The sequence below is a fragment of the Plecotus auritus genome, assembly GCF_963455305.1.
Source record: "Plecotus auritus genome assembly, chromosome: 6".
NCBI classification, from domain to species: domain Eukaryota; kingdom Metazoa; phylum Chordata; class Mammalia; order Chiroptera; family Vespertilionidae; genus Plecotus; species Plecotus auritus.
In genome coordinates, this window is record NC_137773.1 from 15,297,416 (window position 1) to 15,358,363 (window position 60,948).

Consider the following 60,948-nt stretch of genomic DNA (forward strand, 5'->3'; position numbering starts at 1 on the left):
GGTGCTGGGCCTAAGAGCCCAAGCACATTCCATAGAATGTCTTCCTCACCTCATGAGAAGAAGGTACACTACTTGGGGACAGTCTTTGGGACACTCACTGCTGTACTTCCCATGTGCAGTCCAGTGGCTGGCACACAATAGTTGCTCAGTTACTATTTATAGAATGAATGGATGAATGAACACATGAGCATAGAGACAATGTGACTGTAACTGCTACAAGACAAATCAGTGCCAGATACCATGAAAAGACAAAAGAAAGACACTAAGTGGGGAATCTCTCACCTCATCCCCAGCAAGAGAGACTCAGCTCAGTTCTGAGTTGGGTGCAAAGAGGGGGCTTGACCTCAGAAAGGGTGGTCCTTCACCGATAGCCCAGACAAGAGAGTCTTGTTGTCTCTAAGAACTTTCTCCTGAGCACTACGCAGAAGTAGTTCCCCGTCAGAGCCCATCTGATTGTCCATGGTAACAAGGTTTCTGAGCCTCTCTCAGGGTCAGCCATAAAAGATGTGGCAGCCTTCCACAGGCACCAGAGTGAGCACCAGCAGTAAGGGAGTGTCACATCTGCCAACCAAGTGCTCAGAGAAGCAACTACCCTATGGACTCGCAACTGGTCAAAGGTGAAAGTGGGATCAGAAGCCAGAACTACCTTGCTCCAAAGCCCCACCAGGAAAATAAAAAGTGTGTATCTTATTCCACAGTCAAACCAGACCCACCCAAGAACCTGAAGCTGAAGCCGTTAAAGGATTCCCGGCATGTGGAGGTCAGCTGGGAGTACCCTGACACTTGGAGCACCCCACATTCCTACTTCTCCCTGACATTTTCTCTTCAGGTCCAGGGCAAGAACAAGAGAGAAAGGGTAAGATGTGATTCAGTGCCAGACATAATGTGATCAGGTTTATGCAGGCCCACAACAGGGTGGGGATGAATGATGATGACAACAGCTAATGTTTATTTAGCACTTCTGTGCCTTTTTGTGCACGATTATCTCACTTAATCACAGTAACTCTACAAAGATGGGCAGTACTATTATCACCACTTCACTAGTGACAACACTAAACCTCAGAAAGGTTAAGTGACTTGCCCAACGTCACCCAGCTAGGAAGTGACAGAACCAGGACACAAAGTCAGACTGCTGGACACCAAGGCCATACACCTCCTGTATGGTTGACCATTAATTCTTGCACTCAACTGATCCTGATATAGGAGAGCTAGACTCCAGGAACCGAAATTTACTATTTCAACTGAGTGAATATAATGGATGATATAACATTCATGCTATGTCTCACCCAAAATGTCTAACTCTTGGCTGTTCTACATATTGTGAAATTATTTTATTAAACAGAATGTCGGTATGCACATAGGCTAAATGATGGCTTTTCAATTTTCTTGCCGTGGCATCAATAACCCCAGGGTCCTAGAGGCACTTTTATTGAGCTTTAGCCTCCTTGGATCCCAGTTTTAACATCATTGGATAAAGGCCTTATTCAACATAGCATTTAGCATCTGGTAGAAACTCAGTGATTCAGCCGCTCCCTAAGAATTTTTTTTTTTTGCCGGGTAAAGGGCTATACTAGAGTCAATTTCAATAAAAAATTATTTAAAATATTCATATGTATTTTCCCTACTTAAGATCTGTGTCATTAATAGGTAATATTTACTGAGTGCTTTCTATATGGTTACAGATTTTGCTACAAGTTTTACACGATTATTACCTTTAACTTTTACAACTCAGTGAGGTAGACATTTTTACCATCCCCATTTTATAAGTGAGGAAACAGACACAGAGAGCCTAGGACATTTTTCAGTGGTCACACAGCTAATAAGTAGCAACGCCTGACTTTGAACCACAAGTTTGTCTGATGAAAGGATCAAGAGTGTGGTATTTCTGAATATCCACGGGGCAACTAGAGCAAATCTGTCCCAGTCTCACCATCGGCCTTGTACTGGGGTGAGTGCACATGGGCCTTCAGACAAGGCAGCTGTGCTAGAAAGAGGAAAGCTGGACCAATTTCACCCTCAGGACTTGAGAAGTAGAAAAACTGCATCTGTGTTGAGAGCTTCTGTCAGTAGGTGGCGCAAGTACTACACACTCCTCTGTGAATTGCCCTACAACCAAGATGTGCTTTGAGAAATATGCCCAGCCTACCTTGTGACTGTATTACCAAAGGTTTTCCTCTCTTTTGCAGAAAGATAAACTCTTAGAAGACAAGACCTCAGCCAAGGTCACGTGCCACAAGGATGCCTTGATCCGTGTGCAAGCCCGAGACCGCTACTATAGCTCATCCTGGAGCGAGTGGGCATCTGTGTCCTGCAGTTAGGTGAGCAAGTCTAGCCCAGACCTGCACACTCAGTATACCAGGTTCAGGGAACTGGGGTGGGGGGATTCCGGAGAGGAAATAGAGGATTCCCAGCAATGTCACCAGAGTCAGAAACATACAGTTGCTCATTAACAGATATTTATTTGATGTTCATGTTGTTCCAAGGCACTATGCTAGGCTCAGGGATACTGCAATAAACAGAACAGGAATAGGTCCTGCCCTTCTGGAGGGAAAGGCAAAGAAGAAAGAGAGGCAGCTGAGAGTCAGAGCAAGGATGGTTGCATGCTGTTTCCAGGAATTAGGAACTCATCCAAAAGGGAGGTCTGGGGGACCACTGGAGGTCTTTCAGCAAGGAAATGACATGATCAGATATCCTTTTAAGACTTTCGAGAGAGTTTCTCGTGAACGAGATACCAGCCAAATCCCAGGCCACATAAGGAAGGGTTGGACCCTTCTGACATGGAACCCCCAACCCAACAGCCCAGATAATGTGATTTGTGAAATATTAAAGGTCTGCTGCTGCTTTCCTAATCCTCATAGACTTTGGGCATTCTTTTTCAGGTTCTACTCTCAGAATGAAACCTTGGAGGAAAAGAGGAATCTGTGCAAAGCTTTTAAAAGGCATGATGCACTAGACCCAAAAAGATATTTTCTACCTAATTTGTGTGTGTTTTTAAGTGTTTTGTTGTATTTTTTTTATTGAAATGCTAACTGCCCAATGAAACAATCCGGTAATTTATTTATAGAGTTGCCAGCTAGCAGGATGCAACTGTTATTTAGATATTTAAGTAATTTATGTATTTATTAATTTATTATGGTTACTTAACATTTTTGTGCCAAGATTTGTATGTTTCACACTCTCATGACCTGATCTATAAGGAACGGGGTCCTATTATGCAAAATGTGAATTTATGTGTCATTTATACTAACAACTTTTCCATCGAGGCTGCCAAGTGTCTCCATGTTATGGCAGCCAGTAGGAATGCAGTGTTTTGATGACAGCACTATAATATACTTGTGATGGATGGATAATTAGAGACTTGGAGACGGGAACCCACTTGAGGAGGTCCTGGGATGATGTTAGTTCTCGTGTCCAGGAAGAGTTACAATTCAGGGCCACCTAAGCAAGTTAAATCTTTGGATGCCTGAATTTAGAAAGGGCTAAAATTAAAAATAAAATGAAACTGAGCTTCATTCCACCTCTGTGGCAATCCCCACCCATCTACCTGTAAGGTATAAGAGACTGACACAGAGACATCAAAAGTGTCTGAAAAGTAAAAAGATCTTATGATTCAAGAGGAAGGATAAGTGTGGTTATGGCTAAGGCCATAAAAGTGTCAGAATTGCCAGTTGCTCCTTAGTAGCCATGCAAAAAAAGCAGGCAGATGCAAAGAAACGATCAAGAACCACTCAATGGTCGGCATGAGTGACCCTGACACGCGGATGTGACCAGAGAGTGCCAAACCATTAAGGTGCTACTTTTAAGTAATGAATGTGCTTTCTGTAAAGTGATTCCATTTGTTTTCTGTTTACTTATTTATTTTTATATTCCGACTGTGAACTAATAAAAATGTAACTTTTCTTTGCAATATTATTTTGGGCTTGCTCAGCTGCTTCGGGTATCCTATTCCAACATTTACCAGGGCTGCAATTTTTTCCCCCTACCATTGGAGAATGGCTCCCTCCTTCCAGCAGCTTCATTTCCAGTTTTGCAGAGTTGTCCTTTCCCTTTATAGGATTCCCAGTCAGTGTCTTGCTGAGCTCAGAGACTGTCCCTGTCATCTGACCATGGGGGACTCTGCAAGGACACTGAACTGTGTCATGCCCTCTTTTGGAGCTGGATGCTCTGGCTTCTTCTGTCTTCTGTCCTGGAATCCACTCTCCTCATTTCCCAAGCATCAGGAAATAAAACGCCAACCTGGCAAAGCTATGAGCATTCCACTCCATAGGTCCAGCTCCTGTTTACGGAGGGTGTGCCATGTGCCTGGACATGTGCTAGCCCCTGGGGTTGTGGAGTTCCAAAAAACCTCAGGCTGCCTCCCCCAAACAGCGCCCATCCCTATAAGACAGGGATGAAAAGTTAACTTTAATACCAGTAAATGTTAAAAATGTTTTGTATATGTGGTGTCCTGAGGTGAGAACAAAGGAGAAGGATCAGTGTGACCCAGAGTCACCCAAGAAGGCTCCACAGAGAAGAGGAGGTGCCCACTTTGGGCTCAATGGGCAGGGCCTGCTCATTCCCTTTTGGTGCCTCCCATGGAAAAAGTAAGTGCGAGATTAGAAAGAATGAAATCCATTCTCTGCTGTCTTCATAAGCCAGGTGTGCACATCCGGGCTTCCTTGCAATGGCAAGGTAACTATAAGAGGGATATCTGTTCACATTCCTTATTTTAAGTGTCCCCTGAAACCGTTATTATACTCTGCTCATGGCCTAGAGGAATGGTGGGAAATTTCTGTCATCCTAATCCAACATTTGAAACACATCATGTTGTGTAAGCTCACACTTGATAGCATGTGGTTGGTTAATCACTGTTTGTCTCCTACTGAATCTTTCACCTAGAGATATCAAGGGATTATTGGGGACTTAATGAACAACACTAACCAAGAAAAACAATAATGAATCACTTTTCATGAGCACAGTGACCTGGGGACTTTTCCCAAAATTCCCAGCCAGCCTGGGGCAGAGCTCGGATGTTCTGGCTCCCACCATGCCCAGTGCTTTCCTGACACAACTTCTTAGTATTTTGATTGTTTCTTTGAAAGATATTATCCAGGATGGTCCTTTTTATTGGTAATCTACAAAATATATCAAATGTCCTAGCAAAAGAGCTCAGGACTGGAAACCAGGAGACCGGGTCGTGGGCCTGGTCAGCCCTGCTATGTGACCGTATGACCTTCGGCAGGGCCCAGGACAAAGCCTGCTGGCTGTCCGATCAGCACTCACTCCCAACATCCTCCTCCCCTGAGGTCCCTCCTCAGCTCTAAGTTTGGGAAGCTAAGTGATCACTTTTCCAGCCACCCTTGCTGCCCAGCAAGGCCACAAGACCCAGTTCTGCCCATTGAGATGTAACGGGGGCTTTCTAGACAAAAGACAGAGCCATTGCTAGCATGGCCCTTTCCCTCCTCTTTCTCTCTTGAGCAGATAACATTTAAGACTCAAAAGGTATCTAGTGACCAGGATGAAAACCATCAGGCTAAGACTGTAAAGACTGAAAGACTCAGGGACTCGTGACATCATCAAGGAGCAACACCAACGCCTGTAACTACCTACCCCAAACTTCTTCCTATGTTAGAAAGACAAGCCCCTATTTGCAGGGTTTTCTTAACTGTGGTAATACACATAACAAAATTTGCCATTTTAACCATATTGAGGTGTCAAATTCAGTGGCATTAACTATATTCACATTATCGTGCAACCATCACCACCATCCCTCTCCAGAACTTTTCTTCCCAAACAAGCTCTGAACCCATTAAACAATAACTGTCCCCATGATTGTTTTTAAGATAGAGAATGAATAAGCCAAAAATTAAATAAAGGTATTAGCCTACACAACCAGGTCCCCATCTATGAGAGGCTGCTGGCCAAGTCAGAAAAAGGAGCCAGGCCAGCCCAGGAAAGAATCTGCTCAGAAAACCTGGCTCCGCCTCTCATGGCTGGCAGGACTCTGGGGAAGCCCTGCAGTCTTCAATTCGCAGTGATGCCAGGTGGGGTCCTGGTGATAGCCTGACACCCTGGCAGAGAGGAACCAGGGCCAGGAAGCCTGCTCCAAGGGCAGCCTGAGCATCAGCAGGACTCACCTGGTGAGAAAAGGGGTCCAGGCAAGCAGTTCCCATGGGAAAGTCACCTCTGCTGTGCCTTCATTCGCTCAACAAACATTTTTTTAAAATTTACTGCTCTATCCCTAGCTCCATCCTCATCTTTCTGAATAGAGAGGGGGGTGAACAAGCCCTTGCCCTCATATGGTTTTCAGTCTTCAAACTAAATGCTTGAAATTCTAATCAATGGAGACCACTTTTTGAGAATTATGGACATTATGAAATGAGATCATTGGTTTAATGTGATTGGTACAGCGCGTGGCCTACAAGCAAGCACCCAATAAACAGTAGCTGTTTCAAATGGCTAGTTCTGTGATCTTGAGTAAGTTACTTAAGCATTCAAGCCTCAGCTTTCCCATCTGTAAGATGGCATGATAGCAGTACCTATCTCACAGGGTATATGAGAGGATTAAGTGGAATAACACTTAGAAAGTGCTTAAAAATATAAAAATACCTGATCCATAGTAAGCACTCAATCAAAGCTTATTGTTAATATTCTTATTACATTACTTATAACCAGAAAGAAGCATAATTCTGAACCCTGTTCTTTTGGGGTTGGGAGGCTGGAGGGGTCATTGTTAGGAGGTCTTGATATCTCTAATGACTGGGTTGAGATGGGGACGAAAGGGATGGCTCAGTCCATTGAGATTTAAAAGTCTCAGTGTAGAATCCCTTTCTTATAAAATTGCAAAAACATCCCCATGTGGGGAAATATCAAGATGCAATGAACCCAGTTCCTGCCTCAGGGGATGTACAGTCTGGTGAGAGAGAGAGAAGGGACACAATGGGGTGAATATATTGAAATACAGTTTGGCTGGGATAAGGGTAAGTAAAACCTAAATATTTCTTTTCACAAATGTTTGCAGCTCCAGAAAGAGAGAGCCCTTTTATTCCCATTCACCTCCCTGAGTGCAATAATTTGTCATAAATCTACCAATTCACCTTACCTATAAATCAGTCTTTAATCATCTCTATTTCATTTCAGTACAGTCCCTCTTCCAGGACAGAATTTGTGAGTGAAATGTATTGGGACAAAACTTTCTCCAGAGGGTCATACTATACCAAGGAAATGAAATCCCTCTCTCAAGCTCATAAAATGCAAAAATAAAATCCGCATTCTGGCAGACAGAAGGGAATCAGGCGCTCAGAGTGACAACCCTCCCTCTGCAGGAAGTGTGCTCAGAGAAGCTGATTTGCATTTACCTTCACGCAGGCCTGGGTTCCAGAGGGAGGGAGGAAGGGAGGCACGGGGTGTCCTGGCAGCCTGCCACTGCTGCAGCCTCCCCGCCCTCCTCATGGATGCCAGTGTATGATGGGCTGCAGGGCAATGCTGCTGCTCTGCTCGCTCACCTCTGTCTCCTTTCAGAGGAGCAGTCTTTCCCCTGCCCTTCTCACAGCCCACCTGGCATCTTCCCTGGCTGTTTGCAAAAGGACAGTTGCTAACCTGAGCGTGGGGGTGGGGGAGTGTGTCCAGAAAACTGAGCATTCTGCCAGTAGCCCTGTGGTTCGGAGGAGAGGGAAAGTTGGGGGACAAATTTTAGACAAACCACAGTGTCCAGTCAGCTTCCTCCTTCCCACACCTACCACCCATATAGGTGGACTGGAGCTCAAATGGCAGCAAGCAATGCCTGGGAGGAGTCCAGACCACAGGGATACACCAGGCCTGCAGCAAGGAGACCTGGCTCAAACCCTCCTCCCCACTTACCAGCTACAGGCCCTTAAGGCAATCCCTTAATCTTTTTATGCCTCAGTTTCCTCCCTTCTAAAACAAGCAGGCTAGCAGTGCCATCACCTCCTAGGAATGGGAGGGTTTAAAGAGGCTCACAGTACAGTACCCAGCACCTAGCAAGTGCACTGAAAATGCTAGTTGCAGTTGCTGTTTTTCTAAAGTCAAACCAAAAAGGACAGGCAATCCCACTTCATCCTCCCTCCCCTTGGAGATGAGGCTGTTTGGGGACATATACAAAGCCTTCCAATTATAACTCAGAAATCTGTGTTCTCCCACCCGCCATCCCTCTCCTGGGTACACACTGTAAACACATAGCAGTGACAGTGCCCCAAATCTCCACACCCAGAGCAATGCTCCATTTCAACAAACCATGGCATGGGATTCTGCTCAACTCTAAAAGACGTTCTCCAACCATTGCTGTCCTCTTTCTCTGAAATCTCTCTCTTTTCAACTTTGGGGGTCCTAACAGGCTAACCAGACCAGTGGTCCCCAACTTGTTTGTGCCACGATCCCTTTGTTCAAATGGAAATCTTTTTTTGTTTATTTCTCCTCACCTGGGATATTTTTTTCCATTTTATTTATTTATTTTTAGAGAGAGAGAGTAGAAGGAAGGGGAGAGACAGAGAGAGAGAAACATTGATGTGAGAGAGACACATCAATTGGTTGCCTGCCACACGTGCCCTGACCACGGCCAGGGATCGAGCCTGCAACCGAGGTATGTGCCCTTAACCAGAATTTAACCCATGACCGTTCAGTCCATGGGCCGACACTCTAACCACTGAGCAATATTGGCTAGAGCCCAAATAGAAATCTTAAAGGAAGCCCCAACATACACAGGGACTGGGGAGGATAGAGACCAAATTTCTAATTTCTTACAAGAAGAATATGTTAGTATTTTCCTGCATAATTAAAAGTTAATTTTTATAAAATCCTAAATGTAAAACAGACAAAAGCAGAGTTGCTCTGGCTGAAGCCTCCCACCACTCAGTCCTGTCACCCTAGTCACCTCTGAGAGCCCTGGGGCCACCTCAACACCCCTAAATTCTGCAAAATACAATTTGAGAACCTCTAGTTTTATAGACAAGGAAATGGAAGGCCAGAGAAGTCTGTTGTCTAGCCCAAGCATCCACAGCTGGGCTAATGCCAGGGCTCACAGTTGAACCTGGATCTGAATCCTGACTCCCATTATGGCCATTCCTGATACATTATCATCATTCCCAAAAGACTGGTATTAACATGATCAACCTATCACCAGAGAGGGGCAGCACATGATAACCTAGGAGCTTTTACAAACACTTTTTACTAAGCAGCTTCGCGAACAGTCGCCCAGTCACATGGTATTCAGAATCTAAAGAGGACCTAGCTCCATTCCATGTGAGGGTGGAAAAGAAAGAGCAAGGGCATGGCCCCTATCAGACAAGAGTCAGAATTTGGACAGTCACAGTGCTGCTACTAGTCTCAGAGCACCTTAATGCCAATAAGAAAAAAAAAAAGGTGTTCCTTTCTCTGGATAGACACAGCTCCCTGCCAGGATGCTGTCTTACTGAGTAAAGAGCAGGCTAGATATCTGCTCCCACTTGCCCCCTTGACCAGGTTCCCTTGTGCAGGACACAACATGCCCAAGCATACAGGGAAGCCCTGGTCATGGTGAGAGTAGTAGGTGCTTGGAGTACAGGAAATTGAAGGAGAGGAGAACTTTAATTCATTCATTCATTCACACATTTATTCATTCATTCAGCAAATAATTGTTTATTGTGCCAGGCATATAGCTGCAAGAGAGAGTACATGAGTAAGGTGGGCAGGTTGTCTGCAAGTCAAAGTCTTATCAAGAGGGCTGAAGGCAAGGCCACAAACATTAACAGTACAATGTGGTAAGTGCACAGGTGAGAATAAGAGCTCTACGGAGTTATCAATTAGGATGCTTCAGACTGCAAGTAAGAAAGACCCTACTAAAAAGTGGTTTGAGCAATATCGTACAATAAAGACAACCTAACCAGAGGTCTGGAGGTAAGGTGTGGCAGGAGATAATCAAGAATGATGTTATCAAGAACTCAGACACTTCTCAGCTTTCTTCTCCACCAGCCTCAGTGTGTGGATTTGTCATTATATACATACTAGAGGCCCGGTGCACAAAATTTGTGCACGGGTGAGGTCCCTAGGCCTGGCCAGCGATTGAAAAGCAAGCATCTGGCATGGAAGGGCAGGTCCCAGCTGACCTCTGTGCCCTTGGCAGCACCTGGGCCCCTGGACCCCCTTGCACCCCCCTTCCGCCTGAGTCATGGCACCTGAGTCCCCATGTGGAGATGCAGTGAACGTGGCCAGACACTGCAGGACACCCAGCAGCGCTGCACCGGGCAGGCAGCATGCTCTCTCCCGGCCGGCTTCGCAGACCGGCTCCTGCACAAACCCACAGGGAGCCTGATCGGCCCCTGCGGTCCTGGCGGCTGCAGCCCAACTTACCGGGAAGAGGCCGTGCAGGTGAGGGGTGGGCACAGCAACTGAGTGCGCAAACCCTGGCATCCTGGGGGAGGGTAGCAGGGAGAGTGGGAGTGAGCTCGGCGGACACCCCACATTCTCACATCTCTGTCCCCGTTACCCCAAACCCCAGGTAGCCAGCAGGAGGTCGCAGCCCCCCACCCAGGCACTGCGGGAGGTAGGCTGCCACTACCCACCCCCAGTTCCCTGTCCCAGCCTGGGGCTCAGCCCCAATCAGCAATCTGGGCCTGCCAGCCACTGGTCACCATCTGTGGGTAATCAACGGGGTGATCAAGCCCCTGCTCGCATCCACCTTGGCCTGGCACCGCCCACTCACGTGCTCCACCATCCCGCCACAGTCCCACTCTCGTTGGGGCCCATCAGGGCTGGCAGTGCCTCCACTGCCACCCGCTGCTAGCACCACGTCACCGACGCTCGCCATGTTCTGTGCTGCCCCCTGGTGGTCAGCACATGTCATAGTGAGCGGTCGAACTACCAGTCAACTCCCAGTCAAGGGGACAACTTGCATATTAGGCTTTTATTATATAGGACTAGAGGCCTGATGCACAAAATTCATGCAACGGGCTCGGACCTCACAGCCACGGCTGCCTCAGGCCCTCGCAGCCCCAGCTTCATCTGGAAGGTCATCTGGATGGTCATTCTGTTGTTCGGTCTAACTAGCATATTAGCTCTTTTATATATAGGACTAGAGGCCCAGTTCACAAAATTAGTGCACGGGAGGGGGGGTCCCTCAGGCTGGCCTGCACCCTCTCCAATCTGGGACCCCTTGGGGGATGTCCGACTGCCCTCTTGCAATCCAGGACCACTGGCTCCTAACCGCTCACCTGCCTGCTGGCCTGATCCCCCTAACCGCTCTCCCCTGCCAACCTGATCCTCCTAACTGCTCTCCCCTGCTGGCTTGATTGGCCCTAACCACCTCTGCCTCTGCCCCGCCACCATGGATTTGTCTGGAAGATGTCCAGTCTAATTAGCATATTACCCTTTTATTAGTAGAGATTTCGTTCAAGGTGGCTACTGTAGCTCCCAATATTATGCCCTTATATCACTATGTGTGGGGATTAGAAAAGCAGTTCTATAATTTTTTTTTTTTTTAACCAGGGAAGACAACCTTTCCTAGAGTCCTCCAGCCTTACCTGTAAGGGAGGCTGGGAAAGCAAGGATCTGGCATTTTCATCCTCTAAAGTGAAAGGGGGGCACTGACAGCAGTGGGAAATCATTGTTGGTTAGGCCACTAACAGTGCCTGCTACAGAAGTGCAAGGGAGTGACAAAGAACCTAGATTTGAATGTGGGCACCTATGGTAGGCAAAATAATGGCCCCCAAAGATGTCCATGCCTAATACTCAGAACCGGTGAATATAAGATTATCCTGGCTTATGCTGGTAGAATGCGTGTAATCACATAAGCCCTTAAAAGTCCAAGAGAGGCAGTGGAGGGGAAGTCAGAGACTTTGAAGCATGAGAAGAATTTGACATGCCATTGCTGGCTTGCATATGAAGGAGTCACATATCAAGGAAATGAGGACATCAATCCTATGACCACGAGGAACTGAATTCTGCCAATAACCTGAATGAATCTGGAAGCAGATTAATCCCCAGAACCTCCAAAAAGGAATGTAGCCCTGCCCCATGAGATACTAAGCAGAGAATCCAGCCAAGTCCACCTGGACCTCTCACCTTCAGTGCTGCAAGATCATAAATGGGCATGGCTGTAAACAGCTAAATATATGGTAACTAGAGACCTGTTGCAAGAAGATTCGTGTAATAGGCCTTCCTTCCCCTGGCTGCCAGCACCGGTTTTCCTCCGGCACCTGGGACCCAGGCCTTCGCTCTGGCTGCCGCCTTCCATCTTTGCTCCAGCCAGAGTCTTTGCTCCAGCCAGCCGGAGTCTTCGCTCAGGCCAGAGCCTTCAGTCTTCTCCGCTCCAGCCAGAGCGCCACTCCTGTAGCTCCCTCCGCCCTCCGCCCTTCCCCTCATAGCAGGTGTCCCGCCCCACCCAGCCACTCTGTGCCTATGTACGCAAATTAACCCACCATCTTTGTTGGCTTAATTTGCATACTCACTCTTGATTGGCTGGTGGGTGTCGTGGAGGTACAATTTGCATATTTCTCTTTTATTAGTGTAGAGTTGTTGCAGCAGCAATAGAAACCAAAACAGGATCCCAAATGAGACTATATCCATGCTGTGTCTTTAAGAATTAGGAGGAATTACCAGGTAAGGGGAATAACATCAGCACAAATCTGTAAGAGAGAAAGATATGTTTGGAACCATTAAAAAGCTCTTTTCAGCTGAGACAATGTGGAGTAAGGAGAAGGAAAAGAGAAAGATAGAAAATAAGGACAGGGAGATAAGTAGGAACTAAATCAGGTGGGTCCTCAAATGTCAAGCTTTGGGCTTCATTATGATGGCAACCAGAAGCCATGGAAGGGTTTTAAGGAAAGAAGTAATGAGGTCAGATTTCTGTTTTTACCATATCACTCAAGCTGCTATATGGAGAACTGACTGAGAAGTAGCAAGAGAGAAGCAAGTTGATCAGGTAGAGGGCACAGTAGTGGTCCAGGTGAAAGATTATGACAGTTTGGACTGGAAATATGCCAGTGGAAAATTGACAGGACTTACTGAATGAACATGAGTGGTAAGAGAGAGAAGAACCAAGGATGAAGCCTATTCATTTTCATTCATTCAACACATCTTTATTAGCACTTTTTATAGTACAGGGTCCAAGGACTGAGCTAGACACAAGATGTTACCTCAGCAAAAATGGACATGGTCCCTACTTACATGGAACTTAGAGGGTTCTGACTTGATCAACTTGATCACTGGTGGTACCATTCACTAAGAGAGGAGGAGCAGACTTAAATGGAGAAAAACAAAGAGAAAAATAAAGTTGATGAGTTCCACTTTGTATCTGTGGACATACATATGAAACAGCCAATGGAGACTGGATGTATGGCTCTAGAACCCATGAGTGAAATTTGGGCTGGAGATAAGGAGATGGTGATGACTAGTATATACGAGAAAATTACCTTCATTCAGAACAATGCCTATGAGAAGAGGGGTTAAGAATTGGGATTCCCTCCACCTTTTGGTCTGGGGACAAACCCTGAATGCGACACTAACTGAAAACTGGGACGGACTGTCTTCTTGTTAAAGTCAAACTGGCTGAGCCTGGCGCCAAGAAGCCCAGGGGTGCTCAATAAAGGTTAATTGAATGAAGGAATGACTCAAGAATGCAAGCAAATGAAGCCCAGTGGGTAATTCTCTCTCAGATTATTTGCTACAAAATGGAGAAAACATTTGCTCCCTCCTTTTCTTAAGTAGCTCCAATGCCCCAGAATTAAGTCTCCCATGATTCAATGCCCAAGTTTAATCCCAAATTTTCGCTTAAATTAGTTGCTCACTTTCAAAATGGAATCTCTCCTTGGATGACTAGCACTCCTGTCTTTGGAGGATTAAGACGTTCAGTGCTTCTAAGTAAACAGACATTTGATATCACCAGGCTAGGGTAGTTGTGAAGTCATGGGTGGTAAGGAAACAGGATGTGACAATCACATGTATTCTTGACTATTTTTCACCTCTGCAATTTATATATGAGGGATAGAGAGAAATTAATCAAAGGTAGCCATTTCACATCACATAAGAAACCTCTGGTATTGGAAGCCAGGAAAAGTAAGATGTACAGTGAGATGTGCAGAAATATGCCAGTGACAGACTGCAGAGGTAGTAACTCACTCTTCCATTTACTAGCTGTGTGACCTAGGGCAAGTTACTTACCCATTCTGTGCATCAATTCTCTGAGCTATAAATTGGAAGCACTAATAGCACCTATTGCAAAGGATTGGGGTGAAGATGAAATGAGATAATGCATGTGGAGAGCTCAACATACGGCCTTACATGTTGTTAAGTTCTCAATAAATGTTAACTAGTGTATTAGTTCTTAGGGCTAACACAAAGTTCATAAGTAGTACACAAAGTTCCTTATAACTATTGCCCAGCTTCCTAATGTAAACATCATCCATCATCATAGTGCAATTATATGAACCAGGAAATTAACACTGGTACAATAATATTAACTAATCCATAGACCTTATTCAAATTTTGCCAGTGGTCCCACCAATACTTGTGTGTGTGTGTGTGTGTGTGTGTGTGTGTGTGTGTTTGGTTTTTTCGCCAATCCAGGATCCAATATTGCTTTTGGTTTCACGTCCCAGGAAACATCCCTCCAATCTAAGACAGGTCCTTGGTCTTCCTTAATCATTCATTATCTTGACATTTTTTTGAAGAGCAGCAATCAGTTCTTTTGTGAAATGTCCTTCAATTTGGGTTTGATGTTTCCACATGATTAAATTCGGGTTCTGCATTTTTGGCAAAAATCCCACACAAGTGATATTGTGCCCTCCTCAGTGAATCATATCAGGTTTGTAGATTCCATGTGTCCCAGGACTGTTGGTGTTAACTTGGATCACTTAGTTCAGGCAGTATCCACCGGTTTCCCCACCATAAAGCTACTATTATTTCCCTTTGGAACTGATATATCTTGGCACACCAACCCTGCTGAGGCGACTGGCCGACCTGGCTCCTTTCCCCTTTCTCACCCAAACAGAGGCGGGGAGAACACTGGGCAGCCCATGGGAGAGGACAAATCTGAACTTCTGCACTGCCCCCAACTCCACAAGCACCATTGGGACTTGGCTTGCTTCAGATTCCCCCAGAATCCAGCCAGATAGATGCCACAAGTGGGTGAAAAATTGTAGGAGAGCAGACTTAGAAAATAAAACACCTAATCAAGTACATAAACATTATCGATTATGTGCCAAACACTTTGAGACCTCTATGATCTGTACAACTAATCCTTATAAGACAGTTCTGGGAGATAATGCAATACCAACAATATTTGATCTTACCAGTCATTTGTACAATCTACATAGTAGACACAGAAAACGAATAAAAGAACTGAGTGAAATAAGGATACTGAAATGGAAAAAAATTTGACAAAATTTCTGAGCAGGAACTAAAAACATACAGAAATCAGCCGAAACCGGTTTGGCTCAGTGGTAGAGCGTCGGCCTGCGGACTGAAAGGTCCCAGGTTCGATTCCGGTCAAGGGCATGTACCTTGGTTGCGGGCATGTCCCCAGTAGGGGGTGTGCAGGAGGCGGCTGATCGATGTTTCTCTCTCATCGATGTTTCTAACTCTCTGTCCCTCTCCCTTCCTCTCTGTAAAAAATCAATAAAATATATTTAAAAAAATAAAATAAAATAAAAACATACAGAAATCAACAACAGCAACGCTCAGAACCCCAGTGCAGAAGAAGGGGGTGAAGAAGAGGATGCGGACATTTTGCCTTTAATTATTGAAGAGAAGGAAAGAGAATACTAAGATCTTTATTTGAAATTTTGATTCTTATGGGGAAAACAAAACATGTCTGGAATGACATGAAGCTGTGAAATCCCAGAAGGTTTCTATATTCCTGATAAATTTCAAGCACTGAGGTTCTGAGAAAGTGCTTTGAGACAACAGCAGTCAACACACTGTTCTGTTAAAAAAAAACACACAAAAGAAATAGATACTAGAGATCTGTGACAGCTGCATTCGGGAGGAAACCCTCAGGCAAGTGACTCACTTCTTTTCGTTTATCACAAGGACAGAGCACCTGCCCACTATGGTGAGGTTTGTTGATGAATCTCATAACCTGAGAGAGGAATTTGTGGGCTTCCTGCCTTAAGACGCTGAGGCCGGAATTTTAACTATGAAATTTCAAACCATGATAACTAAGAAGTGAGGATTATACATGGAGTATTATTGTGGCCAGGTTTACATTGTGTCCAGTAAATTTTCTTCTAACATGAAAGTTGTTGCTTCTTGACTTTTATATATCCCCAATCTGTCTACACACCCGCCTCATCCTGTGCCTTAAATATGTGGTTGGCAAAATCGGTGCCTATTATGGGAGTGTTGAATTAGGAATAATTCAGGAAGTTGGTTCTTTTTTCCATCAATCACCACAAACTGCTTTTAGAGCTTGACAGTGTAATTTCTGTCCTCTTTCAGAACAATGAAGAAAGGGGTAGAGAATTGAAGGAAATTTTAGTGGGCCTACAAGCGCTTGTGTTATGTTTAGATGATATAAATAGTGACACAACTATGAGATGGAGTAACTGTACAGCAGGCCGAGCATTTGCACTCTGTAGTGCAGTAACTGATTTTGATGTCATTGTTATCGTTGTCATTCTTAAAAATGTTCTATCTTTTACAAGAGCCTTCGGGGAAAATCTCCAGGAGCAGACTTCTGATGTCTTCTTTGCAGCCAGTAGCTTGACTGCAGTGCTGCATTCACTAAATGAAGTGATGCAAAATATTGAAGTCTATCATGAATTTTAGTTTGAAGAAGCCACATTTGGCAACCAAACTTGATATTCAGATGAAGCTCCCTGGGAAAATTTCACAGAGCTCAACCTGGAATCTCAGCTGACCTCTGAGGGTTAGTCTAAAGAAGCTCTAAGTGTTCCAATAGTGGAGCACATCATTCAGGAACTGAAAGACAGGTTCTCAGAACAGCAGCTCAGAGCTCTTCAATACTGATCCCTGGTACCCTCTGTCATGGGACAGATCAAATTCAATACATCGGAGGAGCACCATGCTGACATGTACAGAAGCGACCCACCCTATCCTGATACACTCTCAGCTGAGCTTCATTGTTGGAGAAAAAAAAGCGGAAAAACACAGAGGGAAAGAAAGAGCACTTCGACACACCATTTATGAAGCCCTCCACCTGCCAGACATCAAGTTTTTTGCTAGTGTTTATGCATTGCTGAAAGTCCTATGTATTCCTCCTATGATGAAGGTTGAGAATGAACACTATGAAAATGGGCAAAAGCATCTCAAAGTGTATCTGAGGAACACTTTGACAGGCCAAAGGTCAAGTAACTTAGCTTTGCATAACAGAAATGTTGCTATAAAACATGATTTGGATTTAATGGTGGACACATATATCAAACTCTATACAACTAAGTCAGAACTTCCTACAGATAATTCAGAAACCATCAAAAATACGTGGGAGACTTTTAAAATAGATTTTCTATTTGATATTGAAAAAATCTGTGAGAAATTTGAAAACATCTTATAGAAAACTTATAAGGTGTATGTAAACCATTGAATCACTAAATATGTTGAGTAGATTAGCCATTGATAATCTGCCTGTTTAAATGGCCCCCGTTTGAACTCTCATGCTTTGGAGAACTGTCCTTCCAGAAAACAGCACTGAAAGTGCCATGTCGCATTTCTGTGTGATCTCTGCTAATGGCACTTTGCAATTGTTTTAGTAAAGTCATTTTAGACATAACATTTATTATCACTGGATCCAGTTGTCATGGACTGAATTATCAGATGAGGCCAGCAGAGGAGGGCAGTTGGGGGCAAGATCAGGCTGGCAGGGAGGGCAGTTAGGGGCAATCAGGCTGGCAGGGGAGGGCAGTTAGAGGCAATCAGGCAGGTAGGGGCAATCAGGCAGGCAGGCAGAGGCAGTTAGGGGCCATCAGGCAGGTGGGGGGGTGGCAAGGTAGGGGCAATCAGGCCAGCAGGGGGGCAAGGTAGGAGCGATCAGGCCATCAGGCAGAGGGGTTAGGGGCAATCAGGCAGGCAGGCAGGCAGGCAGGCAGAGGGGTTAGGGGTGACCAGCAGGCAGGCAGGCAGAGGGGTTAGGAGCCAGTCATCCCAGATTGTGAGAGGGATGTTTGCTGGTTTAGGCCCAATCCCTGTGTGATTGGGCCTAAACCAGCAGTCAGACATCCCCTGAAGGGTCGTAGATTGGAGAGGATGCAGGCCTGGCTGAGGAACCCCCCTCCATGCATGAATTTCGTGCACCAGGCCTCTAGTATTGTCATAATTATGTATGGTGTCAGATGGGTACTATATTTATTGAGGTGATCACTTCCTAAGGTATATTAACATCTAGTCACTATGTTGTACACCTGAAACTAATATTATATGTTAATTGTAATAGAAAAAATTTTAAAAAATTAAGTGGGGTGGGGAGGTAAACTGGTAGGCGCTGAAAGCCTAAGAGTTAGCAAGAGAAAGCTGTGTGTATATAGTAAAGAGGGCCAGTTTGGGGACAAACACACAGCAGCCCCTCCCCTAGCATGTGCAACCCAATCATGGCCTCTAAAATAGAAGTTGGCACTTGCTGTTCCTTTTCCTGGAATGTTCTCCCTCAGGTCTTTCAGCTGTCTGCCAACTCTTACCTCATCTCCCTCACGTGAGAGGTCTTCCCTGCGCATGCCATCTGAATGAGGCTCCCTTCCCCGAGAATCTTTTCACTTCCTCTGCCTCATGTTTCTTCAGAGCAGCCCCACTGACAGCATTTGTCATTTTTTGTGTAGTTGATGTCCCCCCATGAAACTGGGTGCTTGATAGGGCAGGGGTTCAGGTTTGTTTTGTTCATCGCTTTGGCCCCAGCACTTAGAGAAGAGGCAGGTGCACAGTAGGTTCTCAAGAAGTGGTTGTTGAATGAATGCCTGATGGATGAGGAGAAGGAAAGGGAGGGGGAGGGTAGATGGGAAAAAGGAGCAAGAATGCCCCACCATTAGTGGGAATAAGTGTTGGTATAAAAGACAAAGTCATACTTTTTCTTTTTTAGGAAAGCAATTTGGTTTTCAAGTGCCTGGAATAACATTAGGCTAACTAAGGACTTCTGGAATGCTTGGGATTTGTTTTAATGAATAGATGGAAATTATATCTAATTAGCATTAATTTTTATGGGTAAGCGAGTACATCCAAATTGTATAAAAGCAGTTCTCTTGAATAATTTAAATATTCTCTTCACCCTGCAAAGCATTTAGCATACTCTTCCCTCAAAGATTCTATTAATGGGAACTAAAATCACAAGGTTTTAATGCAAAATAAAGGAGTTTTGGTTTTTTTTTCGTTATGCAGGCACATAAGTGAATACCTCAGAACTGGACAGACCCAAGTATCAGATACCAAGGACTTAACCTCAAATTTAGGAATTTTAAAAAGAAGAATACAGAAATAAGGGAAAGGCTTCTTTATGGTAGAATTCAAATTAATGAGCATAGAAAGAATGATGAAAAAAAAATCACCATTAGGCAATATGTTTCAGGCAAGTATTATCAATGTATGTGATAAAATATGTATAAAAGTATGATGATGAAGAGGATATGAACATAGTCTCAAAGTATCTCTCCCACAAGATATAATAGATCTTTTTTAAAAACAAAATTCATATTTTATTTACACTGAAATAAACTTTATATAAAACTAGAGGCCCGGTGCATGAAATTCATGCACTTGGGGGGTCCCTCAGCCCGGCCTGTGCCCTCTCACAGACTGGGAGCCCTCGGGGGATGTCAGTCGGACATCCTTAGCACTGCTGCAGAGGCAGGAGAGGCTCCCGCCACCGCCACTGCACTGTGCTCACCAGCCGTGAGCCCAGCTCCTGGCTGAGCAGCGCTCCCCCTGTGGGAACGCACTGACCACCAGGGGGCAGCTCCTGTGTTGAGCGTCTGCCCCCAGGTGGTCATTGCGCATCACAGCAGCCAGTCGTTCCGCCGTTTGGTAGATTTGCATATTACTCTTTTATTATATAGGACTATTGACCTGGCGCATGAAATTCGTGCACATTAAAAAGGGATTAATTAGAGGAAATAATTTAATATTGCTATTTGCCCTTTCTCTATAATAGAAGTGTCAGAGATAAAAGAAAATTAGTAAAATGTATATGAAAACCTTCCTCCTGTCAGAGTCTGGGGCTCACCACGGGACCCAGAGTCAAGTACCCACCCACCCACATACACCTCAAAATCGCGTGAGACGACTGGTCAGTTTCTATACCAGTCAGCATCAAAAGCTCCATCTCCTAGGCAGCCATTGGCTCCTCGCACTGCACCCAGATTTGGTTCTGACTGGTCGGTTTCTATGCTAGTCAGTATCAAAAGCTCCACATCCTAGGTAGCCATCGGCTCCTTGCATTTCACCCAGATTTGGTTCTGACTGGTCGGTTTCTATGCCAGTCAGCATCTCCGGGCCTACCTCTGGGCCTGATCATAGAGGTGGGGCTGATCAGCAGCCGCCCCAGGCTGCTGGCAAGTGGCTGAACTGCTGACCTCTAGGAGATAGAGAGGGAGGCTTGGCTACTGGCGAGGCCGGGAGAGAGAAGCAGGGTCTGATCACCCTGCTTCTCTATCCGGACCTCACCAGCAGCCACTGCCTCTGCTGATCAGCCCCACCTCTCTCCCTCTCCAAGAGGTCAGTTCAGCCTGCTCACCTGCTGTGCGCACAGCCTGACATTCTTCGGTCAAGCCTCCGGTCGTTGTGGATGTTATGACCCTGGCTCTTTATATATATAGATTATTTTTTTTAATACGTTACAATATTATTGATGTGTAGTTTTGAGTATCTTTCCTCACCTGGAAGAAAACACACACATATATATATATATATATATATATATATATATACACACACACACACACACACACACACACACACACACACAGAGAGAGAGAGAGAGAGACTGAGACTCTTTTTTTGATGAGTGGCAGCTGACAGTTTTTAAGCCTCAACCTTTCCTTTTATTTTCTGTCTCATCCACATAGAAAACCTGGCTACTCCCTCCTTTGGTATAACATTAGAAATAAATTTTGAGCCCTAGTCAGTGTGGCTCAGTTGTTTGGGTATCATCCTGTGCACTAAAAGGTTCGATTCCCAGTCAGGGCACATGCCCAGGTTGCAACTCAATCCCCAATAAGGGGTGTGCAGGAGGCAAGGCAGCTGATTGATGCTTCACTCTCACATCAATGTTTCTCTCTCCCCCCCCCCCCTTCTTCTGTCTCTAAAATTGATAAGAATATTTTTAAGAACCAAATTTTGAATAATACACACACACACCTTTGCACTGTTCAATACTACAAGAACTAGCACGTATGGCTACTGAGCTCTTGAAATGTGGTGAGGTGCTAATACAAACTGGGTTTCAAAGACAGTATGAAAGAATGTAAAATGTCCCATTAATAATATTTGTCAATTATATGTTGAAACTGTATTTTGCATATATTAAGTTAAAGAACTATGAAAATTAATTTTCCCATTTCTTTTAACCTTTTTTAATGTGGACACTAGAAATTTTTAAATTACATGTGGGGCTCACATTTATGCTTCACCTTATCTTTCTGTTGGGCAGCACTAATATATACCAAGGTACTATCAATGGGTATATCTTAGGGTGTTTTTCTCTAAATACCTTTCTTTTGGCTTCTCTATGTTTTTTTGAAAATGTATTTAAAAGTAAAAAGACCCTTTCAGGCAGTTTGGGGGTTGGAAAAGGAGAGACTGCCCTGATCAAAAAGTTCAGAAAATGAAAATATTTTCCAATCAATCATAGTTCTAAAACTAAAGTCCATTCCCTGTTCTCTCATGCCCTGTGAGGGACAGGCAGCATCTCTGTAAGCTTTGGATGTAATGACTTTCCCTCAATTATAACATTTTATTCCTTTTAAAGAGAGGCCTACCCCAAAACTCTGCTATCTTCCTGTCCTTGGATCTGACTTCACCTCACCCTCTTCCCTACTATATTAGGCCCTCCTATAATGAACCCCTCACAAATAAAGGCATTATTTGTTTAATGCCTTTAATCTTGAATCTGCTTAATCTTTAGCTGTAAGCTCCATAAAGAAATAGACCGTATCTGTCTTGTTCACTCGGCACTTAACACAATGTCTGATACATATGATCTCAATAAATGGCTGAATAACTTTTTCCTACAGGAACATACAAGTACACATAATATTGGTAGAAGGATGCTTATTATTGGTAATTGTTATTATTGGTAAAAATTCAATGTCCACCAATAGGGAAAGAGCTGAGTACATTAGAGTATCTCTGTAATGTGGAATAATGTGCCTAAGCAAAACAATCAAAGAAAAATTCTTGCAATTCATTTCAAAGTCCTTAGCTATTACTCCTGAATTATGTCCCGCCTTAGAAAATCAATGCCATTGCCTTTCTTCCATATTACATAGATAATATCCTTTGAGAGACTCAAGTTCAAAACTTAAACTTCTTCATATTCTAATGAGTTCTTACAAGGGTCTCCATGATTTAGATTATAAGCATTTATCAGGATATCCATTGGTTATCACCGATGATCATCACCATCATTGTCACTGACATTTATGAAGGCATCATGCAAACACTTGATATATATTATTTCCCTTTTATACCAACTTTATAGATTAGGCTCAGGGATTGGGGCAGAGAGATCATAAAATAAAACACAGTAATTCTACCTCCTGGTGCTCACACCTTTGTGTAATCCCCTCCCCTGACTGTGGGAAGGACCTGTCACTTGCTTCTAACAGAGTAGGGTAAATGTGATGGGATGTCATTTCCACATTTGCTTCATTATATAAGACAGTCTGCTTTAGCTGCCAGAAGTAGGAGACTCCACCTGCCCATTTGAAGAGGTAAGTATCCATGCTGGAGAAACTCAGTGAATGGAATTGTGAAAAGCCTCTAAAACGGGAGGGCAGCTGACAGCCACCAAAGAGTAGGGGGTCTTCATACAATCATACAGCCTCAAGGAAAGGAATTCTGCCAACTATCTGATTGAGTTTAGAAGCAGATTCTTCCCCAGTCAAGCTTCGAGATGAAACCCAGTCTGACCAACAGCCTTGGGAGACCCTGACCAGAGGCTCCAATTAAGCCATGTTCAGACTCTTACCATAGAAACCATGTGATAATAAACACGTATTGCTTTAAGCCATTAAATTTGTGGGAATCTGTTATGCAGGAATAGAAAACCAATATAGGGATTAAGTTTCTAACCCTACAGCCACAGAAGTTGTGGAACTGGATATCTAGCCCGGGTCTGCCGACTTCCAAGTCCATGTCCATCAAGGCCACACCCTGCCCTGCTACTCCCAAGTGGTGCTGTCAAGAATGTTTCAGACTCAGCTGTCATGAATCTCATTACAGTTGGAAGCATTTAATGAAGCAAGTGTTAAAAATAAAGACATTAAATCAGTGCATTTTTTATGGCTTATTTGTTTATATATTCATTAAATTCACATCTGTCAGATCTATACCAAGTTCAGAAGTTTACTTTGGACCTGGGATACAAAATAGAAATTTGGTCTCTGCTTCCAGAAGATTTCAACTATATCTAAAAAAAACCATATGGGCCAATTCAAGCACCAAGAGCCACTGAGATCTAGCCATTCTTGTACATATATTTCATCAGTACACATGGACATGGACAAATGCCTGGCAGGAAGTAAGTACATCACAATGTTAACCTGTAGGTGGTGAGCTTGTGAGTCTTAAAAATTATTTGTCTTTCCTAAATAATAGAAATAGCCTTTAAAAATAAAAAGAATCATGCATAGCTATTACAGATCATTTAAATCATTAAGTCTAACAACTAATCAGATCCACCAAAACAATGATGTACATTCTTCCTTAAGCAAACAGCAAGTTAGTGGAAAATAATGTTTACAAAATATGGGCTGTAAACATATTTCTTCTTAAAATTTAGTATTATCTGCACAAGTTCTTGAGTGTCCCTTCATTATTTAGCCCTCAGTATAAATTTCACTTATTTTTTGTTTTTGCTTCAACTATTTCACAAACATTATAACAGTGCATGTTCTGAAAGATACAACTATAATGCAGCACCTTTAAATCCGTTTGCATGAGATGAGCCCCAATAACGCTGGATGAATGAGTTCAATAGACTGGGAGCTGAGGAAACATCTGGCAGAAGAATTTAACCACAAACCTAGGGCATACCCATTAGATATTAGGGGAGGAGTGGCAATATATTGAGAGAACACAAATGCAAAATACTCCAAAAGTCTTTTCAGCTGCCCATATATGAAATAGCTGGACGGGGATGTTCTCACTGCAGCACATCCTGCCGCCCCCCCACCCCGAAGAGAAATGAAAGAGGCATTTGATGTGTCTTCCTGACTGCACAAATCTAGAGCTCTTCCCCATGCTGTCATCCATGCATGCTCACACTGGAAATTCCATCCTGCCTCCAGCCTCTGGACAGGAGGGTTAGCTGGAATCAGAGGGTTTGTTCACTGAGGGTGGAGGTGAGGTGAGAAAGAGTCTTTATATGTTGGCTTTGATGTGTTGAATTTTCTATTCTTCAAATTAAAGCTCTTACCAAGTGGTGAGGCCCAGAGGGCTGAGTTTGTCATGCACAGTCCCACAGCTGCATGCTCTATAGGGCAGGGATCAACACCTGGCACCTCACAAAGTGTCTGGCACATCACAGGGGCTCAACAGGGAGTTGGAAAATGATGCAATGAAAAAATGCAAACTTCACTTTGAAAACCTCTCACCTGGATAAAATCAATAGCCTCCTAATTGTTCCTGGCCCTCTATAATCCATTCTCCACAAAAGAACCAGAGTGATCTTTTTTTTAAAAAAAAAAAAATTAGGTTCTAAAATTAGATCCTAGTGATGGTTTCTGAACTCTGTAAATATACTAAAAACTATTGAAATGCAAGTGGGTTAATTGTATAGTGTGTAAATTATATCTCAATAAGTCTGTTAAAAAAATTAGTTCTTCCCCTACTTAAAATCCTCTACTGGTTCCCCCCATTTCACTTAGAATTCACTAGGTTACTTATTGTGACTTGCAAAATCCTACTTACCCCCTGGGCTTCTACCATCCTCCCCATGCTCAACTCCCACCAGGCACCAATTACCTCCCACTAGTCCCTGCATCTGCCTACCTGGTTCCTGCCTTAAGGTCTTGCATTTGCTCCTAGCTCTACTCCCAACAATCTTCTCCATAATATTCTGAATGATGTCTCTTATCATTCAGGGCCTCCTACTTATCTCATGCCATTGTGAATCACCACCTACTGCTCCCACCACCCCAATCACTTCCTATCATATTTTTTATAGCACTTCTCATTCTTTGAAAATAACCTTATTGGGTTTATTTTTTTTCTTGGTTTCCCTTCCTTGAATACAGTATAAGCTCTGTGAGGGTAGAAAAATCTCATTGTGTTTATCTATGAAGAACAGTGCCTTGAGATATATAATAGGTATTAACAAATCTAATCAGAAAAGAAATAACGTTTAGCTTAGTTTATCTTAACAATTTAAAAAATGTTTTAAAAAACTCATTGCTTTGGAATGATTTTTTATTTCTTACATGGCATGGCAAAATTAGCACGCTTCTACCTGGGAATAGCTAATTTCCAAAGTTAGAAGATTAAAATAATGTTAATATTCCACTATATTTCAAACATATGCACTTTGGGAGGGGAATTAGAGGGGTAAGGGGTGGGGGGCTGACAGGTATTCCAGTCCAGAGGCTCTGGGGGTCTATGAGGTCCAAAAGGTTGGCGACTGCCTGGACCATAAGAAGTATTTCCTCATTCTATTTCCCTTGCTTGTATAAAACTTTTAAAAAGCCAAGGTAGTATTTGTAAAATACAGACTTCATCTAGAAAAGTTTTCCTCTTAATACTGCCCTCTTGGTAATTATAAATAAAACCTTCCAGTTGTTTTTTTTTAAAAAAAAAGGGAAACGTCTCCTATAGGTATTATTACCCCAATAACTGATTTTCATAAAGGACAGGACAGGCTACTAGGTATCAAACTGCCCTCTAAATCCAAGATTAAATAATGTTTTGCAGTTTTCAGGTTGCACATACTGCATTAGGTACAAATTGTTTGAAGGTGTGGAACAATTACACAGTCATCCCTCCCTGTCTGCGAGGGACACGTTCCGAGACCCCCAATGGATGCCTGAAACCACGAATAGTGCCGAACCCTCTATCTATATACTATGGTTTTTCCCTATACATAATGATGATAAAGCTTAACCTATAAATTAGGCACAGTTAGAGATTAACAACTAGTAGTAAGTTACAATTATAACAATACACTATAATAAAACTTAAGTGAATGTGCTTGCTCTCACTCTTCTCAAAATACCTTATTATACTGTACTCACCCTCCTCGTGACGATGACTGACGAGATGAGTGAGGTGAGACGAGGTGAATGACGTATTGCGACAAAGCGTTAGGCGACTATGGACCTTCTGACGATAAATCAGGATCATCGAGCCATGGTGATGTCATGTTTCCCACCCCCAAATTTAACGCCTTTTCCATAACTACGCACTTATTAAGCACCGTGGTCCTACTGTTTGCCGTTTGAGGTACGAGAGCAGAACTAGCACAATTTCGTTTTCCTTCTTCCGTTTCACGAATGTAAGATTCGCTCTTAAGGTAAGTCAGCAACCTCAGGTTTCGAGATTTTTACTTAAGTCGAGAACTTTACCTTTTCACTTAAAGGCAATTTACCTAAATTGCCAACATCACTATATTTGAGCTTTGGGGCAATGATAAACTAAAAATAAGGGTTACTACAACACAAGCACAGCAGTTGACCGCCGATCTTATAACCAAAATGGCGACTAAGCTTCTAATGAGCGGCAGCGTCTACAGCGAGAAGACACGGGACCAAGGGATGATTATCGCGAGATTTCACCATAACTCCGAATGCCATGCAATTTAAAACTTATTGCCTCTGGAATTTTCCATTTAATATTTCTAGACTACAATTGAGAGTGGGTAACTGAAACCACAGGAAGTGAAACCATGGATAAAGGCAACTACTGTATCATAAAAATAACTTGCTATTTCGCCAGACTATGCATCTAAATTAAGTCATCTCTTGGCTCTGTTGTGTATACCACACATAGGAAGCTATATAGAAGACCAGTATACGTCCAATAAATCATGAGATGCAAGGACAAGCCAAAACGTCCATCTTCTATGAATGTATTAATAACAAGCACATGTGATCTCAATCAGCTGACAATGACAATGTTCTCTCAGAATTGTTTCATTTAGCACACTGGCTTGTAATGTTTGGTTTGGGCACCACCTAATGGCAAAAGTGTTTTTAAAAATCCTACTTTGTGCCCAGCTGGTGTGACTCAGTGGTGGAGACTCAACCAATGCACTAAGAGGTCATCAGTTCGATTCCCTGTCATGGCACAACATGCCTGGGGTGCAGGCTTGATACCCAGCGTGGGGTCGTGCAGCCAATCGATGTTTCTCTCTATCCCGCTCTATCAAATCAATAAAAACATTTAAAAAGAAAAAAAAATCCTACTTTGCTTCCTGAGGCTTGCTAAGTTTTGTATTTTAGTTTATATTTAGAAAATGTCTGCTTAAAAAATATATCTGCTCTTTTTGAGCCATTTGAATAGTTTTAAGTGTTCACTTCTCTTAAAAAGGTAAGTTTTCCATGCCTACTTTGAAATAAGCTGCCTTTTATAGTGAGAAATGTACCAATGAAATGAACATTCTATCCCATCCTTAAATATTTAAACTTAGCCTCAGAATTAAGAAACACATTTTAGGCCCTGGCCAGGTAGCTCAGTTGGTTAAAGCATCATCCCAATATGCCAAGGTTGTGGGTTTGATACCACATCAGAATACATACAAGAAATCAACCAGTGAATGCACCAGTAAGTGGAACAACAAATCCCTGTTTCTCTCTCTAAAATCAATACATTTAAGTTTTTTTGAAAGAAACACGTCTTGATTGAATAATTTTAAGGGGTCTCAAAATCTTCTGCACCATATATCCTTATAATCACCTGTCATAAAGAAAATAGTTTGCTCGGCGGGTGTGGCTCGGGGTTGAGCATCTACCTATGAACCAGGAGGCCATGGTTCAATTTCCGGTCAGGGCACTTGCCCAGGTTGTGGGCTCAATCCCTAATTGGGGGCATTCAGGAGGCGGCTGATCAATTATTCCCTCTAATCATTGATGTTTCGATTTCTCCCTCTCCCTTTCTCTCTGAAATCAATAAAAATACATTTTTTAAAAGCTTTAAAAAAAGAAAAGGGGCGCAAGATGGTGCTACCCTTCACACATTCTCGGTGCCTGTGCTGCTGGAGAGCCAGACGATTGGAGGCTGCAGCTGCAGCAGCCTGCAGAGGCATCAGTTTCAAACTGGAAGAGAAAACTGCCCACAGCAGCTTGGCATGCTTCAGAGAAGACACAGGTGTTAAATATAGATTGGAGCCCGCCAAACGCTCCCTCAATGTGGAGCGTTTCTGGGAGTGGGCATTGGTGCTGGTAGACACAGCAATCACCAGTGGCAGGCGCTATTGGGAGGTAACAGCAAACTGCTCCCAGCAATTCCAGGTAGGAGTGGCAGATGTGGACATTTCTCGGGATAGCTGCATCAGTGTTGACTGTTCTTGGGTATTCACCTATGCCCAGAGCAAGTGGCACACCACGTTGGCGAACGAGAAAGCCTCTATTGAGGGCACTGGGCATCCAGAGAAGTCGGGGCTGCTGCTGGAGTATGAGGCCCAGAAACTGAGCATGGTGGATGTGAGCTGGATTGCTGTGTTCCACACGCTACAGATTTCCAGGGTCCAGTGGTACCTGCCTTTCCCGTTTGTGACGGAGAATTGCTGACCCATTCAGGGCTGGAGGTGCCTAAGGACCTCTAGTATGTCCATCACTGGAGTTCCTAATCACACTCTGGGCCTGCTCAGATCCAAACCCTCACCCTCCCACCCCAACCTTGGCAGAACACACTTAACCTAAAGAGGTATTAGGGGTTGAGGGGAAACCTGGTGGGATGAGCATGTATGTGAAATATGTATTTGTTTGACCCTGTGGCTCCATCTTATTCTATTTTATGATGGTGATGCAACTGAATGCCTGTAGAGGAGAAAGAGGACTGGGTTTAGCAAAAATAATTTGTGTAATTAAAGTTTATTCGAGCAAAAAAAAAAAATAGCTTATCTTTTTGAAAACATGGTGCTTATTAGAATTAAGTAATTTAACATATCTAAGTAGTTGTTAAAAACCAATTCTGAATGCATGAATAGTGAAATACACCCTTGTAAAACCACACACATTTAATTTTTTTCAAGAGGTCCTTGCCTGGACCTAATGTTTGTTTTGTGATTACAAAGTATTTGGGATAACAGAGCAGACAACTAGTGTTTTAAGAAAAGGTATTTATTATTTACACCACTGAAATAGTCCCGTAAGAACAATATACACCAGGTTCATTTGAAAGGATCAGATTCCTTTCAAATACAAGAACTGTATAAACCAATACTGTCAACACAAAACAGTGGTCACATTACATATTTGCAGGCTTAAGCATTTAAACTTTTTTTAAAGCTTATGGCTAGATATTTTCACTGAAACAGTGTTGCACTTACACAAGATATAGCTAGAACAGAACAAACACTTTTGTTCATGCTTTTTAGGGCTGAATCAGTGATATGTCCCATTTTAAAATGTATTGCCTCTGCTTTTATGACAATGGTTTTAGGCAGAAATGTTTCTACTTAGCCACCAAAAAGAAACATTCTTGTTCCTTAGTTTTATTCTTCAATCTTATGTTTTCTATTTTTCATACCATGACATATCGGTATTGCAGTTGACATTTTCCAGTTTTACTCAAACACTGACACACATACAACCAGACAGCTCACAATTTAGAGATGTCAATAGTGGATAAGAAGAGAAATTGTGTCTATGACAAAAGAATTTTTTTAAAAATTGGTGCTTTTAAGCATACCAAACTAGGTTCCTCATTGAAAATACTTATGTGTGTGTGTGGGTGTGGGTGTGTGTTTGTTGTTTGTTTTAAAAGGAAAAGCAGTAGTTTCAAGATGGAATTGGTCTTAGATTTAGTTCAACAACACAAATAAGGCAGGAACGTAAAACATAACTTGTTTCCAAAAATCTCAAAATGATATCGTTGAGTATACATTTCTGTCCACTATTTTCGTGTGAGTGGGGGCTGGGGAAGACACCTCAGTACTCAAACCTGGAGAAAATATTTTTCAAGAGTAACAATATATTCACATAGGGGGAAAAGAGAGAATATTTTTAGCATATTGCTGTGATCTTCATAAAATATAAAATTAAATTTACAAAAACCTGGAAGACCAAGTATAAGTATAAGCAGTCTGGTATTTGCTTCAGTGTCCAGCACTATTATAATGATTTCTAGCATAAAAGCAAGAGTTCGTGGATCTCAAGTATCTTCAATAACTGCCAGCATAACTTGGAACTACTGTCCTTGCTTCTTTGAGAGATATCTGCAAGAAATAAAAGATGTCTAAGCTGTACCTTGCTAAACTCACAGTAACAATCTAACTCTCTCCCCAAAGGAAAATAGTTTTAGTACCAAAACTTTTAAAGATGAGTAATAACTGTTAATAAGCACTAACAGTTTTGGACTATGTGCCAAGCACTATTCTAAACACATACTCTATGTTCATTTGGTCCTCACAACAGCTCTATGAAAAGTTTTCTATTAGAACTTATTCCTATTTTACAGAAACAAAGAGGTTAAGCAATTCACCCAAGTTCACACAGCCAGAAAGTGGCAGAGCTCAGAATTAAAATAAGGCCCTCAATCACTCTATACTGCCTTACCTATAATTAATATTGTCATTTCTCCCCCCAAAAACCTCAAACTCCATTTAAAAATCTTATTTTTCTTACACAAAGATAGTGGGTCAAAGATGCTAAGGAACTCTGATCAAGAGGGTATAAAGATGCAAATACATTAATTTACTAATCAAACAAACTTTCCTTCATGTAATTTTATAGGAATCTAGCACTAAATTAGAAATTTCATATCTCTATCACATTTATAAGTTACCATACTCAGTGGTAATGGGGAATGGGAAAAGAGTTCTTAAAACCATAACACCTAGACAAGTTTAGATGGTGCAAAACTTGCTCACTTCCTGGCACTGTGGCATTTATACCTACCATTTAGTTATATCATCTACAATTTGTTTTTCTAGTGGAATAAAGTTCGCTAACATTTCTGATACACAGATTATTTGTAGATAAATTTTAGTGTATTTTATTTTATGCAGACGTTATTTTACAATATCAGACAGAGATTACAAGCCCAAGTGATTCATAATAGGGTGACCTACCTCATGTCACAAAATAATTTACAGGTAGCATCACAAATATGTACCAGACTCTCAATTCCTCTCTATTAGAAGTACTAGAGATCTTAAGACATGGCTTTATCGACTACAGGTTAAGTCAAAAGGGAAAAATACTCTTGGGGGAGATGTCATGGGATTAGAAAATATTCTTAGATTTACCCATTTTAAAATAAAAATTAAGAGTTATGTGTAAAACCAGAGTCGCCAATTTTTTCATTCATTAATGGAAAGAGAAAATTAACAAACAATTAGCACTTACCTTTCCCAATATTTGTGATTTAGGTCCAAAAAGTCATCTAATTTTGCTATTTCCTTGAGGTACTGAGTTAATTTTAAAAGTTCTTTGTCTTTATCTCGATTTAGGTGAGCTTTCATAAAAGGCCTTATCTATCAGGAAACAAACATTACCCAATATTTCACATTGCACTATGGAAACTGGTCCAAATTTACACTCATCTATCATTTAGAGTTAATGATATTAAAATATCAACAAGGATGTGAATATTAAAAATTACTTTTATATTACCTCAGTTTAACAAACCAACAGTCATGGTATAATGTTTATAGTACAAGTTAAGAGCTCTTCCACCTCATTTTACCTTGTTATCTTTTCAGTCTGGACCTGAAACACTGGCATTCTTATAGCATTTGAATCCTATATGGTGTCTCTTCTTTGCATAACTGCTTAGACTTTTCCCTTCTTACTAATTGAATAATTTCATTCATATCACTTAATTCATAAAAAATTAACCAAATACAAGCTTGATCTAACAAGGGAGACAAATTTTAACATTGATGACTTTCATTTCAACATTTTTCTATGAAACTTTTTAATATTTTTTTTTTATTGATTTCAGAGAGGAAGGGAGAGGGAAGGAGAGATAGAAACATCAATGATGAAAGAGAATCATTGATTGGCTGCCTCCTGCAGGCCCCCTTCTGGGGATCGAGCCCACAATCCGGGCATGTGCCCTTGACTGGAATCGAACTTGGGACGCCTCAGTCCGCAGGCCAACGCTCTATCCACGGAGCCAAACCAGCTAGGGCTGTATGAAACTTTTATATAGCTAGGAGAGCATACATTTTTATAACCTGTTTTGTCTCTAATTAAAAACAAAACAAAACAAAACAAAAAAACACTGAGCATGGCTCAGAGATTGAGCGTTGACCTATGAACCAGGAGGTCACAGTTTAATTCCAGGTCGGGGCACATGCCGGGGTTGCGGGCTCCATCCCCATTGTGGGGTGTGCGGGAGGTGGCCAATCGGTGGTTCTCTCATCATTGATGTTTCTGACTTTCTCTCCTTCTCCCTTCCTCTCTGCAATCAATAAAAATATATTTTGAAAAAGACCCTTACTGCCAGCTTCCCAGATAACTAGAATATAAGAAATTCCAAGATTTGTATCCCTTATTAATAAAATGTCTGATGCTTTCACTTTTTTTTTTTTTTTTAATCCTCACCTGAGGATATTTTTCCAGGATTTTTTTAAGGAGAGTGGAAGAGAGAGGGAAAGACAGAAAGAAACATCGATGTGAGAGAACACAACAGTTGGTCACCTCCTGCATGAACCCCAACCAGGGCCCAGGCCAGGGAGGAGCCTGCAACAAAGGTATGTGCCCTTGCCCTAACCGGTTTGGCTCAAGATTAATTATTTAGAAAAATTTATATAAAATTGAACATTGTCTCCTTGGTTAACCAACTCATTTAGGTGTCTTATTTTTAATTAAATTTGGGGAGAGCAACATGAGCTTATTGACCATTGACTTTTAGCATCAAAAGTGAAAGCATCAGCCCTGTCCAGTTCAGCTCAGTGGATAGAGCATCGGCCTGTGGACTCAGGGGTCCCAGGTTCGATTCCGGTCAAGGGCATGTACCTTGGTTGCGGGCACATCCCCAGTGAGGGGAGTGCAGGAGGCGGCTAATCGATGTTTCTCTCTCATCGATGTTTCTAACTCTCTATCCCTCTCCCTTCCTCTCTGTATAAAATCCATAAAATATATTTAAAAAAAAAAAAAAGGTACGTGCCCTTGAGCGAATTGAACCTGGGACCCTTTGGCCCCCAGGCCAATACTCTATCCACTGAGCTGAACTGGCCAGGGCTGATGCTTTCACTTTTTTTTATTTATTTATTTATTTATTTATTTATTAATATATTTTTATTGATTTTTTTTTTAAATATATTTTATTGATTTTTTACAGAGAGGAAGGGAGAGGGATAGAGAGTTAGAAACATCGATGAGAGAGGGACATCGATCAGCTGCCTCCTGCACACCTCCCACTGGGGATGTGCCCGCAACCAAGGTACATGCCCCTGGCCGGAATCGAACCCGGGACCCTTCAGTCCGCAGGCTGACGCTCTATCCACTGAGCCAAACCGGTTAGGGCTTGATTTTTTAACAGAGAGGAAGGGAAAGGGATAGAGAGTTAGAAACATCGATCAGCTGCCTCCTGCACACTCCCCACTGGGGACGTGCCCGCAACCAAGGTACATGCCCTTGGCCGGAATCGAACCTGGGACCCCTCAGTCCGCAGGCCGACGCTCTATCCACTGAGCCGAACCGGTCAGGGCAGATGCTTTCACTTTTGATGCTAAAAGTCAATGGTCAATAAGCTCATGTTGCTCTCCCCAAATTTAATTAAAAATAAGACACCTAAATGAGTTGGTTAACCAAGGAGACAATGTTCAATTTTATATAAATTTTTCTAAATAATTAAGCTTTTCTTGCATGACCATAATGATAAGAGTACTTCTAAAAATTTATGAAATTCAACAGTATTAAAGTGCTACCACATATTCCAGGTTATGTGAGCATAGCAAGTAAAAGTGTCTTACCTTTAGTCCATTCTGTGGGTTCATTAGAAAATTTCTTCCTATGTCATCAAACATAATGGTGTTCTTTTTGCTGTAAAACTCTGAAAACTTCCCCCATATAACGCCAAGAGGCTTTACCTTAGAATAAAAGTTTAGATTTAACTCAAATTTTATCAATAGTTCACCCTTTCTTAAAAAGCAGCAACAACACAAAATGCCCTGCGTAACTACACCAGGTGTTCCTCTGTAAGGCAGGCACAGCTGGCTGTGTGACCAGACCTGACTGAGATACAACACACCTGAAAGCACGATGTATCTCGAAATGTTAACTTCTGAAAGATCTGTTCAAACTGAACTGAACTAAACCCCATTATAAGACTTCCCATAATTTCAACATGAAGATTTGGGGTCAAAGGAAGAGTAATAGTTTAATTTAAAAAGAATCTAGCCAAAGCCAGTTTGGCTCAGTGAATAGAGCGTCAGCCTGCGGATTGAAAGATCCCAGGTTCGATTCCAGTCAAGGGCACGTGCCTTGGTTGCGGGCACATCCCCAGTAGGAGGTGTGCAGGAGGCAGCTGATCCATGTTTCTCTCTCATCGATGTTTCTAACTCTCTATCCCTCTCCCTTCCTCTCTGTAAAATATCAATAAAATATATTTTAAAAAATTTAAAAAAATAAAAAATAAATAAAAAGAATCTAAAGTAATGGTTTAGGTGTCTGCTAAGCAGTCACATTACTTCCTGGGCTAATTACTACCCCTCAGAACTAGAAAACCTTTGTGATGGGCAAGGTACCTGGATCTTTTAATACAGAATTTAAATATTTTCATACAGAATTTAAATATTACAAAAAAACTGACTTGTCTTTAATTCAGTGGCACAGGTGCATAATTTCTAGGGCATTTGATTGCTTAACTTCAAAAGCACAATAATTTGTAAGTTCTTGCTTTTATTTCTGAATTCTTAAAATGAGCCTTCAAAAAGATTAATTCCTTATACATTCGTATCTGTTGGTACTTGCATTAGGTCTGTAAGACCACTCAAGAAATAAGTGATTTCCCGTGGGAAGGAGCGTTAAGGAGAGGGAGGGCCCAAGTGGGAGGAAGACTTCTCTTATGTACATTTTATTTTGAATCATGTGAATGTATTTTACACATTTATAAAAAATATTTTTTAAGTAAATTAATTTTTAGTGGCAAAAGTACATTTTGATGAAGGCAAGGGTCTCATTTATAATAATACTAGAGGCCCAGTGCATGAATTTGTGCACGGGTGAGATCCCTTGGCCTGGCCAGTGATTGAGGACAATAAGGGCCGTCTCGCCCAGGGCCGATCTGGGCCAGCCGGCCAGGGGGAGGGACGCAGGAGGTTGGCTGTGGGAGTGCACTGACCACCATGGGGCAGTTCCTGCATTGAGTGTTTGCCCTCTGATGGTCAGTGCAAGTTATTGCAACTGGCCAACTGGTCATTCCATTTTTCGGTCACATAGGCTTTTATATATATAGATGAGATTATATCATAACAGTAACCCTGACATTAAATAATAGTAAGTAAATGGTGACCATGGTTGAAATTTTAAAATGTTAAGTTTTGCCCTGGCCAGTGGCTTAGTTATTGGAGCATTGTCCTGTACACCAAAAGGTTGTGGATTCAATTCCAGATCAGGACACATATATAGGTTGCAGAATTGATCCCTGGTTGGGGCGTGTACTGGAGGCAACTGATCAATGTTTCTCTCACATCAACGTTTCTCTCTCACTCTCTCTCAAATCATTAAACATATCCTCAGAAGAGAATTAAAAAAAAAAGTTAAGTTTTCTTTTTCTCCTTCTATCATTTAATGTAAGAAGCCTATTTTCTTCTTAGTATCATAGTTACAGCAAAGAATATTATTAAAATATTTTAATTTTGCCCAGGCCAGTTTTTCTCAGTGGATAGAGTGCTGGCTTGCAGACCAAATGGTCATGATTCAATTCCTGGTCAAGGACACATACCTGGGTTGCAGGTTTGATCCCTGGCCCTATCGGGGCTCATATAGTGTGGGAGACAACCAATCAATGTGTCTCTCACATTGATGTTTCTCTCTTTCTCTCTAAAAATCAACGGAAAAATATCCTCGGGTAAGGATTAATAATACATATACACTAAAGGCCTGGTGCACGAAATTTGTGCACTGGAGCAGGGGGGGTCCCCTCAGCCCAACCTGCATCCCTCTCTCCAATCTGGGACATCCCTCTCACAATCTGGGGCTGCTGGCTCCTAACTGCTCACCTGCCTGCCTGCTGATTGTCCCTAACTGCCCCCCGTGCCAGTCTGATCACCCCTAACCGCCTCTGCCTGCTGGCCTGGTTGCCCCCAACCACCCCCCCGCCGCCAGCCTGGTCACCCCAAACTGCCCCCTCTGCTGTCCTGGTCGCCCCACGCAGCCTGCTGTGCAGTTGTTTGGTCGTCCCTCACTAACCGCCCCCCTGCCGGCCTGGTCACCCCATACCTCCTGCTGTTCAGTCGTTTGGTCGTCCCTCACTAACCCCCCTGCCAACCTTGTCGCCCCACGCAGCCTGTGTTCTGTCGTCCATCCAGTTGTTTCGGTCATGACGGCCCCTGGCTTTTTATATATTAGCATATATTTTTCTTAATTTTACTAAAACTTTACTTGCCTCAATTTGTTTGTATAAACCCCTCAAATATTTGAAGACACATATACATGAGTTTTCACAATAAGCCAGATTCTTGATTTTCTTGGCTAACAAAGTCTTAAGAAATATGACAAGAGCTTTATGACACCCAGGGTTAGGAATCCTACATCCTCTTAAATAGTGTTGTCATTTTGTAGTTAGGTCAAGCCACCAGTTGGTTCCCAAACATGGGCTTTTCTCTAATGGCTGTTGTTGGCTCTTCTCTGGGGCTTCACAGACATTAACCCAATTTATCAGTTTCACATAGGGCACGCACGGCAAGTCTGTTTTGGTTTGTTTCTAGTACCTCCCTTGATGTCAGTATTTTTTCTCACACTCTGTCTTTAGCAACACTATGCTGCCATCATCATGGGACAATTATCCATGACCTTTCCTGCATCAAAACCCTTAATTTTATAATTAAAATTCAAATGTGAAAAATAAGATAAAATAATTTCAAATCTATTAACTTTAAATTCATCTTCCTAAGTCTAAACTCAACTGATACTTTACTATCCACTCAGATGTGTCTAAACTCTTTATGTAGTATATTCCAGCAATATAAATATAAAAGTACATTAAAAAAGAAACAAGTCTTTAAATAAAAGTAAAATGATTTCTTACATCTATTAATCCTCTCCTTGGCGTATGCACTGTTATCATAGCAGCACTATCCAACATGAAGGTAATCTTATAATTTGCATTTGTGCTCACTCCCAGCTCCTAGAAATACACAATACTCATGTGGTTAAAATATAATAATGTGGAAATTCCAGGTTTTCTGAATATTCTAGCTACAACTTCCCATAATGCCAACTTTCTACCCTCCTGGCCACCACCTCTTACTTAACAACTGGCCAAGTATTTTAGTTTCACTTAGCTAAATCAATAAATAGCAGTGAAAGAAACTAGAGACAGATTACTTCCCAATTCATTATTTTAAAAGAGTATCACTCCTTTAAGTATCACACACCAGAACAAAAAGAGGAAAAGAAAGCATTATAGTAAATTGGGAGGGAAGAGAAAGAAGAGCTCTGCTGTACTTCTTCTTAAAAAAGACATAGGTATTTTAACACAATCCATCATCAGACTAAACACACTTCTAACTCCTGTACTGTTTATCCACTAAATGTCCTCCAGTGAGAATGAAATTAATTCAATTAGAAACTTTAAAAAAGACAATTATAGTTACAAGACATTCTTAAATGGATTGTTTTTTAATACTTACTTTCATTTTTGCTTCAATCCACTTCATATTTGTTGCAGCTAAAACATGAGGAATACAAGACACATAATAAGTATGAATTTCATTTTAAAAAAACCTTTCTTCTGTATAAATTAGTTTTCTAAGCAAGACTAAACGTTTAATCAATTACATATTTGTGGTAATTTTCCTTTAGGTATTTATAAAAATAAACTTACTGTATGTCTTTAAGACAGAATAAAACTTAAGCAACTACTTTTACATAACAGAGGTGGGGAACGTCCGGCCCACGGCCATATAACGCCTACGAAATCATTTGGTCTGGCCCTACCAAGGCATTAGGGTGAGTTAATTAAATGTTTAACCCAAATATAGAAGGCTAATTTTTAAGCTGGTAATTTTGTATGGCTCATGAATGATGTTATAAATATCCAAATGGCCCTTGGGGGAAAAAGGTTCCCCACCCCTGATCTAAAAGATACAGGTAATCATTGTTCAAAAGAACTGTGAACCTAGGAAATGTGTAGTCAAGACTCAAATTCTCTTTAAAAATAGCCTAATACTATTCTCGATCAGTTCCAAACTTAAGTTTAGGGTGTCTGGATGCCCATTTTTTTCTATCCAGGCAGTGCACAAGTATATACGTCAATATAAGCAGATTAATATTATATGTCAAAAGTTAACATCAGCCTGGCCTCAGTGGCTCAGTAGTTGAGTAGTTGAGTGTCAACCTATGAATCAGGTCACGGTTCAATTCCCGGTCAGGGCTCATGCCCAGGTTGTGGGCTCAATCCCCAGTAGGGGGCGTGCAAGAGGCAGCCGATCAATGATTCTCTCATCACTGATGTTTCTCTCTCTCTCCTTTTCCTTTCCTCTCTGAAATCAGTAACAAATAAATTTTTCTAAAAAGTTAACATCAAAGATTAGCCAGGTTCAATGAATTTTACCAGGCTCACCAAACTCAATGCTCACTGAGTCCAACAACTTTTAATAGAGTCTGAGACAACTATATTCATAAACTGATCTATGTTACATATCTGTTTATTGTCCAGTTTTGAGATCAATGATATTAAAATATTAAGCCCTCATCTTTATGTGCCCTCCTGGTCTCAAGTTACTAGACTAAACCAAATAGGTATTACCAAGCAAAATGTTTATAAAGGGAAAAAAAAAAGTTCAATTGTTTAAGTATGTGTATGTGTATTGTTTTAGGGCAATAGAGGTACAGAGAGGTGTTCTCAAAACAAGTATCTTTAGCACACACACACAACCACCAAAAGAATCACCTTCCATGCAAAACTGGCCAGCTGAACTAAAATTTTAGAAACTGATGTATCTACAATGACAACAATCATGAAAGAAAAAATAATTTTTAATTCAGTATACATTTCAGGTTTCTAATTTTTAGATGAGAAACAAAAAAGATTCACAGCTAATGAAAAGGGTTTCTAATTACTAAGTAATCATTATACACTAAGTGCCATAGAATTAGGTAATATACCGATACTTTTTTTTACAACTAATCTGTAATATAGGCTTATTTATCTTCATTTCTCAGATAGATTAACTGACCTACCCAGTATCACATAGTAAAGACAGAGCCAGAATTCAAACCCTACTCTATTTAGCTTTCTTCTGTGTCTTACAAACCAAAAAATTATGTATTTCAGTATTTAACTTTAATGGCTGTGAACCTGTTTTACCACTGAACAATGGAGAGTTGCAGATTACAAGGAAAAGTATAAAGGAAATTTATAGACTGAAATACAATTATGTGGCCTCTCATAAAAAACTTAGTACAATTAAATGTAGTATCTTTAATTGATTAGATTTTATTTCATTCAGAATCAGGATAGGTCCTCTGTGCTTATGACATGACTTTACATGTTTGTGGGAAGGTGAGATATAAATCAACACACTGCTTCCCTTATCAAGAAAGTCTTGCCACAAAAAAAAAAACTGTCAACTGAACTAAACAGTGTGCTCAGTTATGTAGTAAATTTACTTTTCAAAGCAAACTCATTACCTTTATCTTATCACAAACCTGTAAGTTCCTGGAATGGTCCATAGACCACAATTTGTTATACCGCTTTAGTCCATTCATTCATTTTCCTTAAGTAAGTTCACATTGCCTTTATTTCTGAAGAACCACATCACTATGATTTTTAAAATACATATATTTCTCCAAGTATTTTGAAACTAGAGTGATGAAGAAAGAAAGCAACAATATCCTGAAGCATCAAAGATTCTACAGTAAAGATCAGAAAGAAAAGTTCCTAATCAAGGGGGTGGGGGGAATCTTATGAAAATAAGGCCATTTTTATCTGACACCAAAATCCACTCCTTCCTATATTCAACTATTTCAGCAGTACTTGGCAACTATGTGATGCAAGAAAGTCAAACATGATTATTAAAAATTTGCTAAATCAAATGAAAAATGTATCATATTTAAACATAGGTCATTTTAAGTGACACTTTATAAAGCAGAATATAAGGAATAACCTTATGTCCATGGAAAGCTAAACAAACAAACAAAACATATATATGTGTGTATATATATATGTATATATATAGATATAGCTTACACCAAATAACAATGTCATAATCCTCATATGCAGATGTTAGGAATTCATGAAGATATGGCCGCATTAATTCTACCCCAGTCTCTGCACAAGACCTATGGTCTAAAAGAAAACCAGTCATAAGTGATTATTAGTTTATTATGTGAATAAGTACCTAATATCAATTAAACTTAGGAAATCTATATATATAAAAGCCTAAGTGACCGTCCGACCAGTAGCTATGACACACAATGACCACCAGGGGGCAGACACTCCGACTGATAGCTATGATGTGCACTGACCACCAGGGGGCAGACGCTCAACGCAGGAGCTGCCGAGCTGCATTAACTTGGCACCTGAAGTTCTCGGGTGACACACCCGGAACCAGACAGAAGGGAGCCTGATTCTGGGGTGCATCACCCGAGAACCACCCTCTCACAATCTGGGACACCTCGGGGGATGTCGGAGATCCGGTTTCGGTCCGATCCCCGCAGGCCAGGCCGAGTGACCCCACCGGTGCACGAATCTGTGCACCGGGTCTCTAGTGTAATATGAACACTCAAACACAAGCTACTTCAGACTGACATACATTAGCTGACAAAGAGATGACTCCAAAGCACACAATTCAATATCTTTGCGATCCAATTTTAATTTGTCAATTCTATTCAATTTGTGAAGAAGAGCAACAGCCAGAACTCGAGCTTATATAGTAAAGTATAAAATTTTTTTTTGTCATCTAGTCTCTCAAGTGTAGATGTTACTTTACAATATGTAAAACAAACTAGGGTACTTATTCTCACTTTGAATCATTCACCTTCCAGATATAATCACATTTCACCAAACAACAGGTCCAATGAACTTATAATCAAATTTTAAGTGTACTTTAACTTATATCATGTACTGAAAGTTTAGGATAGTGGTAAGTAAATTCTTTCTAACATCAGGAGTTAACTAATCATTTCTTGACAATATTAGAGGAGGAAATGAACATCTTTCTAATTTTAAAGAATCGGCCCTGAACATAATTTACATTTTAAATTCAAAAATCGGCCCTGAATATAATTAAACAGAAAACCAGAGTTAATATCAAAAATGCTTTTTTAAAAATCCTCATAAAAATTTAAATGTTAATCAGTAGGGAATAACTTGGTAACCTATGATGCACCAAAAAAACTAGAATTCTGTGTAACAATATATATATATTTCATTCACAATAAATATTAAATGAGAAAATAGTCAATATATCATTAAGCAAAAGTAATAAAAATATACATACAAACACACCTTAAAGATACACAAAACTATAAAAGTGGTCATCTTTGGGTCTCAGAATTATAGATGACTTCTTTTTATTCTTATATGTATTTTCTACAATGAATGATTTTCTTTTGTGATAAGAGAAACTTTCAAATATTTCATATTGCAAGGAAAAAACGTTGTGGATAACAGAAGATGAAACACAATTTTAGCCGACTTACCAAATAACGTATAATCAACATCTAGTACCAAAAGCTTTTTCCCTTCCCTGGGTGGATTCAAAATTTCCACTTTGTACTCTTTCACTCTGCGAGAAATTTTCAGTAGGTTTTCTTCCCTAATAAAAAAATAAAATCAGATGAAACGTTCATTTTTTTGTAATATAACAACCAATTTTCTTTGGTAGTGAAAAGCACTTACCTATTTTCTACTTCAACTACTTCATCTTCAATATCAAAGTCATTGACAACATCATCATTGTCAGGAGGTGGACCTAAGACATCTTCCTATTAAGATAAAAATGTTTTCTTTTACCATGTTATCTTTAACACATAAACACATAGTGTAAAACGCAAATGAGAGATTTTCAAGAGTTTTTCAAGCACACAATGTGGGAAATTTTTCATTTTATAATTTGTTATAGACATTCACTGGGCAGATCTGCCATCTTAAATTTGACCATTTGCACTACTATACTTACAGTGATCCATATACTAACAAGTTCCCCAGTATTTTTCTGTGGAGTTAATACCACATTCACCGTGCAGTTATTTTTCAGTTACTACTAAACTGACAATTTTACAATTTAAACTGTGATACAGAAGTGTAATATAAATGATATTATCTTCACAGGGACAAATGGTAACAAAAGTAAACATTTACCAAGCTCTCCTCACGAGTTCCCATCATCATGATTTTAGTATTTGGTTTCAGTTTGAGAGCTCCAAGCTTAACATCATTTTCTGCAGGTTTGCCTACAATACAAGCAAATGACTGTTTTCTCACTAAAGTTCAGGTGCTGGTTTCACTATCCTATTATACAAAACCCTAACAATAAAAGGTTCAGTACAGATTCCATAGCAGTATTTTTTTCCTTTAAATTAACAAACTATTACTGCTGAATTTGGAATTTCTAACACTCTAAGAAGTATCAACTAATACAAGGTTTGATTTTTTCCCCAACTCTGTCTTAAGGAACATCCTTACTCAACTCACTAAACAAAACGAATTCGTGGTTTTATTGTTAAAGATGAAGATAACTGTTTTCCAAAAAGTCTTATAAATTGCACACCTAAGATCACTATAGATTTAATGCTACTCACAACACCTTTCAATGAAATGACAAACACAGACAACATGAAAATCCCTTTTAGACTGGATATGAACAATGCATATAATTGCCAATCATTATTTTAAATCATCATTACTTTCAAATCAGAAAAAATAATTTGGAGAGAGTACAAGGCCCAAGCTATTATGAAAAGGTTATGCTAAAGGGCAAATGTCAAAACTTACAGTTTTACCTGGGACTTGTGTGACAAATATTTATCATGCAAACACTATCAAAAGAATCAAAAGTAATCTTTTATATATTTTTTTTCTTTATTAAGGTATTAAATATGTGTCCTTACCCCGCCCCCCCATTGCTCCTACCCCCCACCCCCACACACACTCATGCCCTCACCCCTCTGGTGTCTGTGTCCATTGATCTTAATCCTGGTGGTATTTTCAAGTAACATTTAATAGTCTTTCTTATATCACATAAAAATTTTAGGGATAGCCCTATCAAATAAATCTTCCAAGGGGACTTATTGAAAAGGATAATAACTAATATAAAAATTCATATCAATGCAAAAAAATCTGACATGAGGAGAGAATTACCTTTAACTTTAAGTCCAAGTAATTTCTGTCGTTCTGGTAGCACTCCTGTAAGGGTCTTGAGAAACTGTTTGAGATCCAGCACAGTATCATCTTCTGAAAGTGTGGTCACTGAATATTCCTGCCCACCCCATTTTACGATGATAGGGAGAGCCATCCTTAAAACATACGTTGAGGCAACTTTTGTTCAGAAAAATACACCTAGAAGAAAGGCATATACAAATACACAAGTTAAAATAAATATATCAAAGATGTATCCAAACCTGTAACTTTACATTTTTTTTGTGAGCTAGAAGACAAGAAACACACCAGGCCAGAAGGGAATGAAATGAAATATACAAAGTCATGCAAAGGAAGGGTCTGAATCCAATAATACTATACCCAGCAAGGCTATCAATCAAAATTGAAGGTTGTTTTTTTTTTAATATATTTTGATTTCAGAGAGGGAGAAACATCAATGATGAGAAAGAATCATTGATTGGCTCCCTCCTGCACACCCCCCACTGGGAATTGAGCCCACAACCAGGAATGTGCCTTGACCAGAAATCGAAACCCGACCTCCTGGTTCATAGGTTGACACTCAACCACTCAGAACCACACAGGCTAGGCTTTAAGTTTTATAAGTTGGGTTCTATTTTACAACTTGATAGAGAAGCAGGACTTTCTTACAGTAATGTTACCAGAATGCCAAAGGTTACCAGGACTCCAAGTTAAAATTCCCCCAACCTCTCAATTTTTGGCTTAAAGTTACTACTTCCTCATATTCTATCAGATTCTCTCTGTTCACCTGGAAAGTTGTAATAATGAGCTACCTATCCCTCCCTCTCTGTTTGATCAGGTTTATGCTACAGGCAAGTTTCTCCATGATGGACCATTGTTCATTTAACATTTGCAAGGTAGGAGAGTCATTAAGAGCACAAACTCTAGTGCCAGATTATCTGTGTTCAGGTCCCAGCTCTTCCACTTAATAACTACTAGAGGTCCGGTGCATGAAATTTGTGCATGGGGGCGGGGGGTTGTGTCCCTCAGCCCAGCCTGCACCCTCTCCAATCTGGGACCCTTCGAGGGATGTCTGACTGCCCATTTAGGCCAGGTCCCCCACAACTGCCCTCCTCTGCCGGCCTGGTCCCCCCCAACTGCCCTCCCAACTGCCCTCCTCTGCCAGCCTGGTCACCCCTAACTGTCCTCCCCTGCTGGCCTGATTGCCCACAACTGCCCTCCCCTGCCGGCCATCTTGTGGTGGCCATCTTGTGTCCACATGGGGGCAGCCATCTTGTGTGTTGGAGTGATGGTCAATTTGCATATTACTCTTTTATTAGATAGGAGGATTTGACTATGGGTGGTTACTTGAATCTTAGTGCCTAGGCTTCCTCATCTGCAAAATAGAGATGATAATGCTACCGACATCTTAGGGTTTTTATGAAGGTTTAATTAGTTCATATTTATGTCATACAGTACCTGCACAAAATAAGCATTATATAAGTACTGGCGAGGCAATTTTTTTAAAAAGTGTAACTCAAGTGTTCCACGCACTGTGCTAAATAAGTAGTAAATGGCCATTATTTATTTCAGATTTAATACACTGGACAGTTTTTATGGAGACTATCTCCTTTAACAAGATTGTTTGATAAGAACTGTCCCACTTTTACAATTAAGGAAACGGGAGTTCAGAGAGGTTAAGTAATCTGTTCATGGGTATATAGCTGGTAACAAGTCTTCTGACTAAATTTCATGTTTTTTCCCTAAACCACCACTGTCTCTCTTGAACTGAACCTACAGACAGCAAAGATCAACCAACACCAAACCCAGAGGTGCATATATAAGCACACAAAGATGAGGTAGCAGCTGCTGTGCTCAAAGACAGCATGTAGGTCTCCTCCCTCATAAAGCTGTCTACCAGTTTTCATTAGTTTGTTCTCCCCACATACATCAGAGAACTCGATTTTCTAATATCAAAGTATTGCTATTTCCAAATGCTATCACTTATTTTTTTTTTTTAATCTTTTATTGACTTTTTACAGAGAGGAAGGGAGAGGGAGAGAGAACTAGAAACATCGATAAGAGAGAAACACCGATCAGCTGCCTCCTGCACATCCCCTACTGGGGATGTGCCCGCAACCAAGGTACATGCCCCTGACCAGAATCGAACCCGGGACCCTTGAGTCCGCAGGCAGACGCTCTATCCACTGAGCCAAACCGGCCAGGGCAAAATGCTATCACTTATTTATTGAAACCTTTGAATGTACTCTTCATGTATTACAACCAACTGCAAGAAAGAAGTCAAATTCTTAATATGCAAAAATAATTTGAAAACCGTAAGGTGTAAAGTGTCTTCAATGAGTCTGGTAAAAGAGAACACCACAAACTCAATTTAGTCTTATGTTTACAGCCTGCTCTACTAAGGAATTTTAAATAAAGTGAGTTACTTTAGAACAATGCACTTCATTTTAGCGAGAATCTGCTCTCATAAATGTTATGATCCTCAATAAAAAGTCAAATGAATCAAATTGAAATAGTTTTAATATTACTATACAGACTAGAAAAGTAAAGAAGTAAAACAACTTGCCTTAAAGTATTTTGCAAAGGCGTGAACTGAAAAGTAACAGCAGCAAAAGGTACATCTTGGGGACTTAGGGGATGTTTACAAGCCTAGTAAACGGTATACTACTTTCAACTCCCAGCCAGAGCAGCACCACAGCAGTAACCGAGAGGCACTGCAGAACCGAGCGCTGTGGGAAGAAGGGACAGGTATGGAATCGCCTAGAAAGCAGGCAGAGAGCCCTAAGTCCAAGAGGGCCGAGTGTCCATAGGGACAGTGAGGAGGAGAGATGCTCAAACCCCAGAAGAGGGAGGAATGAAGTTTGGGGACGCAAAGTCCACTGCGGCGCGGGAAGCCCTAACCCTGGGCGAGGAGGCCGGAAGGGAGGGCGGCGGCCCCGGCGACCCGCGGCCCAGGGCCGGAGGCCTGGGCACCAGACCAGGGCAAGCACGGTCCAGGGCGCCCACCGGCAGCCCCCAGCCCGCCGAGGCCGGCGGCATTGGGGTCCCCAGGACGGCAAAGTTGCGGTGGCCCAGCCCACGGCATCTCGGTGGGCAGCACGCCGGGGTGCCCGAGTCCCTCACCTGGAGAGCGGTGGGGCCGTCGGCAGCGGACGCAGGAACCTGCCGCAGCGCAACAGAAGGCACCGGAAGTGAAAGGCAGAGACAGGAACCGGCTGACGAACCGGAAGTTAGATTTAAACCGGAAACGCGCTGGAGTCGGACTGCGGTTTCCCTTGTTTTTCTGCGGGTAGTAATGCTGGGTAGCTGCTGCCAGTATTTCCTCATGGTGACGGTGGAGCCAGGCCTTTCCGAGACTGACCACGGTGCAGATGCTAGGACCTCTGGTTGGCTGACGGCCTTCGCCTGTGCTGCGCATGCGCCAGTTAGCAGGGTCAGAGCTAGGAGGGTGTTTTCGGGCGTGTGTGAGGTCTCGGGTATCGTTTCGCCAATTCTGAGTGGGCCGGGGGCGGCGCGCGGCTTGCCCAGGTGTGCTGAGTTCTTCGTGGAACTCGGGACTAGTGCCCATGTTCCGAATGAGGCCTGAAAGGTGACCTTTGAGGACTGAAGACTTGAGATCCTTCCCTGGCACCAGGAGCCAACAACACAAGTAATTTCAGCTTAGAAGTCTCCCCATTTTACGCAGTCCAGGGCGGGGAGGGGTTGGGGGGGGGGCGGTGGAGCGGGGAGAGAAGATTGTTAGGAAAAGGAAGGGGCAGGCCTAAGTGACTCAGAGAACCAAGGAAGCAAATCTCAATAGAAGAGCTGCCCTGGAGATTTTTGTAACATTGTGTCAAATTGTATCAACATCCGCCGATTCCCACCTTCATTCCCTCTGAAAGCGAGGAAAGCCAATTACAAACCCTGACGAGAGAGATCCAGTTTTTAACGGAAATTCAGAGCGGTCCCTATGTAGTCCATACAGCGAACTCCCAGCGTGCATTACCTGCTGTTAGCCAGTAAATGAAAACAAACAAACAAACAAAAAACCCTGCTAGGTTGTTGTATATGGTACCAAACAAAACCTAGTTTTGAAAAGGAAGGGAAAACGCGAAAGTAATATTGGCCTCCAAATATGCACCAGTCCTAGAATTACCTATATTTTGCATACTTGACAGCGCTGTTATGGAAGGGAAGTGAAGAGACAAGTTTTGTTTCTTAACAATGGTTTAGTTAAGATGTACACTGTTTTATGTTCTCTTCCTGCTCTCTTTTGGTAATTTTACTGCATTAATAATGCATGAATATCTCCTTTTAAAAAACAAAGCATATTTTCAGAAAATATATGCCGCCTTTCCTTAAAAAAAGGGGGGGGAGCCCCAAATTAAAATAATTTGTACAAAAATCATGCATAAGCAATCCAGCCAAAGAAATGATCAAAAGACAAGGGACTGGACCCTAGAATGAATTATAATTTTCTTTCAACCCAATCTGTTCCTTGCCTGTTCACGTGCTAACCAGCTGCTTAGCCACTTTATATTTTTTGCTGTTGTGATTAAAGAGGTTTGTTTTTGTTCTTTATCAAGGTCAACTAAAACTTTGAAGCATCACTAATTCTAAGCAACACAATTCATAAAGAGATTCTTTTCAATAATGGAATAGCCATTGTACAAAGGGTCTGATAAGTTTGGTATTACTATAGTGTAGATAATTTAATAATTATCAAGTGTTGAACAATAAGTATTTCTCAGAGAATAATGGTAGCTGAGTATTTTGGACAAATGGTCCGTTTAACAGATGATTTTTGAGTTATCTTTTGCCCAGATCTCAGTCCACTTCTATTTAGCTAAACATTCATGAATTCATAAATAATGTTAACAAAACACTTTGAGTAGATTGCAAGATATCTCTTGAATATAAGAACTGGACTCTTGGTAACTAGGGAAGAACACAAAGGTGACGTAAGAAAGGGCTTACAGTAACTTCACAACGACCAATAAAAGGAGAAAAATTAAACTTCTGCGTCCTGTTGCTCATTAAAACCTCTTCTAATGCATGGAGGATGATACCCTTGTGCCTTCATACTCCTCTGCAGCAACTAAAGATCCCTGGGAATTCCTTCATAGGGTTTTGATAGATTGTCAGGTCTAAGAGACTAAAAGAAATATGGAACCAATGTTACGAAATCAGATGATAGCCCTAGCTGGTTTGGCTCAGTGAATAGAGCATTGGTCTGCGGACTGAAGGGTCCTGGGTTCGATTCTGGTCAAGGGCACTTGCCTAGGTTTCGGGCTCGGGCTCGATCCCTAGTAGGGGGCGTACAGGAGGCAGCCAATTAATGATTCTCATTGATGTTTCTATCTCTCCCTCTACCTTCCTCTCTGAAATCAATAAAAATACTTTTTTTAAAAAATCAAGTGATTAACTACTATCACTGTGACCATGTTTGGATTGGAAGACAAAAGGACATTCTTGTACCCCAGCCACCCTGCTTTTATCTCCATCTTCCCTGACCTGTTTTCTTCCTTTCCTTTTCTCAGGCCATTGTCTTCCTCTCCTTCCAGTTGAAAAACAATCCTCTTTTTTTTTTTTTTTTTTTTTTTCAGTTCACTGGAGCACTTTGTTCCTCTGTTCTAATATCTATTACCTTGCCTTTTCCCTGATTGCAATCAGTGAGCTGAAAATGGACAGAATCTGCCTCACAGGACAGATTGTACAGGCCCTTTATTCAGCCTGGCAAGTTTACTACCTTTTCTATTCAACTTCCTTTCCAAAATGACTACTTTAAAACCTCAACTCTCTTCAAAGTTCAGATCTCCCAATTTACAACCTTGCTCTTGGCAGATAATATATTGTTGCTAAGAAAATAGGTCTCAAAGAGTAATTACCTCAACTTTAGACCTCTAAATCTACAGTTATATCTGCACTTGTCCTCACTTCTTTTGCTTCTGTTGTAATGTGGCAGTTTCCTTCTACTTGAAGCCAACTCATATATTCGTGCTCTGGCTCCTCGGGAAGCTTTCTATAAATCCAGTATCCCTCTCTCTTCTTGTATTTTTAACCTCTTTCCCTCTACTGGTTCATTTTCATCAATGACAGATATGGTATCTTGCTATTATTCTCTTTTACATTGTATATTTCAAACAAATGTCTAAACTTGATACAGTCTATAACTGTATTTCACTATGATTTCATTCATTCATTTAACAAATACTGAGTGCATCCTATAGTGCTATGAGCATTTTGGTGTGTATTTCAAAATTTTTCTGTGCATCCAGTCACATACAATTATAATCATTTACTGATATGTATTTACCATATGTATAATATGTATTATTACATGCTCTCAGTACCTGACATTCCATTCATCCGTTCAGCAACTATTTACTAAGTACCTGCTTCAGCCAACATGCTAGGCTTTGAGACTATAATGGTGAATAAACCAGACATGGTCTGGCTTACATCAGTGCTATGCACACTGGTGTTCTGTGAGAATTTTTAAAACATTCAGTGCCTCACTATTCAGTCAGGGGCGCCGACCTCTTTTCCCTTAGATTGTCAAATTTAAAAAATGACAACATGCCAACCCGGTATGGCTCAGTGGTTGAGAATCGATCCATGAACCAGGAGGTTGCAGGTTTGATTCCCAGTTAGGGCACATGCCAGGGTTATGGGCTTAATTCCCAGTAGGGAACATGTAGGAGGCAGCCGATCAATGTTTCTTTCTCATTGGTGTTTCTGTCTCTCAATCCCTCTCCCTCTCTCTCTAAAAATCAATAAAAACATTTTTAAAATGCCAATAGCCAACAAAACAATTGCCATCCCATGTGAATGAATCAAAACTACCTTTTTTGGTGTGTTGGATCTGCAAAAAATATACTTATTGGTGTACTGCAGAATTTTAGTAATTAGTTTATGTGTGTCATAAGATGAAAAAGGTTGAAAATCTCTGGCTTACAGAAAATCCTTGTCAGATAATTCCACATCTTATCTTGGTGTTGGCATCTATTGGTTGACTTTCTGCATTTAAATTGAGATTTTCCTAGTTGCCAGTATGGTGAGTACTTTTCTATTGTATCCTGATTCTTTGAGGCATTATTACATTATGAGACTCAAATCTTATTTAAATCTTCTGTTTTAAGAGTGCAGAATCTCGGAGGGAAGGCGGGAGAGGGTAGGTAGGTGGGAGGTAATCAACCAAAGACCTTGTATGCATATATGCATAATCCATGGACAAAGTAGGGTGGTGGAGGCCTGGAGCGGGGCTGGAAGGGGTTAATGGGGGCAAAAAGGGGACATATGTAATAGTTTCAACAATAAAAAATTTTTTAAATAATTTTAAAAAATAAAAATAAATTTGTTTCAGCAGACCTTCTCTGACACTATTGGTTAGGGAAGGGAGATGTCACCTTGTAATTACCTGGTTGGGATATAAGTCCAGGCTTCCCATTAGGCCTTCTTTGACACCCCATGTGGGCAGGAAAGGACACCAGTACTGTTGTGCAGGGGCAGGAGGTCTGGTTCACCAGGCCTCCACTGATACCACCTTGGTTGGGAGGAAGAGGGGTGCCTCTTCACTACTCCCCACTTGGCCTCCAGTTGACATTATGGGAAGTGGCCAAGGCAGCCCATTACCACTGGAAGATGCTGAAAGTTTTGGCTTCCCACTGGGCTGACATAGGTGAGGGTGGGACTATGACTTTTTCTGTATATGGCAATGGCAGTGTGTTGGTCTTAACACTCCCATGTTCAATGGTTTACTAGGAGGACTCACGGGACTCAATATAGTTGTATTCACAAATGAGATTTACAGCAAAAGTTTACAAAGCAAAATCTCCAAATGGAAAAGCTCCATGGCATGAAGTCCAGAGGAAACCAGGCACATGATTCCAAGAGTTCTCTCCCAGGGGAATCACCCAGAATACACTTAATTCTTCCACCAGTGAATTGTGACAACAGATGAAGTGTCATCTTCCAGGGAAGCTCATTGGAGACTTACTGCCTTCTCTCCCCCTTTCAGAGTCGTCTTATATTGGTTTTATAATACCATGCAGGATATTTAGCTATACTTAGAATGGAGAGAAGTGCAACTATTCCATGTTCTCCTAGAACTGGAAGTTTGTATTATTTTTACAATTAAGAATAAAATGATTTAAAATTTTTTATTTTGAAAACAAAACATGAATATGACATAGGATTAATTCTTTATTGGATTAGAACACTTGACATGAAATCTGCTAAAAAAAATTTTAAGCGTACAATACAGTATTGTTAAGTATAAGCACAAAGTTGTACACTAGATCTTTGGAACTTGATTTTAAGCCTGAAAGTAGCAAGCTTAATTTAAATATAGGATCTAAAAATTACCAGCAAGAGGAAAAAATGACTACTTATTCTAATAGTCAAAGTTCATTTCTCCCAATAATAAAAAATAATATGTATTATAGAAAATCGATTTTACCTTTTTCTGTAGTAAGTATAGTGAAAATTTCAAAGTTAATATAAGTTACGGGTGGCAGAAGATCCATATTCATTTAATTTTGCCATGATTTTATAGGGAAATACCAAGAAAAGAGAGGGAAATTTCCTGTAATATAGAACTAAAACAGGCCCCCATAGATGGCCCGGCAGCAGTCTCCCATACACAGTGTTAACCGTAAAACCTGGGCTGCTTGTTTATATCCAAAGTCATGTGCATAGGAGATAATATCTTCTCAGTCATGGGAGAAATAATTACAAATGTCCCTACCCACAAATTCTAGACTAATGAACTATTTCTGAGATGAAATTTTAGTATAATATATTGCTGCCTAATCAACACTCAATTTGAAATCTTAAACAAGAACATCAAATTGTAATTATGTTGCAGTATTTCACATTATGAGGGCAATTTTCATTTATTTGTTTTTTTATATCCACAGTGACTCATAAGTGGATAAATTAGTATCTCCCATGCTTCCACAAATATTAATGAAATGTCTAGACTGTTATAATCTAAACAAATACAACATGACAAAGCAAGCTTTGATCACCAAGAAGCTATCTGTAAGGAATAGGCTAGCATTGTTTTATTTATTATACATCACATCATCAGGAAACAATTCTTTAGCAATGTGTTTATGTCCATAGAGCATTAGTCAGGATTCTGGAAGCAGCCTTGCTGAAAATTATCCTCCTGACCTTAAGGTAACCAATTTCCCCTGAGCTCAATCCTTGTTAATCAAAATGAATTTATTAAATAACTAAAGATTTTTTTAAATTCTGTTATTTAGAGTCTAGGTTTAATTCAATAGTTCAACAACATTCTGTGGGCCTGTGCTATATGATGACATAGTTTCCATCAATCTTCCACTTGCAAAATGAGAAGTATAAGGACCATATAGTATCTATACATATAAAAGCCTAAGTGACTGTTAAGGTGGAACGACCAGTCGCTATGACACACACTGAGCAGGCAGGCAGGCAGGCAGGCAGGCAGGCGACCGGTTAGGGGCAGTGGTCCCGGATTGCAAGAGGGCTCAGGCTGGGCTGAGGGACCACCCGCATGCACACATTTCATGCACCAGGCCTCTAGTGTTGTTCATAAAGCCAAATGGAAGAATCGTGTTCTTTCTTTTTATTGATAGCTATGATTACTTCTCGCAAGTATGCATTTATCTTACCTAGAATTTCCAGAGCCTCATTATTCATACTGAAATAAACTCATTATTTCAATTTAGTATTTAGAATTTCATTGATAACATTAAAGTGGTACATTTTTTCCTTCATGCTGAGTAAATATTACCTCAAGTGATTTGTGTTGAAATATTATTTCTGGTTTTAAATAACAGAAACTTAATGAGGCTGGCTTGAGCCAAAAAAGTAGGAGGCGGGAGGAGAGGTGGTATTAGGAGGGCCCAGTACCTGACATAGCGTACTAGTTGAATGTTGTTGAACCAGAAACCAAGGCCCTTAACAATAAATGCACATATTTTATCCCTAGAGTACTGCCATTAATATGACTTTGACTCCCAGTCTCTGTGTCACTTAGCTCCAAATCCCAAAATTCTGGGATCAAATCTTAATTTGTCTAACTTAGGTTACATGTCTCTCTCTGGATCAACCAACTCTTCCAAGTGCATCAGGTTTTGCCTAGGCCTGCCCCTGTCTCCTAGAGACAGTTTCAGAGGAGAAGACCTCCCTGTAGGTCAAACAGACTCTCCTGGAGTGTTTTATACTGATCATTAATGGTGGTCTCTTCCTGATAGGTTTCCATATTACCGTTTTCTTTCCTTAACATTTTAGTTAATTCAGTACTCATTTATACACTCTATGCCTTAATGGCAGTCACATTTTATCAGTAAGCAAATCATTCATTTTCTTCTTCTCCATCTATATCTCAGTTCTTTGTATGAACATGAATTTAATTTAATTTTTTAAAATGTTTTTATTGATTTTAGAAAGAGGAGGGGAATAAGGAGAGAGGGGAGGAGAGAGAGAGAGGAGAGAGAGCGAGAGAGAGCGAGAGAGAGCGAGAGAGAGAGAGAGAGAGAGAGAGAGAGAGAAACATCCATGTCAGAGAGAAACATCAATCGGTTGCCTCTGCCTGCACCTCTCAACTGGAGACTGAACCTGAAACCTGATTGCAGTGTGTACAGGGCTCAGCGCCCTGTGATAGAGGTAAGCAGGAAAGGACAGGGTGTGGATCTGAGTGCTAATAGGCCAACAACAGGTACAAGACATCTCCCAGGTCTGGCCTTAATTCACCTTCCTGTTCTCATTTCCACTACTTCCTGCCCACTCCTGTTATCTCCAGCCATATCAGATTATCAGGTATTTTCAGGCTATGCCATACACATTCACAGTCTCTAGCCCTTTGTTCAGACCATATCCTCAGGTTGGAATGCTTTCTTATCTTCTTTGAAGTCACACATCCTTCGAATGTCACTTTATGTCTTCATCCTTGAAGCATTTCTCCCCAAACATCCTTTTAATATTCAGGTTTCTAGAATGCTGTCCTTGATACTCTTTTTTTTTTTTTAATATATTTTATTGATTTTTTACAGAGAGGAAGAGAGAGGGACAGAGAGCTAGAAACATCGATGAGAGAGAGACATCGATCAGCTGCCTCCTGCACGCCCCCTACTGGGGATGTGCCCACAACCCAGGTACATGCCCTTGACCAGAACCGAACCTGGGACCCTTCAGTCCGCAGGCCGACACTCTATCCACTGAGCCAAACCGGTTAGGGCTTGATCCTCTTTTTATCTTGTATTACTTGGCTATTTTAGTGGGTGATTTTATGTATCCCTATGACTTTCAACTTCCACTTAAGTAGTGATGATTCACAAATTTGTATCTTTCCTAAACTCCAGACCAATATATGTGGTTCCTAACTAGACATTTCCACTTTCCTGTTCTTGAGTGCCTCAGACTGAGTCTGTCTAAAACCTAACTCATCACCAACCACACTCCCTCTCCCAGTATAACCCTCCTGTATTTTACTCAGTTGCTCATGTCCAATAAGAAATCACCCCGTTCTTTTCCTCTCTGATCCCTTCCCCAATTAGTCATCCTGAGTCCTGTCAGATGCCACCTCATTTACAACACTAAAAGATGCACTCTAAAAATTTGGCAGCATATATTAAAAGTCTTAAAGATATGTTGTAGATTGAATTGTGTCCCCCCCAAATTCATATGTGAGAGTCCTAATGCCTAGTATGTCAGAATGTTACTTTATTTGGAAATAGAGTCATCATAACTGAGGTCATACTGGAGTAGGGTGGACCCCTAATCCATTATGACCAGTGTCCTTATAAAAAGGGGCAATTTGGATATAGGAACATATGGTATATCCAAATAGTGGAATGTCATGTACCTTTAAAAATAGGATGTGTGTGTAGTAGGAAGAGAAAGACATTGACAATATAGTTAAGTTGCTTTCAAAGAGGTTACAAAGTAATACAGTGTGGTGACTGACCCCATCCTGAAGCTATCTATTGACTTATCAGCATAAATTCAGGTAAAGCGAAAAGGGGCTTGTTACTCCTATCAAGAAAACCCTAGGGTTTTAGGAGCTCTGTACCGAAAATCAGGAACAAAGACCAAATGTGCGTTGTCCCAAAAAATGTATACACACTCTGAATAATTATTAATTCCAATGGATTAAATCTGAAAAGAATTGAGCTATCAAATTTTTGGTAGCTCAATTGAGCTATCAATAATGTATGGGTATACATTTTTGGGGGGACACCCTACATATATGGTAGCACACATTGGGTGTCAGAAGGCTCCAGAGAGTTTTCCATAGCTCAGCATGGTGCAGAAGCAGCAGAATGGATTGCCCCATCCTATCTCTTGGAAGGTCTCACAGCCACTAGACTAGAGCACAGGGGGTTAGCACCTCCCATGATGACTTCTTTGCTCAGCAATACTGACAGCCACAGCTCCCTCCAAAGAAATCTTTCCCAAATCCTTTCTCTGCTCCCTTTTTGCACCATTTGGTGACCTCATCTGCCCACGGGGCTCGGGGCTCGGGAGTCTTAGAACTAGTGTGTTCACATTCCTTTCATCAATTATGCCCATGGGAGAGTCTGTGTCACCTTCATGCTGGCATCTGAATCTACTGTTTTGGTACCTCACTTGACACTGAGGCAGAAAGTGTCCCACATCAACTTCCCCTGAAATGTGTATATAAAATGTGTGCTCATTCTGCCCCTCTGCCTCATCCTTGACTCACCTAGCTGACTCCTATCAGTGTTTCAACACTTGGAATGCTTCTCCCTTCCTTCCATCCCATGACCCCACAGAATGGGCTAGGTTCCTCCCATTTGTATTCCCATGGCAACTTGGCCCACCTTAATCATAACCAATCCATTCCACTTTGTATCAAAACCATTTATGTGTCTGTGCCCAACCCTATGGGATTGGAAGTTCTTGGGGACAGGAACTCTTGAGATTTACTGTTAACATATTCAAAGACTACAGAAAATTTAAATTAACAATAGCAATAGCATAAAAACATAAAATATCTAGGAATTAATGTAATAAAATATATGCAAGACCTCTGTCAAAAACAAAATGTCTCAATAAGACCTTGAGGAACTTGACAAGCTAAAATTCCAAATTTAATTCCAAAATTGTTAAGGAAATGCAATGAACCAAGATCCTTTTGAAGAAAATAAAACAAAACAAAGACAAAGAATTGGGAGAATTTGCTCTACCACATATGGAGACTTCTTATTTAGCTACAGTAATTGAAACAGTTTGGTATTGGCACAGGATAGACAGTCAAACCTGTGCAATGTTATAGTGAGTTCAGAAACAGATCTACACAGATATGCACACTGGATTCAAGACACAATGGCTTTGTAAAGCATGGGAGAAACAGGCTTAAAAGAATCATTACATATAAAAACTTTAAATTTATGTTCATTATTTAGAGAATGAAAAGGGAAGCTACAGAGCAACAGACGATATTTGCAGTATATATGATTGACAAAGGGTTAGAAATACAAAGAATATACAAAAGATTAGAAAACAAAAAGCAAAAGACAACCCAGGAGAAAATTGGGGAAGAGACTTGAGCAATTCATAAAAGAGGAAGTCCAAAAGTCCAATAAACATGAAAAGGTACTCAGCCTCCTTAGCAATTATGAAAATGCAAATTAAAAACCCCAGTAGAGCCTTAGCTGGTTTGGCTCAGTGGATAGAGGGTTGGCCCACTGACTGAAGGGTCCAAGGTTTGATTCGGGTAAGGTCATGTACCTTGGTGCAGGCTCCATCCCTGGCCCTGGTTGGAGCCCATGGGGAAGGCAACCAATTGATGTGTTTTTCTCACATTGATGTTTCTCTCTCTCTCTGTTACTGCCTCTCTCTAAAAAATCAATGGAAAAATATCCTCAGGTAAGGATTAACAAAAAACAAAACAACCCCCAGGAGAATGGCTACAATGAAAAAGATGGCAATACTAATGGCAGGCTAGAATATAGAGCAATAGAAACTGACCAATTGCTGTTGGGGGTGCACATTGGTGCATACACCTTGTAAGACAGTTGGAGTTATCTAAGAAAGCTGAATACCTACAGACCCTGTGGCCCAGCATTTCTCTTCAAGAGAAATGTTTGCACATGAGCACCAGGAGACAAGTTCCAAAATGCTGATAGCAGCATAATTTGTAGTAGCCCCAGACTGGAATTTAGGTGTTCATTAACCCAAATGTTCATTAACAGCAGAATGAATACAAAAATGTTATATTCAGATGATGTAATGAAAATTGGAATTTTAGTGGAAATGAAGGAAACTGCAGGTCTACACAAGAACATAATTGAATCTCAAACACAATGTTAAGCTAGTCACCAAGGAATGCACACTATATGATTCCATTTATATACAATTCAAGAACAGGCAAAACTAAACTACCATATGTAAGGACTCAGGTGGTCACACAGAGAAAAGTTACTATATTAAAGTTAGGTTTGCCCCAGCTGGTTTGGCTCAGTGGAGGGAGCGCCGGCCTGCTGACTGAAGGGTCCTGGGGTCGTGTCCGGTCAAGGGCATGTACCTTGGTTGCGGGCACATCCCCAGTGGGGGGTGTGCAGGAGGCAGCTGATTGATGTTTCTCTCTCATCGATGTTTCTAGCTCTCTATCTCTCTTCCTTCCTCTCTGTAAAAAATCAATAAAATATATTTTAAAAAATAAATAAAGTTAGGTTAGACATTTGTGAGAAGAGTGTGTGTGTGTGTGGGGGGGACTTCTGGGGTGTTAGCAGCTTCTATTGCTAGATAGTGGTTAAATGGGTTTTTAAAATAACAATTAGTTAAGTTGTACAATTTTGTTTCTATGCACCTACCATCATTTTTAAAAATATATCTTATTAATTCCTCACAGAGAGGAAGGGAGAGGGATAGAAAGTTAGAAACATCAATCAGCTGCCTCCTGCACACCCCTCACCGGGGATGCGCCGCAACCAAGGTCCATGCCCTTGACCAGAATCGAACCTGGGACCCTTCAGTCCACAGGCTGATGCTCTATCCACTGAGCCAAACCGGTTAGGGCCCTACCATCATTTTTTTTAGTTACTTCCTCATCTTCATAACAGCATATTGCACTGACTAGCAAATTAAAAGGATTGATGACTAGGAACTCTTTTAATTGCAAATAATAGAAAACGTAACCCAAACTGGTTTAAGCAAAAAAAGTAATTTCTTAGCTGATATAATTACAGGATAGGGGGTGGACATGCTGGTTTCAGGTGTGGCTTAGGTTAGGGCTCATACACTGTGGTTTCTTTTTATATCTTGGGTTCCTTTACCTATTTTGGCATATTTTTAAGTTGGCTCTTCCCTTTTAGGTCTAAAATGGCAGCCCATAGTCCCTGAATTTATAGGATTCTTTATTCAGGTCTAGCACAAAAGAGAAAGTTTGCTCTCCCTCATAGTTCAGCCAAAAGCCCTGGTGCTGAGCCTTGCTCTGATTGTTAAGGCTTAACTGGGTCATGGGGTTTTCCCTGGACTAATCACTGTGGGAAATAGGAAAAAAGTCATTGATCCATCCATGATCAATTACCAATAGACTACATAGCTAGGACACTCAAGGTGATATTGGGGAGGCAACTAACACATGTCTATGACAATCAATATCCATTCTAGCACATTGACTATCATGCTTGAAAAGCAACACATAATTTTGTATTACTGCCCATTTCAGGCTTAATCAGGATCAAGACAAAGAAAATGGCTGGGTAGGATGGAGGTACACCAGTTGATCTTAAATTTGAAAACAACAACGGTACATTTTTTTCTTCTCCCTGCTGATGTTAGAGACTCAAAATAGTCAGAAGCATTCAGGTTGATCAAAAGCAAAGCTGGCTTGTAAGATGTAACAACTGAGGCAACTAAGATGTAACCACTGATTTGATCTTGGTTGGAAAAAAATTTTATCAGTAAAAGATAATTCAGGGAGAATTGTGAAAAATTGAATATTGTTTGGACAGTAAAAGATTTAGGGAATTATAATTCATTTTGTTAGGTGTGATAATGGCATTTGGCAATACTGAGGAAAGCTCTTATTTTTAGAAGAGGAAGACTAGAATATTTAGGGGTGCAGGGTGTTGTCTGTAACTTACTCTCAAATAGCTTAACTATACACATACATAAAGCAAATATTCAAAACCTTAACAATTGTTGAATCTAGATTGTCAGTATATGAGTGATGACTGTAATATTCTTTTAAATTTTCTGTATATTTTAAACTCTTCCAAATGAAAAGTTGGGGAAATAAAAAATGTTTTTTTTTTGGGGGGGGGGATTTGAAAAATCCAAACCAAACAAAAGCTGATTTGTCTCAATGTTTTTTCCCTCCTATAGACTTGGGTATCCATTCCCCCGAAGGTAGAAAAAGATGAATTTATTTTGTATTGAAATAATATAAGTTTCAAGACAAAATAATCATCCATTAAAAAGATTTAAGCAACTATGTGTAAGCATCTCTTATTTTTTTAAACATTTTTATTGATTTCAGAGAGGAAAGGAAAGGAAGAGAGAGACAGAAACACCGATGATGAGAGAGAATCATTGATGGGCTGCCTCCTGCAGCCCCACACTAGGAATCGAGCCCGCAAGTTGAGGAATGTGCCTTGACCAGGAATGGAACTGTGACCTCCTGGTTCATAGGTCGACACTCAACCACTGAGCCACACAGGTTAGGCAGTAGCTCTTATTGTTAATAGGGAGTTATAATTGTATCTCTATCTGACTTTACTACAGAATAAATAATGCCAACCAAATATCAAAGACAGAAGGAAGGGAACTAATAACATTTATTGAGGGCTTACTTTATACTAGGAATATTCACATACATTTCATTTAATTTTCATTATAATCTGTGCAGTACATACTACCAATACTCCTGTTTCACAGATGACAAATGGAGGTATTAATAAATTATGTCCATTTGGTACAGGGTCCCACATCTAAAAGGGGCCATCTGAATCTAAGGGTAAATCTCCCCTCATACACTGCTGATGGGAATGTAAAATGGAGCAGCCACTTTGGAAAAGTCTGACATGACTGTATAGTTTTCCTCTTGGAATTGGCTTTCAAAATCAAACCATGGGGGTAGCTAGATTTAAATATATTTTATTGTTTTTTTACAGAGAGGAAGGGAGAGGGATAGAGAGCTAGAAACATTGATGAGAGAGAAACATCGATCAGCCGCCTCCTGCACACACC

The 60,948-nt window shown here is 41.0% G+C and overlaps 3 protein-coding genes across 4 annotated transcripts in view; 2 read left to right on the forward strand and 1 right to left on the reverse strand.

Moving 5' to 3' along the window:
• The window catches only part of IL12B (interleukin 12B), a gene marked incomplete at both ends in the record, with an annotated part of 8,237 nt that extends 5,919 nt beyond the window's left edge, over positions 1 to 2,318 (forward strand). Inside the window, 2 exons of the mRNA XM_080672803.1 lie at positions 699 to 856; positions 2,187 to 2,318. Of these exons, the coding sequence (XP_080528929.1) occupies positions 699 to 856; positions 2,187 to 2,318 (290 nt within the window). The remainder of the gene's footprint in view (positions 1 to 698; positions 857 to 2,186) is intronic.
• A 25,956-nt stretch (positions 2,319 to 28,274) lies between these two features.
• On the forward strand, positions 28,275 to 28,847 carry LOC308250091 (SPRY domain-containing protein 4-like; the record flags this gene model as incomplete). Its single annotated transcript, XM_080672365.1, has 1 exon — positions 28,275 to 28,847. One exon carries the CDS (start codon positions 28,275 to 28,277, stop codon positions 28,845 to 28,847), a length of 573 nt encoding a protein of 190 aa, XP_080528491.1.
• A 531-nt stretch (positions 28,848 to 29,378) lies between these two features.
• Positions 29,379 to 47,116, reverse strand: UBLCP1 (ubiquitin like domain containing CTD phosphatase 1). 2 transcript variants are annotated; one of them, XM_080676339.1, is made up of 11 exons: positions 46,882 to 47,116; positions 43,762 to 43,959; positions 42,763 to 42,854; positions 42,301 to 42,386; positions 42,102 to 42,217; positions 40,648 to 40,746; positions 38,087 to 38,124; positions 37,483 to 37,581; positions 34,205 to 34,321; positions 31,629 to 31,756; positions 29,379 to 30,496 (listed from the first exon to the last, which is right to left on the reverse strand). In XM_080676339.1, exons 2-11 carry the CDS (start codon positions 43,913 to 43,915, stop codon positions 30,469 to 30,471), a joined length of 957 nt encoding a protein of 318 aa, XP_080532465.1. In that variant the 5' UTR covers positions 43,916 to 43,959; positions 46,882 to 47,116; the 3' UTR covers positions 29,379 to 30,468. The 2 variants fall into 2 exon arrangements, with proteins under 2 accessions (XP_080532465.1, XP_080532466.1); XM_080676340.1 differs by lacking the exon at positions 40,648 to 40,746 and having other exon boundaries at positions 46,882 to 47,094.
• Positions 47,117 to 60,948: the final 13,832 nt, after the last annotated feature.

Bases quoted from the DNA above. Each gene is read 5' to 3' on its own strand.
- UBLCP1 (XM_080676339.1), bottom strand. From the start codon at position 43,915: ATGGCTCTCCCTATCATCGTAAAATGGGGTGGGCAGGAATATTCAGTG. The intron at 42,855-43,761 runs GTAATTCTCTCC...CTTGTATTGTAG, and splicing joins ACTTGGACTTAAAGTTAAAG to GCAAACCTGCAGAAAATGAT. The intron at 38,125-40,647 runs GTAAGCTATATC...CTCATGTTTTAG, and splicing joins TTATGACATTGTTATTTGGT to CTGCAACAAATATGAAGTGG.